Consider the following 72,089-nt stretch of genomic DNA (forward strand, 5'->3'; position numbering starts at 1 on the left):
TTAATAAACTTTTTAAATTTATTGCATGATAATACAGAGGGATTACACGGGAGTTTATTGAAAAGGTCTGCCCAATTGTCTATAAATTAAAAAATTCTCTCCTTATCGTTTCGAATTATTACTACACCTAGTTCTGGTGTCAATCAGTAATTGGGTATTACGCAAATTATTCCAATTTAATTTGGTTGTTTGATGTCTATCGTAAGATAAATCCCTTTAGATATTGATTGTCAAGCCATTAGAATCCAGTGGAATTAAAGTTTCCTTCTTTTTATTTGTGAATCTTAACTCAGAAAATCTTTTCGTCCTAATCGAACACTTTTTTAAGTTTAAAAGTATTTATAATAAGCATTTGTATATAAAAATATATTAAATTTAGATAGTCAAATCTTAATATGATTTGAAGAAAAATTTTTACATTTTCAATTTTTTTTTCTTTAACTTTTTAGGTCATGTAAAAGAAAACATCCATAAAATTTTAACGTTAAAATTTTTTGTTACAAAAGTTTCTACAGAAACGTTTCAGATTAACGTCTTAGATTACCCCGGGGCAACAAAAATGAAAATAAAATTATTTAAAACGATCAGACTTTGCAACCAAGCAAACATGACCTGTAGATGTTATTTTTAAAAAGAATTTCGTCTCCCAACAGATAGGGGTATCTGATATATGGGTGCCAAATAACTTTAATTATTTACTTAAGAAAATAAATTTAATGCACGAACAATTTCTTGATCATTTTCAAAATTTTACTAGGTTATTTTTGGTAGAGCTATTTATATTAAAGAAGCGAATTATGTTCCATACCACACAAGCGAAGGCAATACATGTCGCCTAGGATCGGAAAAGATGGCATAACAAACAAAAAGGGAAACGATCCTCGGTAGTAAGGGTTAGGATATAAAATATAGATAAATAAATATAGATAAATAGAAAGTTTACGTATGTCACTAGGTTCCTTACCGAAAATCAACGTTGTGCTACAGATTATTACTGTACGTAGCAGGGTACACTTTTTAAAGGAAGCTTCTTATTGTTGATACTTTTATAAAACCATTGTAATAAAAGTTTTTATTTATCTGAAATTTATTTCAAAAATAAAACTTCACAGAGGATTTTCAAAAAAAAATCTTTTGTTTTATTTTAATTTGACAAACTAATATAATTGTAAATTTCATTACATTGTATACATAACGCTACGCTTCTTAAAAATGCGGGACTAGCTCGCGTTTAATCCCTGATGAGGTTTTGTTGTTTTTGAGTTTTAAGGGCAAAATTAATGTGGATGCTAGAAAGTTCATAATTACGTTACTTAAACATAGAATACGCGGCGAGCCGTAAGGCAAACTTTCATACGTAATTTATTCTTTACACCGCAGAGTGTGTAGTGGTGTTCAAAAGGAAAGGACGAGGTTGTAAAATCCGGTCATGAATTGAGCAAGTAAATTTTTTATTACTAGTTTTTAGTTAACACGCGCTATCATATACTCTGGTGAATTATGTAATTGTTAGTTTTACGTAATGTTTAAAAAGTTTTAAAAATATACACAAACGTAATTGTAACCATCACGATCGCGACGATACAGGCTTGTAAGACTAATGCAAAGTTAAACAGTAATGTAATACATTTTCTAATGTAAATGATTTACATAAAAAAAGTTGACTATTTAGTTGCGATGATGTACATAGATTCGTAATTATATTTTGATGCATAAAATATTAAAAAAGGTAAATTAAAAAAAAAGTGATGCAGATTTGGATTGCTTTAATAAATATTTCATTTGTTTTTTTCTGGTGAAAATGGATCAATTAGAAAATAAAATTAAAATTTTCTCACCATATATTAATTTATATGTTTATATATAACTCTGTCTTGCGCCTCTTTTTTATTATTACACTTAGCAAATCCAACATTTAGTACAATTATCGAATTCTAGCCAGTATATCAAGGATACTGAAGAAATTTAAAAGTTGTAAATAAATATTTATGGCGTAACCGCGTTTAATAACCGCGTATTGTTAAAAAGTTATCAATAATTATATTATTAAATATGATTGAAAATATTATTACGCTGATAGCCGAATATAAGAAGATTTATCGAAACTGTGCTGCATTGGAAGTGTGTTGTAATCGCTGAAATTACATTAATGATGACTGCAAAACTATTATCCCTCATTCGTTTTAAAAACACGTTAATGAGTGTATTTTTCTGTTCGAGCAGTGGTATCCCAGCGGTAAGGACTAAGACGTGCGTCGTGGCTTAGATTCCATTAATAACATAGGATTGCCACTGCTCACAGACAAGTTTCCGGAAGATTAATGAAAGAGGGGTAGCAGCAGTCTCCTTTGGGTACCATAATATCACATTACGATCCCAAACCTGTTTGTCAAGCCTAGTGATTATGGTATGTCCCCTAATAGATATTTTGGGAGAAGCATATGCTTTGCAATGGGTGTCTGTGGGCTGAAACGAAGAAACGACGGGACTATTACACCGATATCGTTTCTTTAAGTATTATTATGAATATAATTTAATATAATATTCTTAGAAATTAGTAGTTTCTTTAGGAAAACTGGTATTAGAATAAATTTATCAACCTCAAGATTTTTCTCACTAAAAATTATATTTTGAAAAAAACATTGTTCTGATCATAATGTACAAAAATATTTTGTCTAAATATTTGTCGGTAGAAATGAAACTTTTTTAATATTATAAAAGAATTGTTACAGTGAGTTTTCCAAATTGTATTTTAACAACACCAAACAAATTAATATTTGTACTTGAGCTGAGTATTCTTTTGAAAATCTTTCTTTTTATAAAGGCGGCTTGGATCATTTGAAGAGCTTAGGAAATATTTGTTGATAACGACTCTTAAATGACGGCTTGAGTCATCTGAAGGAACCCTCTTAGGTTTTAAGTGGTCTGTTAGGCCATCTGATCTGTCGATGAATGGTTACTTATTTTTTTTTCGCTAGAAGAAGGCAGTGTGCCTGCGAGAGTAACCTTTCTAATATTTAAAAAAAAAACATTGGCATTACTTACTTTTTTTATAAAATGCACGTGGTGTGCAAATTTGTAAACAATTTATAATAGTTAAAATGAATCAACTCTAAACTAGTCTGAACTACTCAGTCAATAACAAGTCTGTACTCATACTAATCTTATATTCAGAGAGGAGTAAACAAATGCCGTAGATAATAATATAAATATCAATAAAGACTTATTTTATGAGTTAATCATAAGGACTGGTAATATTTAATACTCAGAATCGAATAAAGAGTAAATATTCTTATATATAGTGTTTAAAAAAATTTAAACATCTACTTAGACTTTTAGACCTTAACATTTACTTGACGAAGTAACATATAATAATAAGAAAGGCTCTTAATGTTAAAAAAAAAAAGATTGAAATGCAACTGGATAAGAAAAAAATATTAGACAACAAAATAAAAGAATCTGTAAAAAACCAAATGTTACCTGGAATATAGTTGTGCGAAAAAAGGTGACGTGTGAAAAAACAATAGAAAGGAATAAATGAAAGAAAATGTCAAGTATATATCAATTTAGAACATGACTTCCCTAAATTTTGGACGGCATATATCACCGGCAAAGAGTTCGTAACGGCAGTAAATTATGATAAATTCAGCAATTATTTAATTTAAAAGTGGCGCTTTACCCGTAAACAATACTCTTTGTAACGGATAGCCTATTGTTTGATTTCACGTTGGAAGGCGCCTCCTGAATATTCATATGTATTATGAACACTCTGTTAACATGTCAGAATTTAATTTGTTTTCTTGCTTCAACCGTTATAATATTTAATCATCGCTATTTATTTAATATTAAGCTAGATATGAACGAATAATAATTTCAGTAGGAAATTTATATTAAATATCAAAATATATTGAAATTGTTTTTATGCCAAGACTTCCTAAAATTATTATCGCTTTTAGAGGGGTAGAGGACAAAAACTGTCGATTGCAGGTCATGGGTTCGATTCCCAGTACACATATCTTTCGACTTCGAGTGCTGGTCCGGTGTAAAAATCAGGGAGGAATCAATAGCCTCCCTGATTAGAGAAGAAGATACCAAAGAAGAGTTCCTCCTACTATGAAAAAATATAAGCATAGTGATATAGAAAAAAAAACTTATAAAAATGTAAATAACCAAAATCCATAAAAATAATTTGATAAGTGACGAGCTTATAAAGAAATAAAATAAAAATATAAAATAAAGAAAATGTAAAATTGTAATGAGGGATGAATGAAAGGCATCACAGAGCGAAAGGGAATGACAGAAGAATTGAGGTAAGACAGAAACGAAACGAACGATAGATCATATGATGCACGAAAGAAGAGTGAGAAAATAAAAATGTTCGTGAAAAATGAAATAATGTAAAATAGTCCCTGTCCCACACAAGATAGGGGGAACGAGAAAAAAAAAGTATACATATTACACTTATAAAATTCACATTTTGCATTAACTATGTAGGATTTACACCGCTCACAAACAAATTTCCAGAGGATGGGCATCAGTGCCCGTCTGCCAAGCGAAGCGATTATAGAGGCCTATGCCTTGCAGTAGACGTCTATGGGCTGAAACGAAGACGATTCACTTGAAAAAAAATAAAGCAGGTAATATAGCGCGCAGAACACAAAGCTGCTGTAGCTTTAAGGTTCTGTAGTGGAGACCATGGACCAGACGGCCTTGTTAAGACTCGGAAGACGCTGGATGCATACTGCTACCAACTGGTCTTAATATAAACCTATAGGGACAGCTTATAGCCAGCCGTTGAGGTATTATGGTAAAAATGATGATGATTAAATTAAGCAGAGGTATATACTCTGTATTTCCAAGATTAACGTCGAATGAGCTTATACCTTCTTTTGCCATAAATGATCACTATGTTCCTTATAGAAGGATTTTATCTTTACTGAAATGTACAATATTCTTCGATAAACAGGTTATTGGTTCTAATTTATCGGCTCGTTCGTTATTAATAAGTGTTCAATTCACGTCGGAGAGAAGAGGAAGGAACTTCGAGAAGGGCGGATATAATTATAAATTTGAACGTACATAGAATACAATGTTCATTTTCTGTATTGGAAGATAGTTTTTAATGTAATAGTCATTAAGAAGGATGTTACTGTGTATTAAAATGCTTTGTGAAAAAGCAGTTTTTCTGATTATATTACCCCGATCTTTTAACAAAGTAAAATGGATTCAAATATTGAATGCGTTTTTCGATTCGAAGGTATAATTAAAAAAAATATTAGACGTTTATTATTAGAAATTTTTAGAATTAGAAGTTTATTAGAAAAATAATTTCGATTTATGTTTTAAAATCCAGTGTTTTATTTTTTTAGAATTTATTTGGTTATTGTTACTAAGATCGTTTTAAAATTTAAAAGCTATTCTTATCTATATATCTAGTTTTTTTTTAAGTATGCGAATATCCTGAAACTAAATATATATGTTACATGCCTATGTCATAAATTTGTGTAAGTTTAAACAACGTCCTTTAATAATTTATGCAATAGCATTGAGTGATATTAACAAGAGTAAAGATGAATTAAATGTTGTTAATATAAGTTATGATAATAATAAAAAAATGTGATGTGAAATCAAAGGTTCTAGTAATTTCAGTTGTAAAATCTAAGGCCTAACACAGTTTTTAGCCATAAAAATCGATGGTTAATTCGCCGAATGTAGGACAATGGATCAATGTGGGAGCTTATTGACATCGCATCCTCTTCCAGGTATCTTTATAAGTATAGTATGTAAGGATAATTGACGACTGGTAGGTCAGGGTTCTTAGATATGTAGATAATAGAATAGTACATTTATGGTATCGACAGTAAAAAATAATATATTACGGGAACCGGAAAGTAATGTCGCTTTAATAAGTTAAATTCACACGACTGCGTTTTTAACAAGTTTTTATTTCTAATCACAATATATTCACCTTCGTTATCAACAACCTTTTGCCATCTAGTATACAAATTATCAAAGCCGGAGCGATAAAAATCAACCTGATTCTCGATAAAATATGTCAACCGAAACGACTTTACTTTCCGGTCTCCCATATATATAAAATTTTTTACATTTGTGGAAACTTCTGAATATCCTTTATTTATTATTGTTCTCTTATAATGATTTAATGCACCTGTAAGTTTTCCCAAGATTAATTATAAAGATATAATAAATATTGTCTTTCTTGTTCATTGTGAGCACGTCTGTCGTTTTGCGCAGAAAAATAAAAAAAATATATATCTCTACCGGTAGCTCTACCGTGCCATGTTTTACGGCTAATATGCTATACGATAAGAAGACGTGCCGTAGAAAATAGGCTTAATTTTTACCGTACTACTCTTTTTATACAAATCGAATGTTAGCCGAATAGAATGGCATAGCAATAAAAATATAGTAGTACAAGCACATGTCCTGTGTAGCTACAAAACCCTTATTAATTTTAAACTTTTGTGTCCACGTTATTATGAGGTTATACATTCTATATTAATTCAGAATTTTATAATTAACAATATCGTTAAAACGGAACCTAGTTATTTTTATATACAACTGTGTAGCGGCAAATACATCTGCTGTACCTAACCACGGTGTTAGTTTTTAATTGTTTATTGCCTTAAACCTATTACTATAGTGAACCAGTTTAAAATATTTGATATCAAGTAGAAACCTAGATTCAAAGGAATTTTGTGAATCAAAATCGTTTCTTAGTTTTTCTTGAAAAATCGTATCGTGAAATATTTCCTGTTAAACATAAAAGTCCCTGGTTTTCAATCTTTAATCATTAGAAATATTATCAAAAGTGAACGTTAATTTTAAAATCACTTTAATCTTTGTAATATTTATTAATAAGTAATAATTTATTTCTTTAACCTTTCGGTAATTTGTTTTATAGCTTAATTCTTTTCATATCCATTTTCCATGTAATGAATGTTTCGAAAAAAATTTAACAAGAAAATAAAATAAATAAATAAAAAAATGCAACTCTGTGTCAAAGCGACGTTCGATGTAAATGAAAATGTTACTAAATATTAAATATTGAATTATTTCGTGGAAATTGTAAAGTCTCATTAAAACTGTGCATTTCAATAGAGCGGCGAGTCATTTTATACAAGTGTTCCAAATTGAGTCTCGGATGAGAAAAGTTCTGAATGACGGTTATTAGGAATTTCTAAGGCATAAAAGAGAAACGTCAGCTTTCATTACGATTTAAGCAGAAAACACTTAATTAGTTCAACAATTTCAACTTTATGGGGACTTATTTAAATAATTTTTCTTCCCTAAATAAGTCCCCGGTGTTCTCCGGACTCATTCAAAATGAAAAGTATGATAGACATATCATTACCCTAGAGTTTCGTGTTGGGCGCGGTTACTTTCGTTCATATACCAATCGGAGTATTACATAGTCCAATAAATTTTCGAAAGTTAATATATTTTATTTATTTATTTAAAAACTTTTAACACATTTTTTATTACTGCGAACTTAATACCAGCATTCTCTACCAGTTAACCGTTTGGGCGGTGCAGACATAAATTGATAAAGGTAGGTGTGACTAGTTAATATCATAAAACACGAATATAAAATAAAAAAGTGTAATCAAATTGAGAAGGAAGAGAATCACGTAAAAATACCTTATAAATATACTAATGGTTACTACATAATATACTTATATATAAATATGTGTTAAATACACAATGAGATGAGTTTTTATTTTATACGAGAAGAGTTTTCCTTTTCCCTCTCCCCACCATAAATAGAAATATTATGCCATGTACCTTAAACTAGTGACAGTGAGAGATTAAAAAGGTTATGCTCCTAATGCAGTATTAAACTTTGGTTCAAAGAGCAGGTAACTAAATTTCATATTATTTCTGTAACAAAACGAATATATATCTATGTAAGATTTTATTTCAAACACCTAGGCAGTATCGCTAGGTTACGAGTCACGACGTGGCATTTACCCTTCCGTAAATGTTGAAAACGTGTCGTCCCTGTTTGGAAATTTTAATAAAAATTAATGACTTGCTAACGTATGTTTTAAATTGCTGCTTCCGCATTTGTGAAAATAATTTTGAAAGAAACAATTGAAGATTTATTTAACGTTGAATGATGTGAATGATGATGCCGGCGCAGAAAATCACTGGATGCAAGCAGCGCTAGATCGGTCATCGTGGCAATTTTTGGAGGAGACCTATACCTTGCAGTGGGTCTCTATCGGCTGAAAAGAAGAAAAAGATTGCTACAATATATTATAAGTGGATACATGACGTAATATTTATTCACTATTTACATATTGTATTATGTTCGTTTGTCTTTGTGTCCGGTAAGATGTTTTTTAGTAATAATTTTTCTTTAGAAGCCTATTTCTGATTTTGTGCTTACACTTATTCAGAATAGGGTCAGGTGGTATTATTTAATTATTAACTATGTACTTCACAATTATGACGGTTTATATAATCAATTAGTCAGCTATTTAGATTTCTTATGAAGTAAATGGAGGTTAACGGAGGTGTCTATAAAACGAAAAAATAAAAAATCTTACATAACAGCTATTTATTTTGTTCGTTTCGTCGCTGCCTTATTATAAAAAGTAAGAATGGATTCTAAAAAATCATTTATACGCCGATCCTGTCCGGACACATCGTGCCCATTAAGTATTGCTGATCGAGCAAGCCCAATATGTAACTATGAATACAAAATTCAAACAACTGTAAAACTACTACGTTAATGGATGAACGTAAAACATTTATTGCATGAAAGAGTATTCTGGTGCTCTCGGTAATATACTTTAGGTGTTTTATGGATCATATTATATAATTTTACTACTTGAATATGACTTTGAAACTATACATAAAATAGTTTGAAAGTAAAATTGACATGTTGTATTTATTACGTGTTTTTACATTACATGTTTGTTAAAATATTTTTTAAAGTTAATAGCGATAAAGACAGGCACTAGTACATTATCAACATCATCATATCAGGGGTATGTCCACCCTTGGACTTAGGCTTTTACCAGTTAATAGCGACCTGCACCCAGAGACTTCTGACAAACTTAACAACGTCTTCTCTCCATGGGTCGTTGAATGATTGTGAGTTTGTCAATGAGGCTGAAATTGAGAGACCTCTTTTACTTAGGAGATGTTTCGAAGTTTCTCGAACGTTGCCTGGCCGAGTTGGAGTCTACAATTAACCTCTTGCTCAAAGTAATTATTACATTACAGAAAATTAATTTTAACTTTCAGTTCTACGCTTAATAAATTTTAAGAATGTAAATATGTCATTGATTGCGTCATGGGATTTAAGGATAGATACGACTTTCAGTATTGAAGAATAGAATTAAGAAGTTGAAATAATACTTGATTGAGTTTGTGATTCCTTTTTGGTAGAAAAAACTAAATTGAATCCACGATTTATTTCAATACAAAGAAACTGTTCTTAAAATATTTCTACAAATGGACTTTTGTAATTTGAGTTCAATAATACGAATACAATGTAGAGCATAGTTCGTTCGATCGGTTGTGGCCAAACCTCATCCATATTCGATGGCATTTCAAAATGCAGATGCTTTGTTAGTTTCACGGACCAAATTGAAATGTGTTGCTATTAGACGGTATAGTTTTCTTTCAATTTGTAATCTACATAATTGCTATGTTTGCTATTGTTTCGTATTATATGTGCTCTTTTCTGGTAGTAGGTAATTCGCAGTAAATTGAGAAATTATTCTGTCCGATTTATTTGTATGCTTACAAGCGACGTGCAGGGTAATCACTTGATATAAACCAATATGGTACGGACTTTACAAAACAGGACCTTTATTTTAAAAATTTTGTAATAATTTAAAGCTGTCTAACAATTTAAGTTTTCATCATAATTATAATATAAATTTGTATATATATGTGTGTGTATATATGTATATACACATATGTATACATTATATTATTTTATTGTAGAACACTTAATTCATTGTAAATTTAATTTTAACAGAAGAAAAATTATTGTGACAAAATTTTAATTTATTTTACTATGATGGAAGTCTCTCTTTGTCTTATACATGACCTTTTTTATTATGAGGGAAAGTTGTACGTGGGTTATCCTCTCAACAGGGGGACAACTAAAGGATAAAGTCGGATATCTAACCTAAAGACATTCGTTCTTTTTTTTCTCATCTGTTGCAAAAACTACGGCAATGGTTTCGCGCACTAGCTAAAATACGAGTCGCGGATCAATGTAGAATCCGTAATAAAAACTAATGTTATGGCTAGGGAAGGCTACCTCCTCTGACATCCAGATCTTCGTCATTGAATGAGCAGATTATTGTACACGAATTCAACTTCTATGTATTCTTAATTTCATCGATTTTATAATAATAAATATTTTAGCCTAATTGTTGTTTTTTGAACATATAATATAACGATTGTAATGTTGATATTTTTATAAGAAAGATATTAGGTCAAATGCTTTGTTTACAATAATTTTGTTATAAATTGTGATTTATGTCGAATACGATACGTGCCGAGTACATATCCTGAGGTATTATATCGACAAAGATGAGCGCCCTTCTGCCTAAAAGTATTTGCACACGTTATAGTTTATTGTAGCGTGTAAACACTTCCTAAAAATATCCCGGCGGTTTCTATTTTCGATAATATACTACGATATCATTGCTTCTTTTATTGATAAAGGACGATGCTTTTATTTATTTAATCATGTTATTATCCTTCATAATATAATGAAATGAACTTAAAACATAATAATGTAACTAATGAAAAAAATATTAACACTTTAACTATAAATAAATGTAATCAGAATATTCAAAAATGGCTTCTGGAGAAAAGATATGTTGACATAAATATTAGTTGCATATGTGGTAATATATTAATTAATTAAATAATTTGTGGTAATAGTTATATATATATATATACACATATATATACACGTATACATATATATGTATAAGACGATAGACGGACTGTAACACGGCTGCCAACGGCATACTAAATTACATGTCGTAATTTTATATAAAGTATCATTTACAACTATTACCGGTTATTGACTACACGAAGAATGTCAAAAGAGTTCAATTTCATAGAAACAAGAATCGTGTTGAGTTCCTCTATAATGGCTTCCTTCAGCTAAAAGGGGGTGCCCTAGCCGTGATGTTCTTATGCCAACAAGAAGCTCAGATGGATTGTTTTGTGATCAATTTCAAAATATCTTACAATATTTGGTTTAAATAACTTTTTTAATAAATTAAATGATAATTTATTAAAATCGCCTAAAAGTATTGTATATAAAATCGTATATAATAATATATAAGGGGTACTGCTTTTGTAAAATCTAAAGAAGATATAACGTAGCTTTTTTCGTGATTTGCACGAGTCGTACACAAAAAGATTTAAAAGAAAAATAAATTTTAAAAGAATTTAAAACTTTCATTGAAAAATTACTTCTTTTGTCATAACGAACATATTATAACAAAGTTAAAAATAATTTTAATACAGTTTCGTAGGGCTTATTTAGACTGGATAAAATTTTTAACGTATTAACTGGTTTTCGGAAGTTAGTACTTGTCGTGTCTTAAGAGAAATGTGTAAAGTTCTTCGAAAGTTCGTGTAATTTACTACGCAAACATACATTACATTAATTAAGAAGCCTTGATGATTTTGACATAATATGTAATATAATGTTGACTTATGTCTCAAACTTTATCGTAAAAACTGCATTGCAACTATTTACATAAACCATCATTAATAACATATTTATTTTAAATCATTTATTACATATAGATTTATACAAAGGATGATTGGTTATTGGTGTAAAAACTTTTAAAAAAGTGAATGATTCACATTTATTTCCAACCATCCTGTATCATTCTGAAATATTTTTTTTATTAAAATGCGACAGGTCAATATTTATGGATTCGGAACGGAAACATAAAGACAGGTAAAAATAATTAATTTTATCATGTATATCTGAATTTTGAAAATGCTTTTTTCTTCATTATGTTATATATTTCTGAAATAATTGATTAGATAGGACAGCAAATGAGACATGTATTCACCCCTTAAAAGCTTTTACACCTTTATCAATATATTTTTTACCTTATCTAATCTGTGTATAATTTATATTTCAGGAGGAATATTAATACTTACATATAGTTGATTTTTAACCACTAAACGACTTAACATAAAATCGTGAAAAGTATAAATAAATTGCTCGTTTAATTCAATAACGCTGTACAATGGGAAACACTAAAAGTTAGAAATTTCACACAAAGAAGAGTAATACAATTTTTTTATGAGCTCCTCTCTTTGAACGAATGAAAAAATGAAATTGTTTAGTGATTCCCATTATTTTGTAAAATGATGTCGCTTGTTAATAGTGGTCATTGTTTACACGAAGTCGTATTATATACTGGTAAAATCAGTATCATCTTGGACAAAACGTTTGCTCCATAAATACGTGTGATCTCTTATGAATAGATCATGTTGAATTCTTGTTTAATTAAATATTATTATTTTTTTCTAACGTTAATAATGAAGGGGCAGACCCTTCATAGTAAATAATTTATTGCTTTTTTATGTGAAGGAAATGCCATTGCCTAGTCACATTTGCAATGGCAAGTTATAATGTATGTATACCGAGTTTTACCTATAGTAAAAAAAAAATTTCCACATGTTCATTTGTTGTTCATGTTATTACTTCAAATAAAATTTAAATAACATTGGTGCTACAATGCTGATTTTACCGACACCTTGACAGATATTGTTATTCTTTTATTTATCAACATATGTATTTTAAGGCAATCTTCATTTAAACTCGGGTTGTTCAGTGCTTTATCATTTGCACTTATATGTTCAATATCATCGTCATAATCTTTTAATTTTTCCTTAAATTCTGTTTTATATATATTGGACAACACTTTATTTCTACAGTTTCATTATCATTACAAGTTTTCTCGGACAAGTACATACCGATTCTTTCTGATTGGCCCCATCAGAGACAGTCAATATCGTCTTAGCTGAGAACCCCACCTTTTTTCTTCTAAAGAAAGGCACATCGGAACTACTTGCTTATCTTACTTCTTGGTCTCTTCAACAAATGCACTCACTGGAATCCTAGAGTCCAAGAGCGACAAAGGGAGCATCTAGTCACAAGCACTTCTTTACGCCCTATTTTTCCGGTTACTTTTGCGGTGAAGTATTCAATTTTGTTAGAAAACTTCTTGTGTGATTTATAGGCTCATGCCATAAACCTATTTTCGGTAAGTAAAGTTTTTTTATAGTGCACTTCCAAGACATGCGTCGAGAATTCGCAAAAACAGCGTATCGCGATATCAACTCCTCTCCCTGTGCAACTTCATTTCCGCTCCGAAGGTAGGGATAGAAGAAGACATTTCTTATCTTCACGTCACCTATCTGCCCGTCTCCGTAGTGTGTCGATTAATACCATTCAAATCGACCACATCTTCGGCCAGGCAATTACATAAATTAACCCGGGGGTGACCAGGCCACGACTACTTGCCCTTTCCTCTACGACAAAGCCTATAATAACACGGTGTTGTTTATTACACGTGGTCCAGTATTGTAATGCATGAGTTACAGATATTATATGTATTTTTTTATACAAGGAGTACCATCGGTGGATCGTAAGCGGTCAAGCCTCAATAAATATCCTCAATAAATACTTGTACAGTGATTTTCATCAGTTAATATTTCGGCTTATATTTAAAAATTTATAATTTATTTAAATACGAATAAGCATGACAGTTACATTTCTGTATCTTAATGAAATGAAATAATAATACTGGAATAAATTTTAAAAATAATAATTTTTTTTTACAAATTCTCAGATCTCGTAAACGCTAACATAAATGATCTCGTAAAAGATATCATCACAATACAAAACCTCCTTTTTGGATATAATGCAGGTTACAGAATAGAGTGCTTTGTGCGAATGAGCGAAATGTCAACGAGGAGGTAAAGGACGAATTTCCTTTGTCCTGTCCAACGTTGGTGGAACGAGTTTTGAGAAATTGCGAAACAGTTATCTGTAATTTGCGTTTCCATTATGTATGGCTCGTGAAAATTTACTGCCATTATATATTTTCCCTGTTCTTTATTCAACATGCTAACAGTTATAATGTTTCAGTAAAGAGAAATAAGCTTTAAAAAACCTGCTTAATTCTATAGCTAAAATTTTCGGAGAACTTATTAAGAATAATAAAAAACAAATAATATCCACCATAAATATGTATAAATATACAAATTAATATACGTTTACCTTTCAAGAGTCTATGTTAAAAAGAAAAGCCATTATAATAAGTCAGCTTAAATTTTATATGTATATGTGCCATTTAAAAGTATGACCGGGTGTCTTTGTAATAGTAATTTATAGTACAACCAGTAATCCGTTCTACTTTTGTAAATACTATTCTTGGTTTTCTATTTAGGTTTACATACAATAAATACAAAAGACTAAGAATTTGCGTACAAAGTTCTATTTTAGGCATTCTTATTATTAGGTATAAAAAGTGAAAATGTCCTCTTATATTTTTAAAACTTTTTTGTAGCAAAAAATAGTATTTTATGCCAACGATTGAATCCCCAAGGTGACTGTGTATTGCAGATATTAGCTTTGAATATCGAAGCAATAAAAGTATTTTGACAGATGATAAAGGTTTTGACAAGTGTCATTATTGTTTATGACTTTTCTTTTCAATAAAATTGGTATGACGATTATTTTAATTTAAATTTGGAATCTTTAAAAATAGTTATGTCACGTGACTCTACCATGTGCCCTATCACTCTATATTAGTTGACTTTTAGTATATTACTAGTGTTAATATAAAAAAAATCGTCACTATAAAATAAATAATGGCCAGTTATATTTCAATATCGTGAAAAAATATAAACCTGTCAATACAATGAGCCATTTTGCTACTGACAGAAAAAATATACAAAGTGATCTAAATAGAAGATGACGATGGTGCTATGGTGTGTTAAAAATAACAATTTATGTCCAGAAATACCCTCCGTATGGTTCAGCGGCAATAAATTCTCGCCGAGATTCATTCGATCGATATTTTTATTGCCTATAAACATTTTTTTACTTGGACGTTAATTTTAATTATCGTATGTTCCAGTTTAACAATAAAATTTTGAGCAATTTTACAGGTTTTCTATTTTATCTATCTTTATACATCTCCACATATCTACAGGGTTATTGGTTATAATTAACTTGTATGATCAATAACAGTCGATCATCTGTCTTAATGAAGTGCTAGCCAAGCTGTGATGTCTGAGATTTTCCGTCGTAGGTTCCGGATTTGAATTCTCGGATACAACCTTACATTATTCACACTTTGTGCGTTAATTATATAGGATTGCCACTGCTCACAAACAAGTTTCCAGAGGATGGGCAGCAGTTTCCTGTCATAATACCAAGCTGCAATCGCCAACCCGCCTGTCGCGCGTGGCGATTATGGTATATCCTTCCATAGATATATTTGGGAGAGGCATATGCCTTGCAGTAGGCGCTTATAAGCCGAAACAGGGACGATTTTATATTTACTTACAATTATATAATGTAATAGACATGTAAATATTCTAACAAAATTTACAATAAAATTAACATTTCAAATTAAAAATGTAAATAAAAATAGAATTATAATTAAAACAAATGTCGAAATAACAAAGAATATGTGGCGTGCATTGTTTAAATTAAAATTACGATTACAATTGTGACGCTAGGGTAATGACGCTAGTAGATGGCCACTTAACGCAGTTCCATTCCATTTGTAGGCATTCCTAGGTTGAATATAATTATATTTACTTAATTAAAATGTTATGTAATAGTTTGAACTCCACTTTATTAGGAACTTATGAACAAATAACTACAAGCGAAAGAAATTTAGCAGATTTTTTTAAGAAAGAAAAAAAACGAAAACTGTAGTAGATGGCCACAAAAAATTCAGTAGATGGCCACTTCCTAGCTAGTAGTTGCCCACCTCGTTTATTTTTGTTTATTAAGACATGTGTCACGTGTTATACCACTTAATGAGTAAGTAAGTATGAAAAGAAAGAAAGTAAGAATGTAAAGTTTATTTCTTTTATAAAAAGAATGAAAAATATGTAAGTAAGTACTTAATAAGTTTTTTTGCAATTTTTCAATCATAGTTATAGTGAAGTATTTCTGGCACATTGTACAGGTCTCTCGTTTACTGGTTTTCGTCAGCTCTTCTATGCTTGTAATTACATTACATTACAACCCTTTTCCTCTAATTTGCTTTTTACTTTATTAAACCATTCTCTTATATTAGCGGTTGTCACAGACGCTCTTGAAGACGTGAGATTTTGGGATGTCCTTGTTGTTACATCTTTATTTCTTTTCATGAAGAGTCTAAGAAAAGTTTTTCCTGGCTTATTTTCATCGTTTAAAAACTTGCATTCTCGCTTATTGCCCTTAAGGTATCGTTGAATGCTAAAGAACAATTGGTCTGTCGTTATGGGGTAATCAGCCGCAGCGGAGTCGTACACCCATGTGCATATGCGTTGTTCTTCATCCTTAGTTAGCGTAGGAGCAGGCCCCATTTTCCTCTCAATTGGCGATTTCCCTTTTACTTTATTTGATAAAGTTTGTCGGGGTACCCCAAATTTTTTGGCTGCTTTTCTTATTGAGGTGCTGTGCAGGCGCACATCCTCAACTGCGTTTTTCATTGCATTCTCCTCATAACTTAAAAAAATTTGCTTTGTTTCCAGGCATCTAAAAGGAAAATTAATTCATTAACAACGCACGCGGCCCAATGTATTGGCCAAATAGGTATAATTTTAGTAGTTGGCCAAAATTGAAGTCAGTAGTTGCCCACCCGGCCCATTACTGAAATAAAAGAAGATAACACAAGTATTTTTAAGCTGTTTCAATGCTTCGTGTATTTCGGTCAAATTTAAAGATATTAATAAAATTTTACATATAGATTTCAAAACCTCGGTAGTTGCCCACCCCGGGCAACTTCTAATTTTTATTGAAAAATAGATGCCAGTAATGGTCCTCCCCCTCCGTTACTAATGTAAACGATCCGAATTCACTGAGTTCATAAAAAATCCTTGCAATACTTCTGCAAATTCCAAACCAAATAGTTTAGCGCATAATTGCAAGAAAATTCTTCAAAATTTGCAAAATACCAAAAGAATATCCTTAATAAATTACTTAAGAAATTACCTTGAATAAGTTGGGACGCCGATGCTTAACAGTGAATATTTGCCATTTTGTAGTTACAGAGCTGCCAGCATTCACACTTTTATCTACAAACTATTAGATGGTGATACCATCTCATAAGCTAATAATATGCTAAAAACAATATTTAAAACTCTTATTTTTTAACACTTTGTATCAAAGTGGCCAACTACTGGCGCATGGCCATTTACTAGCACTTCTACCTTAGTTACAATTATAAAAGTTTTTCACTTTACTAACCTACTTTGAAGTCACTTTTACAGATAACCTTAACATATTTATTTGTGTTCAATATAGCCTGCTGGTGGTGGTATATTTGTCCGCGGTTTGTAATTACCTTTTAGCAATCAGATGACAAATAATGTTTAACTTGCAATAATCAATTTTAAGATTTACAATGCGGTCACATTGACACAATAAACGTATTTACTTTCGTATAAAATAAGTTTCATTTCATTTAATAAGAAACAAATTCTCATGTCACCGGATGAAGTAAGTAGATGGATGCCTCAACGCTCTCAAGATTATTTACTCTAGCGTTACTTGCTTTCTTCATTTTTGCTCTCAGTTGAATAAGGGTTTCACATCCTTTATGTACCGTCACAAGACGGATTAGATTCGGAAGCGCGCTGATTGGTTTCTGTCTTTTAATACCTCGAATACAAACGTGTTATAAAGTTTTAATAAATAATTATTTAATTCATAATATTTTTCGATTAAATTTTTAATTACATATTTTTCAAATTATTATCTCAATTTTAATTATTATAATTTCATAGGCCCGGTTGGAAGCGCCCGCCATCAAATGTTTTTTCAGGATCTTAATAACCTCATACTTTCAACTTATAGGACGACCTACACTTTGCTTGCCGTTCTGTGGTCTTAAGGCTTCAACGGCCATCTGTTCTGTCTTCTGTATCATCAAAATGCCAATCCTTTGCGCCATATCTGTCCGTTACTTTCGTTCGTCTACAGATCTCATTTTTGATGGTAGAAGATTTATACAAATAAAATAATCGATATCTGCGAAGCTGTAAATTTTGTAGACAACTCTTTAATTACTCTGCATTTGTTATAATTGTAGAAGCCTTAAATGGGTTTTAAAAATTATTTGCCAGCAATATATGTATATATGTATATATGTATATATATATATATATATATATATATATATATATATATATGTATATATACATATATATATATATATATATATAAATGATAGATCCTATTAAAAACCAACCATTAATAATAATAAGTGACATATTAACATAGCGAAATACCTATTACTACATATTCAAATTATTTATAGTTTACCATATGTCCCTGTAGACATTGTACTACCAGACGTTATTGGCCTGTCGAATTACAATACAACAAAATGAATTAATGTAGCATATTTTAACTTATTCACTTTATACAGGATGATTAGAAATAGGTGTAAAAACTTTATGCTGTCAAATGTTTTACACATTCACTCCTTTACACCTATAACTAATCACTCTGTGTGAGGACAGCGATAGTAATTAGTTTAACTAACACGAGAGTATCTTTAATAAGATTTTCTGGGTTCCTCGTTCAACTTGTGGTCAGTCTTTTTAATGATATTAAATTAAATCTGTATATTGTAGTTTTAAATATAGAACCTTTATGTAATATTTTTTTGTTATCGTCGAACATTGAATTGCAATTAAAATAAAAGGTCGTGCACAAGGTTGCATAAATACATTACGAAGTAGTTTACCTACGTTACGCAATTAACGTATTTCATTCTCATTCAATAACTATGTTAATTAAAGTAATAGCTTTATGAATTCCATTCTTTTTGCCGAATTAAGTAATAATAAAGTTCAAGGGATTATTATTTTTAAATTTTACGTAGTATCATGGTTGAATTTAGTGAGTAAAAAAGTATAATGTTTTAAAATTGTCACAAACTGACACAAGCGTGACAGGTAATAAAACATACTTATTTTTATGTGATTACTGGCTGTGTATTTAAATATATAAGTAATTGTTTTTCAGCGTAAATCGAGAATCTTTACTATTTTTTGAATGCTATATAAATAAACGTAGATTTTTTTTCACACAGATTTGTTGTTTTTTTGGTATAAAATCATAATTGCATGTCGAAAATATATAATAAGGTCAGTTGTAGAATCATGTGAAATTAACATAAAGATCCGAGACGTAGTTGCTTGCGATGGGCATTATAAGAAGACTAGAGATCAGAGAACAATCGAGAGGGCAATGCTCGAAGCTTCTGCGGGTTCAAATCAAAATGAAAATGATTCGCAGAAGAAACAAAGTTGCCATAGCTCGAATAATTAGTCGTATAAAGTAGCAGTGGGCGCTGCGCACCGCTTCTGCAGCCGACCGTTACGGTTGCAAGATTCATCGGTAGGAGCAGCGTGATCCTTCACTAGGTGGACCCACAACATATTCAAGTTCAAGGGAAGTCCCTACACGTGGGCAGCAAAAAATCGGTCATTTTACCGATTTCGGGGGAAAGACTATGCCTTCCAATGGCATCTTTTCTATAACGTGAATGAAAGTTTTGTAATATGCATTAACATACAATTTAAACCTCATTGGAACGTGACGGATTGTTGTGACACGTAATTATTGCGGTGTGATCTGCAGAATGATCTTTGTTTAGTAAAGTTTTTCTTTGTTTTGTCATTGTTTGACTTTAAATCATTAAATGTTCTTAGTGAGATAAAATTGTAACTATTTTTTATTTCTAAGTTTCTAAGTTAGTAGTTTCTTACTGCCTTTTGTTACTGTTTATCTCCAGTAATGTAAAGTAAACATTTAAGAATTTTTTAATGTTTAAGTCTAGTTTCAGATTACTTTAACTAGTGTGTATCAAAGCTTAAAATTGTTATATGTTTTTGTTTTTAAATATACCATATCATTCTATGTATACTTTACAGTTCTATTATTATTAGGTATGCACCACAATTTTCAGTTAAATATGTGGTTATTACGATTGATAAACGTTAATGTAAATAATTGATGATTTTGAATTAGGAGGTTAGGGGAAAAAAGAAAAATATTAAAAAGTATAAAACACACAAAAATTATATTTTTAAATTCGACCAACATAAAGCGATCGACTACTTATTTATAAGTGTAGTTAGTAAGTATCGTTACATTTATATATCGAACCGGTTTTAGTAACAACAAAAATTAATAAGTTGGTCATCATAATTATATTTATAATTTTGAAACAGCGCAAGGCTTTCACGAAAGAAATAGATGTTACGGTGATACCTAAAGAGTTATATGCGAAAGAGATCTGCCCTGTAAATTTAAATAAACTCCAATAATCACTTCAGACCACTTGTGAATCAAATTCTCAGGAGTTGTATCGGCGAACAGATTGTCTCGCGAACAAATACAATATCCTGGCGGAGGGGAAAGTAAACTTCATTGTATCAACAACGAGGCTAGAAAATTGACGCCTTATTTGTTTGTCTCACTTCTGGCGTTTGATCGCACTTTAGTTAGATATAGCGATTTGTATTACAGGAGTTACGAAGTTAAATTGAAAGAGATATTTGTTTTATCGTGTTTTTAAATTATCTATTTATTTATTAATATTTTTTTTCAATACAAATATCATTATAATCGCCAAATAATAACATTATATATATTGGTTTTACTTTATTTATTCTGTACACAAATATTAAAAAATTTACGTTAGGAGATACAGCTCTGCTTTAACATTATCGTCGTTATCGTGTCAGTTGTAAGATGTCCACCGCTGGACCTAGGCCTTCTTCATTAACATTCAATAGGACCTTTTGAAATGGCTTCCATCCATCGTCTTCCTGCGACCTTAAAATACTCACCTGTCCACCATATGACGAGACATTGTACACTGCGCTTGCCGGTTTGTGTGCTTAATTCCAAAACATAAGGTTACAGCAGCTATCAGTTCTCCGTACTATGTAGCCTGCCTACTGCCGTTTATACTTGCCAGCCTTCGGCTGGGCTTTGTCGAGTACTTTCGTTAATCCATGTCTCTTCTCATTCCTGATGCGATTTCGAAGAGAAATTTCATGCTTAGGCATTTCTGTGGCACGTTGCTATAAGCTTGCCGTTGCGGCCTGAAGTGAGAGACCACGGAAATATTTAATTATAATAATATGAAACTAAAAATGTTTTTCTCAGGTTTACTACCATATTTCGCAGTTTTCGTTTTTTTTATTCTAGTGGTTTTCCCTATCCTTTTACCTATTTTGTTTACACATATGTTTTATACTCTCCAAACAAATTACACAAAAATTAATTACAAGTTAACATTGAAAATACGGTATAAAATAATGTGTATCTTAAAGTCAAAGGAGGCCCAGCATGTATTAAGCAAAAATAAATAGCCAATAAACAAATTAAATATATAATTATATTAAAGTAAAAATAATAAAAAATTGTACAGTAAAAAAATGCAAAACGAAAAAAAAATCAGAAAAAAACATTAATTTAATGGAATCAGGCGTAATTTTGAGGAAGTCCATCTCCGCACTTACAGTGGTAGTCGTGCAACAAAGTGCACCGCCCGCCAGCCCGCTAGTGCGCATTTATCAGCGGGCAGTGGCTAAATATTGGTCCTTTTCTTACTCAAAATAACATTTGACAAACACTACTCTACTACATTTTTGTTCCAATATTTTTCACAATAAGGTGATTAAATCTTCATAACGAATTACTGAAAATCCCAAAATCTAGTGAGAAGTTCTTGCTTCAATAAAAGTCAAAATATTATATGAGACACATTTTATTCACATTATAACGAATTGCACACATTCAGTTTCATTGACGTGACAAAGGCATCATTAGAGACATTACCTATATAAATAATCATTATTATCTTTACAAAAATATTTTATTCTACAATTCACATACAATTATTACTAAGCATAAACTAAAAGTAAATTCGTCAATGGGCTCAAAGTTCAAACGAACTAATTGACGTAAATACTTTTTTTTAATAATACAAGTTATACATTTAACTATTATTTTACAATGGTTAGCTTATACATTACTATGCAAATTTTAACAATTTATTCTTTAAATAATTAAAACCGTAAATGTTGTTTGTAAAGCTAAGACTTTTAGAATAAAATTCTTATTGTTTATTCGTTTGTATGTACGATTTTTTTTCTAGTTACAATATTAAGTACAATCTATTAATAATTTTAAAGTTTCTACTAATAATTATAGAGATAAAATCACTTTATTCTTTCAATCGCATCTATAATATAATGTATTTGGTTTATGAACACCATTAATATACAGTTGAGGTAAAATATAGTTACAATTTTTTACATCAATGTCATCCATTTTGTTCCTGTAACAAAAAATTGTCAATTAACAATCTGACTATTATATTCTCGCAAAAAGAGAAAATGTCTCGTTTAATTATAAGTGAAACAATTCATTGGGTCTTTAATATTAAATTTAATACATAATTATAATGGGTTATGTTACGCATTCATTAATTATCTTGGTGATCGATCAAATCTGTCCAATTAGTTTTATCAAAAAAAGGAGCACAGCTCACGAGTGTAGGCTATGTTCGGACTAAAGTTTTATCGCTTGCCAATTTATTTTGACATTGAAGGGCTTTCTAGACAACTTTATATTTATTTTAGATATTTTTTTGTCGCACGTTGCGTTATATTCTTTGAAATGAAATTAACATAATATTGGTACGCTATTGGGACCCAAAACTCACCTTAAAAGCTACAATGCAGATACTATCGGCTCCTTGTCAGATGTTATAACAGACTTATCTACTAACATATACATTTTAATGCAGTCTTCGTTGGGACTCTGGTTATCCACAGCTTTGTCATCAGGACTTATATTTTCAATGTCATCCTCATACTCTTTTAATTTTTCGTTAAACTCTATTTTATATCTATTAGATGACATTGTTCTATTCACAGTCGATGTTAGCAATGATTCTTGTACAGTCTCATTACCATTACAAGTTTTCTCTGACCGGTACATGCCTGTTCTCTCTGATTGGTTGAATTTTCGTTTCGCTTTCTTTATTACAAATGCACCTAGGCAAGGTAAAATCTGTTTGAATTCTTTTCGGAAATTATCATTTAGCCAAGCGTATAAAAACGGATTGTAACAAGTGGAAGACATTGCTATGAAATGTGCAACAAAAAATAGTACCATGTAATATCTCCAGCTTTCAGCTAAAGAATAGAAATCACTACTTATGTTAATAAGATTCAATGGCAACCAAGAGAGACCGAAGATGGCCACCATCGCTATGAGCATTCTATTTGTTCTTCTCTTTCTTTCGCGTTCAGCATCTTCTTTTTTACTGTTCTTACTGCCAGGTCTAGATTTTAGTCGATCATTGAGTTTAATGCTGACGCATGTGTAACAGAATGCCATGACAATAAAAGGTAGTACGAATTGCATGATAGTGGTAACCGCCCCAAACGCTTTTCTAATTTGATCCGACGGCCATTCCTCTGCACAGTAAACATCCTGTAATCCCATATAGTATCCATATGGAAATGTGACTGATAAGGCGAAAATCCAAATGAAAATTATCAGTCCAATACACGTTTTTATCTTCATTCGGGGTTTAAAGGGATAAATGATTACGAAGAATCTATCGATCGCTATTGATGTCAGGGTAAGAGTTGAAATATATACACTGCAGCCTTGAGCATAAGGCATGATATGGCATAACAAACTTCCGAACACCCATCTACCTAGGAAAGTGTAAAGTGGTGTAAACGGCACAGCAAATACACATAGCAATATATCGGACAGCGCAAGATTCGTGATGAACAAATTTGTGACTGTTTGCATCGCCCGGTTTCTAACGACCGCATAGCAAACTAATGCATTGCCGAAGATTCCAACGACGAAAATAATTGTGTATACTGTACAGAAAACTGCTTGGATTGCTTTGTCTTCGATAGGATCTGTCGTTTCTGTAACGTTCGCATGTTGATTGTAGTCAGTTAGGTTATCGTTGTACAATGTTTCGTTAGCCGTCCATGATTCGGTAGGCATACTTCTTTCTGTTTCTAACTAGGCATCATAAATATATTTCTGTAGTCACTATGTGCATCTTCCGATGTATAATGCTTTAGTGTTTGTTCTTCTAACTTTTGAAGGATTTGCGTGGTTGTCATAGTGTTTTCTTTATTTCGTTACATCTTATCACTTTCGCGATATATTATGAAGAAACTATTCTTTGTTGTATCGGAGTTACCTGAAACAATGTTAACATATTTTAAAACCTTTAAGAACATAATTTGGTTTGCAAATTGATGAATAAAAACTAGGTTTTTAAATTTAATTATAAAGTAATATAATTATGGTGCCTCTCTATGTCGTTCATAGTATAATCATCTTATTAAAGAATGAGATCTCTTTATAAACAAAAGTGGTCGATATAATCCACCTGTTCGGCAAACTGAAGTGACTGTTGGCAGGCCTGCGGTATCGCAGGACAAATGGCTCTAAATTTTTGACAAGAAGACCACGAACCGAAAAGCGCATCATGGAACGTCCATCCAAAAGATGACGTTATTAACGTCGCTGGAAGACACTGGGTTTAGGCCGCTTTCTACTGATCCTATCAGAAATTTATAGGGGAGATACATAGTCCTTCCCTACTGTGGAGGTCTTAAAACTGATGATTTACTTTGCTTTCTCAAACTTTTAGCAAATTTTTAAAGTGAACTTTATGAATATAAAACAATTCCACGGGGGATTCTAGTGCGGTAAAGTAAAGATATAAAAGGCCAAAACAGATATCTAATAACTATAGAAGAGAATACATCGTAAAGCATTGTGTGTATAATGCATTTGATGCAAAAGGGCTATAAACATGAAAGTATAGTGAAGCACTCAAGGGTTTAAATGTATTAAGAGCTCTGTACACAAAAAACATTTTCGCCGATAAGATAATGCGAACTGACGAAATCGTGTCGTTATTAAATTCGGCACATGTCGACGGCTGTTTGACAATAGACAATTCGTTGGAAAAAGTTGAATATTATAAAATACTTATTTATTTATACTTTGTTGTCACCGAAATGACGTTAAAAAGTACATCTAAAATAAAATACGAGGTGAGCCAAGAATATAACACACAAAACATTTAAATCTCTCACCCTAAGCAAACATAAACCGCGCAGGTCGAGGGGAGTAGTTTGCTACAAGGTCGTTTCTTGCAAATTTGGACCTAATATAATTTCTTAAAAAACAAAAAATCATCGAACTGTATTCCCTGTTAATATACAAATCTTAAAATATATCTAATGGTTTTTTTATAATAATTGTTAATTAATTTATGGCCCACCGTGTATAACAAAAAAAAGACAAAACAGAGCTAAACAATTAACGCAAAGGAGGTCCGTCGGCCTAATCGCTAGAGCCGATCTCTACCAGACATCCTTTAGATGGAGATGAGAAACATGAAGAAAAGGGCGAGTTAGGGCGTACGTAATAAAAATAAGTCAAACTACATATTTCAGAATATACACTAAGTATACATATATATACACAAAAACGTAAGTAAGTTACTATAGACACACATTTTTATACACAATACATGAAATTAGTATTATAAAGCATAGGTAAAAATAATTTTAATACGATAGTGAACACACTCACATATTTTTTTTTTTCGATATGACGTTTTGTATATTTTACTACTCTAAATTTTTTGAGCTTAAAAAGGGATACTATTGGAGAGAGACAAAGCAATTTCTGGTCGACTCTCCTCAGTAAATCAGCATTCCAAGCCGGTTGTAGCTCACTTTACAATATTAAAATAATTGACTGTTCAGAAGTACCTGTGTGTATCCTACTTGAATAAAGATATATTGAATTTTATTTTTTCTACACGCTCGTGATTTACATCGAATGTAATCCACTCATAAAATATAATGCTGATAAAAACAAATGTCTGCCGCGATTATGGAGACGTGAAATTTTAATAACATGAGGCCTTTTTAAAAAAGATGTTTGAATATTCTTTAATGTTTTTCGTCAAGACTTAAGCCGCATCTATAATCTTTCTATATATCTTGTAAATTTTAATTTATTATAATTCTATTAGAGAAATTATTTATAATTTTAAATAATGGTTAAGTTCACTTGTATATATGTCGACAAAACTTAATTAAAATCTTTTTGGGATCCTGTATCTAGAAGCCATACCGTAACCGAACAAATTAGAATGTAATTTAAATACGTTTAATATACTATACATGTATAAATATAGTATACATAGTAAGGCTTATGTTAAAATATTTAATCACAATATAGAAAATGACAAAATGTATCTACATATATAAAATAGTCTTTCTCTTTATACTCGATAGATTCAAAAACCATACATTCAATCGCCGTGAAAATTTGGTAAATTATTAGGTATATCTCCGGCAACCTACACACACACACACACTGCTATGAGTTTGTTAATCTATATGTTACTGATTATATGCTACTTTTGAAATAATAAAGTGCGTTCTATTGCTCTGATCATAATAAAACTCGTTGTTCTGTTTTCTGCTTGATGTATTTACTTTAGAACTCGTATCATTGTATTTGATTTTTATTTGATCAAGATTTTTAATTAAATACAAATTCGCCACTTCATTCTTATTCTTATTTAATTTTTTAAAAACATTCTGTGTTTAAATTTTACATGTTTTGCTAATAGAGGTGATAAAATACACATATATACGAAAACACTCGGATTTAGTATGAGTTTACGTATATTGAGAAACATAGTACGATTACTCTACCAAATAAAATACCCAAAATTTAGAAGTCTCTTTTAAATATAAAATTCCATCGTATTTATCAAAAGTGAGTTTTATGGACAACGGCGTAAAGGTTAAAACAAAAAATTACTCTCGCTGAGGTGAAAAAAATGAAGGGTTTTTTATGAAGTCGGCGGACTGTAACATTTTTGAAGTGCCGATAATAGAAAATCCATGTAGTATTTTTAATTTATTCTCTGGTTATACCTATAGTATATATTAAAAAAATATCAATGAACTTTGTTTTTTACGGGTATTGTGGTACATACCTTTAAGATTCGTTATAGTGATATTTATTTCAGTTGCTAAACAGTTCGAAGTTTATATTACTGCTTTACAGTTGTAATAGTGTTGTTGCCTGCAAATTTATATATATTATAGGCTGCCTGCAATATATATTTATATATATTATATAATAGGCTAAAACAGACGTAGTAAGTTACTTTATACTGAGATCCATATTTCAAAAAACTGAAATTGATCGTATATAATACGTATTTAAAAGTTATGAAAGAAAACCTGTGTTCGAAAGCTATGCAAAATACGTATTAATTTAGTCTTTAGAAATTACATTTATTGAAATAATATAAATTGAGAAAAGTACAGGATATGTGTACTGAATTTAAATTTTAAAAATTAAGCACATTAATTTTACATCTCACATTTATCCTTTACAATTTAGTGGATAGTTATTTGTTGAAAGTATATTTAAGAAATTTTAAAGTACATACGGAACGACAATATATTTTTAAATATCATAACACAAAAACTAAAGGAAAACTCGGGTACTCTTGTGAAGAGCGTCATATAATTTTCCAAAGAGCCACACGTGGCTCCCTATGGGCTAAAAAATGTGACCATCATTAATGCAATGTTTTTGTAATTTTAAATCCTTAACTAATTTTTTTCAAATACTTAGCTATGTACATGCATACATCGCGTCTATATATTTAAAGCACAAACACCTTTCATTGGTAATTTTGAATTAAGCTCAATGTTAAAGTTAAAGTTTAAAGGCAAAAATTAAGATTTTATTAAGTTACATAGGATAAAACTAAATTATTGGTTAAATTTACTTGATGTCTTCAGAATTTCTAAAATGTAATATTAACAGATGTTGAAAATAAAATTCAAATTTCATTTTCTTATATTAACTGTTCCTAACATTTCTTCATTTAAACCATCATGCTACGAACTATTTGCGTTAGGGATATTCAAGTACAAAGCAAGCAAAGTATTAAGACGATAAAGACCTTAAAATATGTCAAGGGGGACTGAAAATGAGCGGTCGTATACGCCGCTGGTTGCTTTTTGTCGCAATTTATGATTTACATAAGTAGTACTTTCATTAAAATGAACAAAATGATTGTAGAGTATTAAGATAAGGATTTGTTTTGAAAAGAACAGCCTGACCACAAAAAAAACACGGCAAAATTTATTGTGAGCCCAATTAAATCAGGATGTATTTTTATCTTTAGGTTGAAGAATACAATTATAGAGGAAATTTGGCCGAGAAATATGTGAAGGGCTGTGTAATGAACTCGGTGGCCACTGACTGTTCGTCCAAAAACTTACGACTAAGAATAAAGGGAGAGAGAACAATCCGTAATCCAACATGTAGCGAATATGCGAATAAGTGTAATTAAAAAATCAAAAGTTCTTTATTCGACTTATGATGAATTACATCTCTTACTACTTACTCATACTATCAAGACAAGGGAAACTCAGCAGCATTACTATACATTTTATATTTATAAAGCATTGCCGGAGGTGGTCCACAGTTGGACACAGGAATCCTCTGAAGATTTGCAATAACACAACATTAAGTAGGCTGTCTGTCGAACTTGGAGGACATCCTACTGACATCCTACGCTGCATTTGCTGATCCATAAGCTTTGCTCTAGAATCTTAAGACCCCAGCGATGATATGTTGTATGTTCTATGTAGCCTGCCAATTGCATCTTCAATATGCCAATCTGTCTGACAATGTAAGCTTCCGCTTGTTTACGGATCTCTTTAGTACATAAACAGTTCCATGGGCAAGTATGTGCAGCTGGTTTAATCTGGTAATAAATAAATGTAGTAATAACAAAGAGAATGTCTTGAATCTCCTCAGCATTCGAGTTAATAATGGCTGAGTTTTGAGGCACTGAGTCTCCATAGCATTTATAAAAGTAATAATAGACTGTTCCGGTATTTTTCCGCACAAAAAGTAATCTTGAATCAACGTACTAAATTTATTTCTATTCATTGCCCTAAATTTTAAAAAAGCAGCCACTAAAACGAAAATAAAAGCTATAGTAAAAACCAGAAAGTCGTAAAATTTTAACTTCAGAAATCACGTACAAAGCTCCATTAGGTAAAATTAAAGAAAACTGAAACTTTCTTAAAAATATATTAAAAATCGATATTCCTCACTTACAACAACTAATAAGATATTCTCTTATGTTTATTTCATAAGCAAAGCAAACATTCCATTTTATATCAAAGAGTAATATTCCGAAGATTTTGATTTATACAAACTCTGTATATCATTGCAAGAATTCCATGTGTAATGTAAACAAGCGGTGACTTTGTGAATATATTCAATACTTGTTATAATATCGAATACGGTTCATTCCAATGTGAAGTTACGAATACGTAAATCGAAAAATGTTATTCGTTATGTGTCATCTTGTTTGTTCCGATTTAATGTAGGATCACCTGTTTATATTATATTTATTACAAAACTCATGGAAAAATTTTATGATTCGTTTATTTACTTTCGTATAATATAGAACAACACTGTAACTGTGAACAGTTTCTTTTTTCATTATATCTTACACTATTGAAAATCATGGCTCTTTTTAGAAAGTCCGTCGCGCATTATGTGACGCCATTTGTACCGGTCTTCAATGGTGTGTATTGCTTCTGTTACTGTGATATCGAGCGTCCTTCTGAATATGGGAAGATCAGTAGGATGACATATTGTTTCATGGTTTTGTTAGATCTATTATTCCATATTTGATACAAGTAAGACAATCCATTTTAAGCCATCCCAATGCATAAAGAATGTTAAGGTAGCAATGTAGCATAAGGTTTACAGTTGTATCTTCCGATCGTGGATCGTGAGTCGGTAAAAATCGGTGCTCGTAAATAGAGAAAGATATATATATATATTCAAGATACGACCATTTAATGTAATATTAATAAAACCACTTCAATCGCTCTTTTTTTCTGGGTAAATAACAACTATCCGTTGGTTTTACACAACAGTTGTTTGCAATAAGACCGTCATATGCCTTGTTCTATTGTACCTAAACATTACTGGACTGGAGCGTGTCATCTTATATATCAGAGGCCTTAAGCACGACGCACACTTGATCGTATATGCACTCTTAACATATAAAAAAATCAAAGAATAATATTGCTTTTTCTTTTAATTTCATATAGGTATTTAAGTAAAATTTTATGTACTTACGAAATCGCAGTTACATGCAAAGTTTATAGGCAAAAACAGGTGTTATTAAAACATTAGGGTTATGTATAAGCTTTGATTACACATGTGATTTTGTGTATTAGTAGTTTGTTAATTATTACACAATGTTTCAATCTGTATTAGAAAAACGCTTTTATATACAAATTAAGTTATTTATTATTTCTGAAACAATTGAATTTTTTATCGGATGCACCACCCATTTTTCTCATTTTTTCAATAGACGCTTGCTGCAAGGTAGAGGTCTCCTCCAAAGATCGCCACGGTGACCTGTCTTGTGCTGTTCGCATCCAACGTTTTCCTCCCCGCAGCCTTAACTATGTAGTTGGATGATAGGGGCCCTCATGCTGCGTCTACTGGCTTGTGGTCGCCTTACGAGAACCTTTCGACCCCAATGGTCATCGGTAATTGATAGCATACATTCATTGACAGGAAATGAGTTAACTATACCGTATTAAATAGGACTACGCAGTTACGTTATAAATTAAAGTTATTTTGCAGGAGAATAATAACAGATATATTTTATATTAATTAGCATACATAATATTACAACGAATTACGCAGTCATTTTCAAGATATACCAACCAGCAGTAGGTTACTTCTATTATATCACTTACACAGTAATGATGTGCTCGTTCAATACATTTTGTCCATGTAAAAGGGTCTTTTATTAACAAGGGTTGCTAAATTCACATTTCTCATGATGGATTGAACTATAATAAAGCTTACATAAGATTACGCATGATTACAAATGAATGTTGGGCAAAAATCCGTTTCCTAACTTTTTAGCCTTCTATTATATTTAAAAGCTTTTTTATAATTTTATTTGTTTAATGTCTCCGAATTATCTATTTATATTTCTTCATTGCGTGTATTCTAATTTCAAAAAAATTACTTAAAAAGAAAGGAAGTCTTGTATATTATTTTAATTTATTTTATAATACATCTAATTTAAATTAATTGGATTGTTTAATTAATAGTTTCTGTAATTAAAAATTAATTTGGTAGAAAGAAACTAATTTTAGTTGAAATTGATTTTCTTATTGTTAGTTTTTTCAAGGCCCCTGAGTACGTACATACAGCCTCTAGTCTAATCGTGTTTTAGCAATCTCGATGGCATCTGCGGGCGTCTCGACTTGGGTTCCTACTTGAGTTTCAGGTCGTGGATGCCTCATGGAATGACCAAGCACATAAGAGATAAAGTGGACTTTAGCTTGGGGTCTTAACACGTTTGGCATTTCGATTACCGGTTTTTCTAGACGCAACTCAGTGCCTATGAGCGATTGTCTACGTGACCAAGCGCAGACATCTCTAAAGACAGCAAAAAGGAAACAAATTTTAAAAAAGAGTCGCCATTATTTTTACTGGCTCAATTTTTCTTATGTTTTTTATTGCCCTTATTTTATATTGGCTATTATTGTCTGTTTTAATTAGATTATTGCGTTTTGTTATTTTACTGTAAAGAAACTATACACCTGTTGAGTGCAATATCGTGAAATTGTTGTAACATTTGCGACTGCAATATAGATACCCTTTTTTTTTACTCCTGTCAATAAAAATCTATTCTTATTAACTGACGGCTAATGATCGAATGGTTTTCGAGTAGCGACTATGAACCGGTAGATGCAGCGTGTGTAGAACCCTCTCTGCGTGACATATGCAAGGTAACAGAAAGTCGCTGGACGCGGGCAGTACAAGATCGGTCAATCCAAGGTGATTTTTAGGAGTGGTCATATTTTGCAGTGGGCGACTATGATGGTGAATACTTATTATTGCTGCATACCTAAGAAACCGTAAATAAAAGAAAAAAAATATGAAGATCTGTTCGCTCATATATATAGTTAAATAAATAAGTTGTCTTCATAATGTTTTCTTTAATAAAATAATAAATACGCAACATTTATTTTGACATTTTATTAAATACGCTTCGTTACACTTCTATAGCGTGTTATTAATTAATATAAAGATAAAGAGAAAGCGATGTATAAAACGAATTTAATTAATATTGAAAACGGGTGAAACCGTCAACGGTGTTTAAAATGAAAAGGTTACAACTTTATTGCGAGTTAATAAGGGGACGTTTATTTTAGGATGATGTTAATCTGAAAGCGGGGAAGAGAAGCTTTTAATGTCGTAACGTGACATTTTGTAACGAGCTGGCAATAGACCAGAAGTCGGTGTCCTTTAATCACGAAATAGAGCACACATTTAAATTTAACCACAGCTTAGTGTAGTACTCGCGTAAAAATTTAATAAATAACGAATTAAATATTTCTAATCCAATCATCATTGCAAGTTAGCTCTTTTTAACTGGTTAAATAACGTACCAACTAAAGTAAAGCGTAAAAATATAAACGTATACATTATACAACGAATTATAAAAGTAATATATAATGATAGTTTCCCATAAACCTTAAAAGAAATCTTTAAAATCAATAAGTCGATTGTATCGAAGCTTAATTTATTTATTTATTTAAAAATCGAACTAAAAATATTTATATATTATTTGGTTTTTCGTATAATGGGTTTGCAAGTGGCAGCGGGCAAATGTGTAGTTTTATTTTTCTATGTAATTTATATGTCATGTTATTACGTCTTTCGTAATTTTCTAGTTAGAAATGTAACAAATAAAGTCTTGTATCGAAAATCAGTTGTGATATCTAAATACCGAAAATTGGTTCAATAGTAGTCGAAGAAGTAATACGTAAATAATATTGGACTAAACTTACACATATCGAAGAAATAGCCCCAGCAGTATTTGTACAAGTGTGATGTCAGCACTACTGCCATCACTAATAATATTTCGGTGTTTAAAACAGACTTTTAATATTTACAATATAGTTCAGGAGTAACTGGTTATATTCGACTAACAGTATAACGCCTTTAAAGACCAATAAGACTTCTCTTGTGGCCGCGTTATTATTATCATCATATCAGCTGATAGACACCCACATGGGCCTCTTTTAAAGATTCTTTATATTAACGGTTTTGAGCTACCCGCATCCAGCGATTTCCTGCGACCTTAATTATATAGTTAGTCTACTTAGTGGGGGTCCTTTTCATATCACAGTGTCGGTGCATCTTTATTTAAAAATATCTACTAAAACTTTACTTACACTAGTTAACTCTGAACAATTGTTTTAATGGTATTTAAAAAAATGTGTCTCTTCTCTAAAAAATAATTTCCAACAATTGTCACGCCCACAAGTAGGAGTTATGAACATAAATTGTTATAAAAAATAAACTTTTTGACTGTCTTGTCTATCTTTGGAATACAAAAGAAGCACTTACTCAAAGTCAAAGCTGGATTTTCTCGGAGCAAATTATTCTCTATTATATGTTAAGAAAAAAATGACATTTCAGTTTGGCCAGTGAACCGAACAAAAACTGACTTTGTGAACGAAATAGTGTGGATAATCACTGTTGGTAAAAGCAAGGTTCATTGAATCAACACTAAAGCTAAGTTTTACTAAATACGATTTATTACAAAAATGTAAAGAGAATGGTGATAAATCTCGTAAGGTATCTAGTAAGTTAGTTTAATGGCATACAACTATTTAAGAATTACAGTGATTCAGATATAAGACACCGTTAGCAAAATTAATGGGCTTATGACTTGTACTTATCCGAAAGAAACGAGAGAAATCTTTTTTTAGGATATTGTATTAATAAACATTTTTGTAACAACGCATTATCATTGGCTTAATCAAACTGCAAGTTCAACGACCTGCTCGTCTAGTCAGTTCTAAACTGAAAAAACGCGTAAGCGTAAATTGATTTTTAGTGGAAACGCCCACTTTCATTGTTTATATTATATTTCACAATTATACTTTTTACTAATTGAAAATCAATCTCTAGTTTCTCTGAAAACGTAACTTGAATATTATTTTAGGTAGCAAACACGTTGAACTCGATTTTCGCAAAAGAAAACTATCTGTCTGATCAACGTTTTCGATATTATAACCCAAATCTCTATCTAAACTTACATTATTATTAGCTTATAAAGTTTTACTTAATGAATAAATTTTAAGTTTATAAAAAGATTTATTAGAAATACTTAGTAAAAGAATAGTTAAATTTGAACATAGAAATAAAACATTTCCTTTATAAACACTCAATTTTATTGAAGAAATATATTTATATTAAAAGAGTTATTGCTTTTTAATGTAATTTTAAGTATAGGTTTTTCCCCATACATTTAACATAGTTATAATTTCAACATCATCCCGAAATTAATATATGATGTGAGCTACATACAAATTCTGGCGCTTACATTATGGTTTTAAGTTCACGGACCCTTCCATTCCGTGACCTCAGTACCGATGAAGCTATAAAGCCCCCGGGCTAACAGTATCAACTTCAACCGAAACCGAGCAGTAAGCATATTACAGCAGGGACCATAGCATTGATTAAACAGGTTTGTAGTTAAAACAGCAGCGTGGTTGATCATTTACCAGCTGCGTCAGTGAAATAGATTTCAGAGCTGTAGAAGTCTAAATCAGCGATTGTCAACCTATCCTACAATTCTAATATATTCTAAACTTTATTAATGTAATATTTTTTTTTCACATCAAAAACAATATTTTTTTATGTTTCATATTAGCTTACATTTTATTTTAACTTTAAGTTACTATCTGAGTACAAAATAATGCGGTCGCTGCGGTCTCCAGCGCAATCTGGCGGCTATTATAAACATTACAAAACTGCCCTTTTATTAATGGAATAATTTAATTTAATGCACAAAATAGTTAAATTCAACTCGTAAGAGAAAATACGTATAATCTCCTCGTTTAATATTTCTCAGTGCCGTAAGATAAAAGTCTACAACAAATGTGTGTTGCCAGTAATAGCTTACGGCAGAGAAACGTGGTCTCTCATTTCAGCGTATTGGCAAGCCCACAGTTGCTCAAAGAGGCGTGGAAAGAGGAGATACGTACAAAATGAAAGTAGCCGACCATAACAATAGATTACGCAGAATGAAGATTTTGAATGGAGACCATATACCGATAAATGTAGCGTATGATCTCGGAGTCACAAGGCGATCAGACGACATTGTTAAAGTCGTTAAAAGACGCTGGATGCAGGCCGTTTCCGACCGGTCCTATAGATAATTTATGGGGAGACCTATGTCTAGTAGTTTACGTTATACGGCTGAAATGACGACGATAATGACTAAATAGCTTACTAATAAACATCTTTTAGCTACATGAGTCTGCTTCTATGCAAACATGAAACGTTTTTTTAGTTTTTATCGCGTATTTTAAAGGAATCCTAAAGCACACTATCAGTTATCAGAAACTTCTTTACATTGCATATTCTAGGAAAAATAACAGACGTTAAACTATCTTTATTGAATGCTGCCTAAATTATTAATGTTTATAAATGTGCTGCAAAGGTTGAGAATCACTGGCCTGGTATACTGACGGCAACTGACGTTGCCTGACTTCGGTGCAATAAGGTTACGAATATGGCGATACGATAAATAATTATTTAGCACAGTCACTGCTCACAATGACTAAAACGAGCCTTTTCAAAAGGAGATTTAGGTATCAGAGGGAACATTGAATGGTTTAAAAGACGTATATGAATAAGGTGGATTTTAATTAAATATTCTTTGTTTTTCCTTTATAATTAGACTATATTTTTTTTAAATATTAGTGACAATAATTTAAAAATTATGTGATTCTTTTATTGGTTTTTATTTCTATTCTACAGATGCAAACTGTCCCGTAAGAGATTTTCGAGTTTATGTGAATGTAAATCGCCTACTTACGTTATAAACTTAACACTATGGTAACACAGTTAAAGGGTTGTCATCAAAATAATATATGATTAGATCAATCCTTTGTTCCCTATTGACTATAAACAACATCGAGAAGTTGACTTATTAACATATTGCTAAGTAATTAACAGTAAACTAATTTGAGAAGCGTAACCAATTCATATATCGCGGCCAATAAAGTTACGAGTATATTAGTCATAGTTAATGAATAGTAAATATTCGAAATAAATTTTCTACTTGAATGTATATCGTTATTATTTCGTTACGCTTCTTTTAAATTAGACTATTACAGTTTTCATCGTTCTACATATGAAATACTGGCTGTTAGAATAAACATGTCTGTTAACATTGTACCAAACTTTAGTAACCAAGATTTATAGTATCTATACAATATTTTTATAATCATATTACAACATGATGTGTTGTAACAAGCCATGATGGACATTAACTAAAAATAAAAAAAAATGTATGTCACGAAATGACCTGGTTTTTAATTTGAAGGTGAATACACTCTGTCCCGATATGAAAGTGAATTGCTAAAGAAAGTAAGTTAGAAGTATAAAAATTTAACCTAACCTAACCCTAGTTATAATAAAAATATAATAATGACATTACCGATTTTAGATTCTTTTACCGATATATCTTTTTCAGGTTTCCTAGAGGGAAAATTTCGCACACTAAAAACATCCAAATTATTTCTAACTAATGTAACTGCTCACGACAGTTCGTTATGAAAATGACACGTTTAACAGTTGTCATTGCATTTCGTTTGTTTAAATATTAAAAGTTGTAATGTCGTTTACCAGCTGCAATGATCAGCATTTATCCATCATTAAATTAGTATATAATTTATATTTCATGTTATATCAACAAATAAAGTGAAGTTTAATAATAATAATTTATTTTTCGTATGCAAAAAGGTTGACAAATTCTTGCATGTACAAGCTGTTCGAACAGCTAGTGTAATATGAGATTCAGAACAATGTAAAAACACCCAGTTAGGTGAAAACATATTGATAATAATTATCGTTATATCAGCCGATAGACGCCCACTGTTAGAATTCCCCCAAAAATTTCCGATAAAACAATTGCCGATCTAGCACTGTGACCGCCGGCACATTCAGTGACCGCCCGCGACTTTATCTATTTCGTTGTTTTATTTAGTATGTGTCTACCTACGACGCGTTTGCCGACTCAGTTGCACAAGATATACACCACTGCCACTTCAGATGACCAATTCTTCGACCTACATCGATGGCCTGTGGATCTCTTTTAGATAGATTTAATTATCCTTATAATGTAACAACACGGGGGCCTAATGCAATTGGGTATACACACATATGCCATATGCCATAAGCAAAAAAGTTTATACTTTTATGAGTAGTGTTAATTTTATAATTCATAGAAATACGCATTTGGAAATCGAACTCGTGACCTTCGACCTTTAGTCAAGTTTATAACTATTAGTTTATATTGTTCGAAATTACAATATTCAAAGATTCATAATAAGAGAAAGATGCACATATTTAAAACTGGTGTATATTACATTATATATCACGAAAAAAAACTTTTTTACAGTATTTAGGCTCCCTTTCCTCTGCATGACATTTTAAATATCCGAATAGGTCTTATATTAATTAAAAGGAAAATGTTAAGCAATTATTACATCGTTACTTTCGATCGTTGTTTGAGATTTAATTGCTTAATATCAACGCGCTTTTTCGCTCCGAGAATTCCCAATAATCCTCGTTATCGTCTTGCTAATTGGTAAATTAATACTGCCTCTGAAATACATAATATCAGATAATAAATATTAACACTATCTTGATTCAATAAATCAAAGGTTTTTGTTTCAGCAAAAAGTCATATTTATTACTCACTAGTTATAACAAAAGACTATTGCTACATTATTATTATAATTCCAGTCGTAGGACGGCCAGTTCTAAATATAATTTACTAGCATAGATTTCCAATGAGATCGGTAGGAAGAGGCCTGTGTCCAGCGTATTCTTGCGATCATCCTTTTCTGCCTTTCGTGGTCAGTTAGAAGTTATTGGCCTATCGCTATCCAATAGGAAAAATAGTTGTTTTTCATAATGACTCTATTTGTTGATTAAATAGGATTGATGAACATTTACCAATGCAGTTGTTAAACGATATATTTTTATCAATATTTTCAGCTCCCAAACTTTGATGCGTGCGTAGTTCGAAACGTATTTTCAAACGCGCGAAGTTCATAGTGAATCGTCCAATGAACAGTCATTATAGATCTGTAAAAATCTCCTACAAAATATTAGAAAACTTGTAAAAAATTATGGAGGAAATCGATAAAGTCATTCTCAAGTTATGACGTAACCAAGAGAAATGGGGATTCTTTTTATGGATATATATAGTCAGACGTAAATTTTCAGATACTTGATTTTACTATCCAATTGTGGTTATAATGGTATATTGATATATGCATAATGCCTTCATTTTAAGATTATAATCAGCAATTCAATATTATATCTGTCTAGTTACTTAGTTACAATAAAACACAAACAAACAATTCGATATTTTTTTATAAGTTGTTAGTTAAAGATTTATGATCCTACATAAAATAAAGGGAAATTATTTCAGAGAGATCATAAATGATGGTTTATGCAGCCGTATCAGTTAAATAATTAGTACGAACAAATACAAAACTTATTATAAGAAATATATTTCGTCATTCAGAATAATAATAAAAATAGATAATTAAGACATAGACACGTAAGGATTTAGCAACCTGTTAAAGGAAGGAGGCGAAATAATTTTCCTTATTTTAGTAATAAATTTAATTTTCAGGTCACCAGTAAAAGTATACTCGAAATATAAAAACGTCCTAAATTTTTGGCGGTGAGGTTCTTTGAAGTGTCTTTCCCATTTGCATTTATATTGCAGCCCCTTCTGGTACCATAGTAGTAATATTAGATTGCTTCGTCTTATAATAGAGGGTTCGATATCTCTTTGAATGTAAAATTATCTTTGCATGTACTATGTGTACATATATACAGCATGTGCCATAAATCAACGTCAATCAGAAATCGGGTGATAGATCAGATATATAGTGGCTAACAAATATATTTATAATTTTATTACACATTCACAGCAAGAATTCAAATTTATTATATTATTTCTAGTTAAACTTTTAGAAAACTTTTTTGTTATTATTAAATTTAGTAACTTTCTAGATGAAGTCGGGGAACAAAACTTGCATATAAAATTTGTTTAATACAGAAGTAACAATGTTACGACTTATGTTAATTGTTTCATTTATTATCAAATTTATTACAGTTAACGGTTTTTTAATGATGAACGGAAAACTTTTGCATATTTTTCTTCTGAGTACTATATTTATCATTGTGATAATTGTAGTTAGCAAGATCTAAAAGTGGAAATGAAAAGTTGGTTAATAAAGACGATGGTTAACCCAACCCGGTTTTGCAGGATTACACCCTAATCCTCGAGTCAAAACACATTTGTGAATGATTGTATTTTGGTATGTATTCGAGAAATTTGTGTGGTCATTAAGAACCAGACGAGATGTAAGCGTTAGTTTTTTATTTTAAAAAAATAATGATCAATTTTCTAGTCGCTTGATATAACACGTCATTATGACGCTAGAAATATAATAATAATTAACAATCTACAAAACCAAAAATTCATCACAATTTCAATCGAAACACGTCCACTACTGGATTTGGATTTCCAATAACACCATTTGGAATCAGCCTTTTAGCCTTAACAGTTATAGGGATAAAGGCTTTAAAGGGGTGAAAGTATAGCTAATTTGCCAAAAAAAGCTTTCAAGCTTTCACAACTATTTCCAATCATCTTGTATGAAGTAATCACTGTAAACTATGTTAAATTTATTTATTTTTTCTACTTAAAGGCGATTAGTCTATAACTTCTGACGGTGCTATGCCTGAAAGAAGGGTAAACAACGAATGCGATTCGATATGCGTCAATTTGATGTTTTCATTTATTATTATATTTATAAAATGTAATACACAGTATTTATTATAATATATATGTTATCCTATGTATGCTTGTTTGTACATATGTATGTTTTGTATACGTTAACTACCTGTTATATATATTTCAATTGTTTCCATATTATGTTTGTCTGGACGAGATTGTCTGGTGTGATAAGAGCTCCCATTGTACTTTAATCTTTATTTTTATGAAACTTTGTATATACTTTCTAGCGTGTATAATAAAGAATATTAAATAAATAAAAAAGAAGAACATATAATATTAGGATTTTTTCTGAAACCATTGATTTTTGGATAAAGTGTATCACTAATTAATTACGAGCAAATGAGCTGATATCAACCTTCTAAATATTTACAACCGTAACCAAGCATTCTGTATGTCTCATCATCGGCTATGTTGGCTTAATAAATAATAAGGTTCAACTTTGTAAGTAACCGTGTCATCGGTATGTGACGAGTCTAATGTTATATTAAATTTCACCGTTCACAAACTTTGATAATATACATTGCATATTTTATACACGTAAGCCGCGAAACGCGGTAATATTTTGCTAATCCTGTCTTGTAATTATCCAGGATATCAGTCCCACGGTTATCCGTAGATCAAACTGACGTAATAAAACTCATTACGTCTACTTAGCGTGTACTGTAATTATTTATTCTCGGTTGACACAAATTACCATGTTACCGTTAAGTCTTAATCTCTGAATTAATATAAATCTTCGCAAAATTCGATTAAAATTTATTCGTTATAATGTTGAAGTGGAATTTTGTCGGGAAATCGCTATTAGCTTCCGTTTACACAGCGCAAGGGAGAGGTAATTAAATTTGTGGATCATAAAATTCGAATTAATTAATATATACACATTGATTTAATAATCTACTTTTTTATTTTATTGTACAAATTAAGATTTTAATATTCTATAAATTTACATACATCCTTTGTAAAGAAAGATTTAGATATTTTTTCTAAATCTGCCGACTACAAATGACAATTTATTGGTTTAATTCCCCGACTCCCAAAGACGACGCCTATTGGTTCATATCCCAACAGGCGCCCATTTGGTGCGAATAAAGTGACGTCTTGATTGCTCATAAACGGTAAAGGAAAACATCGTTGGGAATCCGGCACATAAGACAGAATTAGAAAGATATAATATCCTCCAACACGCAATGGGTTCCCCCATCTTACTAATAACAGTCACGTGACCCAACAATGGGTGTATCGTTAAGTTTTTTTAATATAATATATTTAAATAAATAAACTTCGTTTTAAAAATGAAAATGGTCTGTGATCTCCTTGGAAATTATACAATGAAAAGGTATAAAGACCTTACCTATAACTGTGTTAATAACAAATAATTACATTAAAAAAAATTTGTTGTGTATGTATGTTAATTCAGTATTATTCTTGTATTGAGGATTAAGGTAGATATTAAGTTTAATTTTTAAATTAGACAACAGTGACTGAATAAAGTTCTAGATTCATCTAGCGTAATTCATCATTATCGTCACCATTTTCCAGTTATATGACAGTGTAGGTCCCTGTAGATTTCCCCTATCGCCTCTAATAGATTTCCTATAGGACTGTTAGAAAGCTGCCGGTATTCAGCATTTTCCAATGGTCTTAACAAAAATGTCTGTTCACCTTTTGGACAAACGTCTTAAGCTGCCCTTGCCGTGGTCTTCACTTCAGAACCCTAAATACCAGCAGTCATTATTAACGCTCGCTATGTGCCCTGTACACAGCCACTTCAAGTTACTAATCTGTTTGGCTCTGTAAGCTACTTTCGTTCATCTATGGATCTCCTCATCCCGGACAAGATCTCGTAGAGGAATACCAAGTATAACTATGTTTCGTTGAGTGATTGCGAGTTCATCCAAGGTGAGAAACCACGTTTCAATGCCGTTATGGCTGATAGCACATATTGGATGTAGACTTTCGTATTAAAGCGCTAAGGTATATTAGATAAGATGATGGTTTGTAGTGTTCCGAGCTCTACCAAGCCGGGTTTAATTCGTCGTTTGACCTCTGTCTCAGTTAGACTTCAAAAAAGTAAGTGATTTAAAAAAAATCTCGAGCGATACAAACAATACAACTGGCAGAAAATAAAAATTTATCTCATTTGAAGAAAGTAACAAAAAAATGTTCTGAAAAAAATTTAGTCTTAAAATCGTTGTGAATGTTGCTCTCATTGTTGTCGAGTTAGATTATAAGTCACCTTCAAAAATACAGTGCTTGCCCTCATAAAATCGTTTAGATTTAAGATCGGGCTTAAGTTTTTTTGATAGGCGCGGTTCCATTAGTATATTACACGCCTTCAGGTACGGTGACCGTAAGTGTTTACCCATGGGCGGCTGTGTGTGCCTAGTTAATAACTCTCACATATCTATTGTACATAATACACTGAACACGCTAGAACTAAATGGACGCGCTAGAAGCAAATCATGTTGTATTTTGCATTTTTTCTACAATGATTTAAACAAACATGTATAAATATAATAATACTTATGTATTCCTATCTATTGACATGTTGGCATTATAATTATTTAAAATTTTAAAATCTATTCGATCTATTTTAATGAATTTTCATTTGAAAGTAATTTGCGTGATTTAAAAAATGTATGATTATATTATAAATGGGATATTTACTAAATGTTTATACATAAATAAAACTTTTTTGCATTCATTAAAACAAATATAAAATATTGTTGAAAAGGAAGGAATACAGTTTGAAAGTAGCATAATATTTTTTTTGGATTTTTCTTAATAGTATAACGTTACATATGGTATAAAGTATTAATTTTATGTTATTAGGTATTTCACATTAAAAGTATTTTCTAGCATAGCTTTTAAATGGATTACTTATACTTCAAACTTTATTCCAAAAAAAGTAAGTAGGTACACCTTATTTCACAACGAAATATCGATAAAACATTTTATTAAATCACTATGGGAGATTTTTTTATTAATTATTTCAGCGATAAGAAGTCTACTGCTGGACGTGGGCCTCCCGCGTAGATTTTCATTAGGAATGGCTAAAAGTGGATTGCATCCATCGTCTTTTTTGCATTATCTTTCATAACGTCACAGAAAATTTTATGGTATTGGTTTAGAACTGCCGAAGTGGCCAGTATTTTTTTTAAATTTCCTCCCCTGTAAAATTGTGATTTCGATCAAGACACTCTAGTTGGAAATTAATAGAGGTACACTATGATAGAGTATTTAACCCAAGGAATTTAAAGTGACACGAAGTGATTTAGAGGACCGTTTTTGTGCATTACAAAAAATCTTTTTACATTTCTTATTTATATAGTTATCTCGCTTTATTCTAATCCTACTACTTCTACAAAGGTTTCAATGTTTTCGCTATACAAGAAATGTTAAAACATTATCATTGTCATCAATATGCAGTCATTTTGATTCTCACTGCTTTATTTCTTTAATATTTTTCTTATTTCCGAACCTTTATATACAGCCCGTATCAGTGAGGTTTTGATAATGAGATATTACATGAGAATTCAGTCTTGTTTACAAAATAAAACTTTAATAAGCTCATGAAGTATATAAGAATAAAGATTTTAATTACATTTCAAAGGTCGCTCTGAGGTCGAAATACAACCTAGCTGAACAACAGCGCCTTTTAGGGAAATGTGTACGCTTTTAAACTATCTCGTAATGTCGCACAATTATCATAAAATTAATTGAAATTCGTAATAAAACAAATATGCAAGAAATTTTACTTCAGAGTTAACGATTATTTAGATAATAAAGTTCAGGGATAAATTATTATAATTAATGTAGTAAAAGGTTTGTTAAAGTGATCACACAAAACACAACTTAAATTGTTGTAGAAGTTTGTAGTTTTCTTAAGTTGAGGGATATCATGACAGAAGAACTCAATTTCTGATTTTCTTTACTTGAATTTCACAAAAAATCTCAAAATAGAAGATACATTGAATAGACGGTTGGTTAAGCAATAATTTTTTGTGAAACAGGTACAGATGTGGTTCTTACAGAAACAGCTACTAGTAATTACTGGTATAGCCTAAATCTTGACCTAGGAGAAGGCCGACTGACATCAAGTAATGCCAGAGGAAGGCACTGAAAATTTCGTGGAGACTATTTCACATTAAAGAGTTCACTATGCGCAATTTTAAAATCAAAATCCTAGGAGTATGAATCGCGTAATTGAATTTTAAAGTCCCACAGTCAACTAAGACGACGAAATTCGAGAAAAACTGATGGTGACTGGAAAGTCCAGGGAAATCGACCAAGAGGTTGTAGTTCCAAATTTGATATTAGAAACCGGTCTTCGTATTGCAGGTTACAATGACTTAATATAAACACAAAGTGTAATGTAATGTAAAACTGAGCAATTAGGATAGCGATGTGAAAAAAAGAATGAGTATGTATTAAAGCATACCTAACTAATAATTCAAGAGATAATCGTACGTAACCAACATGACTCGGTACACTGACCTATGTCATACACTGCACAGCTGTTGAAGACACGAAAGCCTATGCCAAGTCGTTAATATCTGCGGCTTTAATGTGCATCAAAATGTTTATTTGCGGTATCGTTAGTTGTTGAAATTGTTGACCTATAAATCAGAGACAAATCCAAATCGAGCGACGGGATAATTAGTAGCTAATCCAAGAAAATTAATTTAATATTCTTAGTCATTTATTTGTAAACTTGGGAATACAAAAATATATCCTTTTTAATTAGTTTCAACTCTAATGTTAACGCAAGGGACCTTTATAAATGATAGACATAATCCGTGTATAAGTAATGGTATGATTTAGAATGAAAAATCTTCTTGTTAAACTATGCAGTTTGAATTAAAAATTATCAGGTAAAATGTAACAACGCGTTAGTCAGGGAGACTATTTTGACAAACATCTGACAATAGGTGACACTTAGCTTGATTTTTGATATTATAAAAACCTCCAGCGACACATTTGTTATCACATACTGGTTAGGGTACGCGGTAATCTGGATTTCGCGGAGGCCACTCAGTTTTAATTACACTACGGAATGAGTTCCATTTTGTTTTAGAACATGTATACGAAATAATTTATATTAAAAATCGCTGCTACTTACACTAAACTTAAATAATTTTAAAAAGTGATACTAGATACAGGTGAGCACAGTTTCAGATGTCCCTAGTCCCGCCTAGAAGGCGGACAGATGTCCTTGTTAAGGTCGTCTAAAAAGACAGGATGCAGGCTACTACCAAGCTGTCTTATTCTTCTCATTAAGTGTTCTTCGTAATAGAATAATGAATTGTCTTAGACTACTAAAACTAAATCTGTTGATTTATTAGAGAAAGGTCAGCTTTATGAAATACCTTTGGAAAACAATTTAGCTTTGTTTTTTACGAGAAAATAAATAGAACGGACATTTAATAACTTCTGACCGTGTATTGCAATTTATCCTTAACTTGGGTAAAACATTTCTTATAACGCTTATTAAGATTTAATAAAGAAGTTTAAGAGGTCGAAGCCGTTTTCAAGTGATGCTTGCTTTCAATGATCTTTAATTAAAATCGTCTACGAACCTTTTGTCGATTTATTCTCTAATTCAGTTATAGTTATTACTATACATAAGGGTTTACAACGATTACCGTCGTCATGAGAACAGTGCAAGAAGAACCCAATTTAATAGAATCTAAAATTTGTGTGAACTTCCCTGTAGTGGCATCTTTCAATTGAAGCAACGAGAGTTTCAAGGTGCGCACTGATCTGCGAAAAGTCTTCAAAAAGCTGTTTTTTTCTTAATTTTTAATATAATTAAAAAAAGTATCAATAACAGCGGACTGTAGTCAACATGATCGCCTTTATTTTTAGAACACAAGAAAAAAATACTTGATTTTCTTAGAACAAAGTCCCCGTAAACCTTATTACTATTTTGAAATCATCAGTATTTTTCCAGCGATAAACTGTGTTTTATACACGAAATTCCTATTTATTGAAGTTTCTAAAAAGTATATAATCTAATGGATAGAATTTCATAACATTTTGATATGTTCTATATGAAGGTTAGTTCTACCCGGAAATCATATGGGTCTGTTAATAGCATTGCCATATATGTGTAGTAGGGAATTATTGTATGACACACACACACATATATATATATATATATAAATATAATAATAAATGTAAATATACATATATAATATATATATAAATATATATATATATATATATATATAGATATATATATATATAAATATATATATATATATATATATATATATATAAACTAATAAAGCTAGCAGTCAAGCATTATGAGTTAAATTGATTTTTAATTGATCTTTTATTTTTGGTTAAAATACACATAGTGTTAATATTATATGATGAGATTATATGAGATTATAAACATATAGGCTCAAACATAATAATTATAACGACGAAATACGTAGTGTCATGTTAATAACAAAATAAACATAATAACAGACCACTCCACGCCACCGCTGTGATAATAGCTAATAGTGTCTATCACTTATATTATCAGCTATACCACAAAATACGTTTATCTGTTGGGCTATAGAGAATGATAATGTATAGGCATATGAGATGGATATTTCAGTTTCTAAATAAATTCACTATATATAATTATATTGTAATTTACTAAAAATGCTAAACATAATGTAAACTGACGTGTTACAGACGTCTATTCATATCTGTATTAACTATTAAAGCAAATACGCTGCACTAGACCGTGCTAATTTAAAAAAAATTAACTGCGTCGATTTGTTTCAAATGGATAAACATGTTCTGACAGTTTAGTCTATGCTAATTTAATCTATGGGTAAGATAGAGTAATTATTGATTTGTTTGATGTTTATAAGAAAATAATTTTATTTCTCCGAAATTAATACAATGCTTCTAGCAGATTCTTCATTTAATTACGGAGAATACATTTACAATTACATACATTATGATTTTCACATCTATTTAGAAGAAAATGATTTTCTTCCTCAAAAATAATACAATACTTGTAGCAGATTGTTACTTGAATAATCATGAATGTTTTGTAGTTCATAGATGTATATATAATCATATTTATGAAATAGGAAATAAATTTATTCTTCCGCGCAGTGTTTCTTTACGAGCACAATTATATATATATACATACATACACACACACACACACATATATATACATATATATATATGTATATATATATATAAACAAATATATATGCATATTTATTTACACATTAATATATATACATTATATATGTATAATATTTGAAATTCGAAGTGCATAATATAGAAAAAAATGTATGCTTGTTATATTATCGAAATGTTCGTTAAAAAGTCACATTTCCAAATATAATATATCGACAATCTAAGGAATTTTCTGAGGTTAAAATTATGGCAGCACAGTACAAGTTGGGTAAAATTTAAATTATCAAAATATAGTAAAATATCTATGAATTTTTACTTAAAACATAAATTTAAAATTAAATTCCCTAATAACCCTAATAATGCTTATTTTCTTTGTTTAATATTATTACTTATATTAATCGTAATTCAATAAAAAAACTTTATAATATACGTACCAAATATTAATATTCCGAATAATTAATAATTTCTTGTCACTGAATTTAATAAACTTAAGTTAAAAAATATCTAAACAGTTTTTTTGAGAAATAACCCCATGAAAATCGCGGGAATCTTTAAGAACTTTTCCTTTTTAAATAGTGGACTCGTGTTGGTACACGCACAGCTCGCAGCGCGATTGACCAGCCGTGCGCACTCAGCAGAGTTTCTAAGCGGACTGGTTTAACCAACGCTCTAGCATTCCGTGATACCGAATTGATAGTACATCGTAAAAGAAATGACATAAAAAAGTCACAGATCGAGATAATTCGATTGTCTTAGGAAATATTTAAAAAGCGCCGCTTCAATAACGATTTCTTTCCATAATCTGTTTATGCGACCTAATCCGTATGATTTGTTAGGTTTGATAAGAAATTACAAGTATATTACGCGGGACTTTTTACAGTGTTTTAATATAAAAAACAGACATTCAGCGCGATGATGTTACACAAACTTAAGGTGTAGCAATGATTGTCTACATTCAACGCATGTTAGACGACTTATAAAATCTCAGCTGCGTAAGTTATAGAGAAATAACGCGGTACTTACAAAGGGCGTCTGTTTTAGTTACAAAAACATAATCTGGTGAATTAAGTTTTAAACAAAAATATTTTGAAGACATCGTTTTGTAAAAGATTTCACAAAAAATAAATTTATTCATTTTGAATATATAAACAACACATGTATCAAGAAATCTGCGCGTTTTGCCTAAAAATGCTATAATCATGTAAAAATTATCTTTATGAGTAGTCGTTTCTTTACAAATAGTTTATGCTTATTCAAAGTAAAACTCGAAAAGTACGACAGAAAAAATGTTGTTAACCACTGTCGTGTATATGTTTACCGATATGTTGTCGAGGACATTCTTTTATTCGGCACCATTTTTGTTAAAAAAAATTGTATCATGATAAAAAGTTTACTTCGTTATTAAATATAAACTGCGGTTTTATTATGAGTTACCTATCAAACATGTTAATAGTTTTATTTCTATAACTACATGCTTTACCTCATCATGAACATGTTAATAAGCGTCCTCTTTAATGCATAGGCCTTTCTCCAAAGATCGCAAGGATAACCGTCCTTGCGCTACCTGCATCGAGCGACTTCCCGCGCCTTTTATTGTCTTCGATTCCCCTAGTAGGGAGTTTATCTACGCCGTGTCTACCATGTCGTAGTTGCCACTTCGCACTTAGAACGTCGGTTGCATGAGTGATATGTATATATATGCCCCATTTACTGCCATTTCGGACGAACAATTCTTTAAGCTCCATCAGTGCCCTAGTATGTTTTATCTAGTTCACTTTATTTCTCAATTGTTGCATATACGCACTTTTTAGTCGATTATGAAGCGTAACTGTAATTATTGCATTTAATTTGTTTGTATATTTTTTTCTCATTAAACAATTATTAGTATGATATCAGTGACAATGGAATAACTTACATAATATAATCCAAGTAAAGATATAATGTTGTCTCCTAGAAACACCTGTTATTAATAACAATAAAAATAGTTACAGTTATAAATAAACAAAGAAGAAAATGTTATTCCACCATCAAGTTTCAATTTTTAAAGATGACGTGAGAATAAGCTATTTTAAAATCTGATCGAATCACTCGACTTGGTTTTATCAAAGACATCTACCGTGATGACTGAAGATTTCAAAAGTGCATGAAACACAAAGATATTCAATAATTCTCTTTTACTAAGAATTTTCAAACGTAAATTTTTATTACGTAATTGAAAATTATTTTTTCAAAAGACTATCTATTTTTACTCTTACGGTGTAACAAAGAAACAAGCTAATAAACTATTATTCCTAGTTAATTTCTAATCCTTAACTGTCTGCAAAATAAATATGAGAACCTTACAGTTGATTGAGAAGCTGTGCTAAGAGAAATAAGTATCGAAACGTGTAGAACTTGGTTTTTTGACACATTTCCATAGGTGATATTATAACATGTACATGCAAATTTGTTAAATTTAATTTAAAAAAGCAACTGTTGAGTATATTGCCGTTTTTCTCAGCAGAACAGCATTCTGAGCTCATAGTAGCTTAACATCTATAATATAAAAATAGTCGATGATTCAAAAGTGAATGTAAATTCCTACTTGGTACAGATATTTTGAAATTTAATTTTAAATGAAATTACATATAAGCTTATGGCCTAAATGGTGATGATGATGATGGTGAACATAAAACAAGAGAACGCGTCTGTAAAATTTGCTTCCGTGTAAACATGTCCTTACATCATTGTCAATACCCAATGAGTCGTCTTCTATGCTGATTTAATGTATGCTATTACCGCTACCCAAAGAGATGAATAACTATTGCTTTTCTTCATGAATATGAATTACAAAAAAGATAATGTTAAAAGAAAGATATGAAGATTAATAAAAATTTTGTGCTTATTCATATTAAACATAAATATCAGTAAATAAGGACAAAATTTAAAAAATGTGTTTATGTTGTTGACCTGCCTGATAAATAAATATGATATTTATTACCGTCAAAGTTATAAAATTTCTATATTATTTAAGCCTAAGCGTAAAGGTTTACTAAGTTATTCTATTTATAATTTAGCGGGGAAACTAAAATGTTTATATACATTTTCAATTATCACTGATGTAAATACACCGTCGTTTCGAGTAATTAACAGTATAAAAATAGATAAAGCGGATGTCTGTAATTGCGAATATAACCTGAGATGCCAGGAAATCTGATTAATGATCGAAGCGACGATGCGATAAATAGAATAAACTGTGGGATCTAAAAACAAATTGTTACCTTCAAAATAAGGAACAAATCCGAGGCTTTGATTCTGGTTCGTTATTTATTTTACATCGAAGAAGATAACTATGTATATAGTAATTATATAATAAGCCTATGGATATTTGTGATATAGAGTAATACAAGATCCTAAACTTCTTTATTGATACCCAGAACGTAACAAGTCACTATACAAGTTCCATTTTACTAAACTTGATTAAATTGTGATAATATTGCATTATTTTTTTTTTAAATTATATTATTGATAATATTGTGGTAATACCTCATTGAGGTAAAACAATCATTTTTTAGTACTAGTTGAAATCTTGTGGCAGCGATTTGTGCAATTTTTATCCACTAAAACCTCTTCAGTGGTCGTTCTGAAAGAAGATTGTGGACAACACTTCTCATACCTGCCCTTCAATTTCGCAAAACTTATCTTACTTAAAAGCTTTATTATATAAAATCATTACAATCATCTATATTCATCATGTAAAATATAAGTTTAAAAAATTAAATAGAGTTTCAGTAGGTTCGTAATGTGCCACTTATTGAGAAGAACTAACATAAAACTCAGTGGGGTTTGTTATAATTTATCCTAAATTTAAATTTTTACAGAAAGATTATTCATTTGTTGTCCGTCGTCAATTTGTATCTTCGTTGACGTGTCTGTAGATAGAAGATAGAATTATTATCGGTCAAATGTCTATGACGATATAATATCCAGACATAAGCAATCATTTAACCTTCGTCTGTGGTATAACATAAGAAAATTTCTAGCCTCTAACAATTTACAAGTATCAGGAGCTCAACTGAGACCTATGTTTTTGCTCTATGATATAGATAATCTAAGATATAGATATACATAAATTTCTCCTAATAGCATGTGGCATGAAACAAAAATAGATATATTCCTGATTTGCTCATTAATTAGGGTACGCCAATCGTTACCAAACGTATCTTGTTCGCAGCAGGTGTGATTTATGTTTTAGTGCAATTTGTTTAAATGTTTAGACGTAATTTGCACCGGCGCATATGTTTTGAACGATCTATAAAACGAAAGACGAATTCCTGACGTTACTGAAAAAAATGCAAAAATATCTATTAGCAAAATTTGTTTTAAAAAATAAATAATTATTCAGATTTTATCATCAAATATGTAAATTTTAGCTGTATGAACAACTAAAACAACGATCTTCTTACTTAATTCTTATAAAACAAAATCATCCTTCAAATCAACAACATACATTAGCAAATTAGTGGGCAAAATTCTGTAGCATTTATCAGGTCCGAGGCACAGGATATGTTTGGAACTTATCTGCAGAAATGGGGAAATCTGTACGCGAACGATAGTAGCTGATATAGTCCAGCAGATTCGTATTGAAGTAGTAGTGGGCAAGCTACGTTTCTGGTAAGGGTACCATGAGCTGCTACAATGCAGACAGACTTGTTAAGTTTGTCGAACTCTGGAGCAGACCTCTTCCAACCATTTTTATTGGTAATCTTTTGGGAAAGGATATATAAAGCTGTAGATATCCTTCACTTGAAATCTTGATGATGGCACAACGGAAATAATTACGTTTATATCTATCTAAATGATTATCGTCCTTTGCACCTTTTTGGTTAAAAAATAAATCAATGGTAATTGTAAAAACAATAGTTCTTTTAAAATTTCTCAAGGAAAACTTTAATTGAAGCATTCCTTAATAAGTTTAACTTGAAACTTTTATTCGATCATTCATTGTTGTCAGCACTAAGATGTGTCACCATATGGCATTTAGGGCTGTCGGTTTAGCCATAGATTTCCAATATGACAGAATCAGAGATGTCAATCACCAATAATGATTGTTCTCTTCTTTCAATTGGTCAATCGTATGCATCTATAAAATGCATCTAAAAACAGTTTTAGGTTAATCTGCTATTCAATTATGTTACAATGTTAAATATTTTTCAATAACAAAAAAAGTTTAACATCACCTTATTGAAAACGGTAGTCGTGAAAATAAATTTCTGTAGTGAAGACTCTAAATTAAATTTGGAATAAATAGTACATGTAACGTTATATTAAAGAAAATTTAACGAATGATGCTATCTGTATTTGTATACAATATATACGTGAATGTTAGTAATACCAAATCTGCTTATTGAGTCAAACGAGGAGTTCGTCTCAGCTCAAGCCTTAATTTAATACTGCCATGTAGATTTTTATTTTAACGTAATATGTATTCTAAAAACATATTGGTTTGTATATTATAATATCAATACCCAAGCCTCCAATAAAAACTTTACATGTTAAAGTATTTGAAAGAATAATTATTTACATATAATTTTTATCTTACACATTGTAACATCTATTCTCTCCTGAAATGCTTTGATGGAACATTTCATTCATTTCTTTCATCTGTTTTATTTTTTTCGTAATGTATTTCAATTAAGATGTTTATTATTTTCGTGAACGAATAAAAATTTTTTTTTCAAGCTTACAATGAAAAATACATTAATCAGCCAATAGTTCGACGTTTTTAAGGAGTGATTTTAAACTGCAGTAAATAAAAATTAAATGTATGATTCATAAGAACAATGAAATATATTAACAAAAATTAAATTTAAACTATATATTAACCATTAAATCATTAATTTTAAAAGTGCCGAGAAATGCCTTAAGAAAGCAGTTCAGAAGAGCTGACATGACATACATACTGTTAATATATTTTAATCTGTTAAATTAGTTTGCTAGTAAGTAAAGCAAAAAAAAAAATAACCACATTATAAAGGAGCTATGTTGCGTCAGAAAACCGTCGTGGCAGAAAAGATAATGAATTTTTCGTGGTGATCGCACAAGTAAGCTTTATTAGTCAACCCAGCATTTAATTTCATCTTCACTTGCTGAGCTGGGAATGTGTGTTCCATTTTCTTTTCTGTTTTATGGATGAGATAAAGGGGGAGGGGAATTTTTAGATTATTAAGCGGCATTTATTTTACACTCTCTAACTAGATTAGTTCATGTAAATCCTTTGGCGGTGAGGCAGTGTGTTAGCAGATGTCATGGCATAAGCTCTGATCCCCATATAGGCCTGACACAGATTGACGGCATAGGCCCCCCGCTGTACTGAGACAGCTTGATCTTATGTTAACTCTTTCGCTTTTTGGTGATTGATTCAATTAAGGCCGTTACTTTACTAAGATCAACAGGACAAGCAGTAACATTACTATACAGCATTGTTTGTAGAAATTGATATCATCTCCTCATGGACTGCCATACGAGCCGCCACTGCGTTGTTTTAACCTATAAATGCCTACTGCATGGCATAGGTCTCTTCAAAAGATATTTAGGAGGGAATATACAATAATCGTCAAGCTTGGCAATCAGGTTTGCTATCGCAGTGTATTATTACGATACGCAGAGGATGCTGCTGCCCATCCTCTGGAAACTTGTTTGTGAGCAGTGGCAATTCTAAAAAATTAATGCACAAAGTGAGAATTACATAGGGTTGTATCTCGAGAACAGAACGTGCGACCTACGATCGCAAGTCTAATTGATATACCACTATGCCATCACTGCTTTAAATTTAGGACATTTACAAATAAATGAGAAATCTTATAAGAAGCTCAATAATCTTCGCACTAGTCACCACTTGCTGACAGTAAAAAGGTGACTGTATCACTTATAGTATATTTAATCACGACAAATTGCGGGATATCAATCGTTTACGGCCCACTAAACTAATCTTGCGGCCTGTTGACAGTTCTTATCTACTATCTGTTTATCGCCTTGTCTTACATCTTATGCGAGATTTACTATCTTAGAATATCGCTAAGAGTTTTCGAATTAAGTGATGAGTAAATTTGTAAAATTTCTACATAATACGAGGAAAATATTTAAATAATTGGTAAGTATAATTAATAATTTTTATATGATATCATTTTTATTTGCTTTGTATTCGTTATTCTGAGTTATTTTATTTCATATCTTAGTACTCTAATTTACATTATTTTTATGGTGAAATTATAACTTATAACGATACTATATAAGTAATATTACACTTAAAACAATAATACTCAAAGTCCAGGGTTTTATATCATAATTTAGTTACATGTAATACATTATTAACCAGAAGGTGATCGATCTAGACAAATAAATTAATTAAAAGCACCAATTACCGAGAATTAGAAAATAAAACTAGAATTTATTGCGTTTGTCTAATTTTTAATTAAATAAATTCTATTTCAAATATTTCTATTACGGACAAGTTATATCTTCTATCGAACTAAAGAGCGCAGACTGAAATTGTAATTTAATTCGAATATCTGACAATTAAAATAATAATAAGTTTTATTTCTGAAATTGATAAGTTGTCTCCTGTAAGTTGGCTCAAGCACCTCCCGAAGAATACATACTTAACAATAACCACTTGTGTGCAGATGTAACCAAAACTAAAGAAAATAAATACAATTTAAATAACACAAAAACAAAATCAAAGACAAATTTTTTTGAGTATGGCGGCGTGTGTGTTAATGTGTCTTCGTTTACAAATTATAAAACATAAAATTGACCTTTATTATCTTCATAATCTTTCTGAATTAACATTTGCCTCTTATAATAGATAGAGATTTATTAACGGTAAAATTAGATACTAGCAATTTTTGAATTAACTGCTTAAACCACTGCTATATTATTTCTTCTGTTTCTACTTTGAAAATTAATGATTGTATTTTGATGTTGTACTTTATTTTTTTTGTTAATTAAAAGTTTCAACTATTTTCATCAAGTCTTTTTTAGTATTATAATAGTATGTTGATAACCCCTTAGTACAATTTTATAATTATTTTTCATGAGAACCTATTATAATAGGTTCATATAATGCCAGAAGAATTTTGCATTTACCTATAGCACTATCATTATATACTATGTTATAGCTATCGCTTAAAGATTGGCCCTATATTAAACACTCATTCTATATACATACACGCAGTGACTTGTTATAGGTGTAAAATACATTAAAAGAAATGCAATACAAATCTAAGCTATTATACAATGGGAATTATATAATTTTTTCTTAAAATATCAGACTACGGCTACTGGCCTTTTGCAATCTATTAAAAATGTAATTATTGTAACGTATCTCACTTTCACTTTATTTAGTGATTAAATGTATATATAAATAAAAAAAATTGATCCATGAATACTTAGCGAAACAATTGTTTATAACAATGTATATTTGCAATCCGTGAACTGTCGAATGTGAAATATTCATTAGTAATTAATGTTTTTACACAATTCCTTATTTTTTCCACCTTATATATTGTTTTAAAAAGCTTATAAAATAAAAATAAATAATATCGATAAGCTTGTTCCAAAATTATAGCATGTTGGAGGAATATTTTTATTATATTCAAAACATACATATATAGACTATAGAATATTTCAAATAAATTGCTTTTCAAATTAAGAACGCTATGTCACAAGTTTTGTAGATATTCGCGCTTCAGTTGCTAAATATGATTAATGTCAATTACTGTAAACTCTGATGCCACGTATTTTTCAATTTTCTGTCTACTTTTCTTTTCATATTAACCGACATCCTGATAAAAATGCATATACATTTAAGTGATGGAAAACTTTACCGATAAGGTATCTAAAACGATTAGCAGTTATCTTAAGCTTTGTAGATGACGATTCTTTGTGTTGAATGTCCTCGGAGATGGATATGTATATTTATTATCTCGTAAATATTTATTGAGATGTTTTATATTTTTAACTATAAACATTTTTTTTTAATTCTTTGTCTTCTAAAAAGATACAACATCCTAAGATTGATGTCGTATGTTGTTCTTGTTTAAACTTATTACAACTAGAAAACAGCTTCGGTATATTTTATAGTATATCACTTATGGCTTCTCTATTAAAATATTTGATTTTCTTTATCAATATCTTTCATATAAAACTAAGAGCATCGTGCGTTAATAATTAAATTGATAAAACAATATTTCCAACAGCGTTATTAAAAAGACTCACGGGATATTTTTTTCGTTTGAGAGCTCAAATGCTAAGTAACGCGATAAAAATGTTGAGGAATTATGTAAATATGGTGAGTAATGGGAAAAACATTTGCTTTTGAATTGTGTATTATACGAACAATAAACTGTGCATTACGTCAGGAATTAGACTAGACGGGCGAAAAGGACGCAATACATTATACTGATTCGTTTTTAATTTTGTAAATAAATATGGGGAAAAATCTCTTATTCTACACTTAATAGAAATTGTGGACGAACCGTTCACATCTGATTCATTTATACACATGGTTTAATTACGTGGTATTCACATAGAATATTAAAAGAATACAATAGCATTATAAATAATATGCACATGCATGTGTAAAAAATTTCCACCATTTCCATGTATTAAGGGGACTGGACAGTAATGTCGATTCTGTCGACATATCTTACATAAACACCGATTATTTTAACCGCAAAGGCATTGAAAATTTGTATACTAGATGGTAAAAGGTCGTTGATAACGAAGCTGAATGTATTACCTTTTCGTTCCCTGATACACACACACATAAATTTATACATATAAATATATGTGTGTGTGTATTGACTCATCACGATATCTCTAATAAATGTTTAAAAAAGTCATAAGGTTTACAGACTTTTGTTTATTAAGAATATTCATGTCACCGATTAAAGGTTAGCTAAGAACGGGCACTAGGCCTCCCACTGGATGGGCTGACGACATAGTAAAGGTCGCGGATAGTCACTGGAAGCGGGCAGCATAGGATCCGTCATAGTGGCGGTCTTTCAGAGAGTCCTTTGCCTTGCAGTAGGTGTCCATCAGCTGAAAAGAAGAAAAAGGACGGTGTTTATCTCTCTCACAATATCAGATCTCAGTCAGTCTAGTAGGCATAACCAGTCTTAATAGAGTACTTCTTTCTTTACTTTTGTTTACTGGCTAAACCTTCTTTTGATACCGTCTATCGAACTACGGTAATACTTTGGCCACGTGCCCCGACGGCTTAGAACAGAGCTCGATCCTGTCAAAGTAAATGCGCGTGCAATATACTCCGATGACTTTTGGACCAGGACAATATATATCTACCAACTGGTATGAGGATTAGCTTATGAGAGTTTGCTACCCACTCCAATCGAAGGTAATTTTCAGCGCTGGTTAGGGGCAGTTTTTCTAGCGCTATTGTTAAGTGTTCACGCTATCACGATAGAGATCACGTCGATCCATTGCTATAGAAATAAATAATCATCTTCCAGTTTGTCGAAGGTGCCTGTTAATGTACTATGTAATTAAAGGCGGATAGGGTTACCTTGTAGGGCATATATAAGTATTACAAAATCTAACACAGAATAACACTGTTGAATCCTGGCATTTTATTTAGAATCGATGTGATATCCTGCTGAATAAAATGTTCAGGGACAGCTGTACAAATTGTAAAAATAGCCTCGGGACCCATTACAGAAAACATAAAAGACGAAATATTTAAAGGTAAAACAGCCTCGTAAAAATTGTAGAGAATGTTGGCAGCGAAGCAAATTTACATGAGCCGATATCTCTGTACCATTATTTTTCTTTGAAATTGTCAGGGAGAGTAACATGACAAGGAAAGTGTATTTTAACAATTTCTGTAATGTTCCTTTTTGATGGATTGTTCATAAGATTCATGTTTTTTGTGGCGGTCGTTGGTATCATAAATAAAATTGTTGTTTATTTATCCTGTGGCTAATTCAATTTCGTTATCTGTGAACGTTGTTTGTTGTTTGGTTTATCGATAAATAAAAAAATGTTTATGTGATCGTTGTTTGCGCACCGTCTAATTGACACAAATGTTTTTTTTTTTTTAATTATATGACAACTAATATCATGAGGTTTGTGACGACCTACTTGTAGAATAGAAACCAATTTTCAAAATAGTAGCCCATACAATCTTTGAATTTTCGAACCTATGATTTTCTCAGCAGTTGTCAAAGTTCCCCAATCGAATCCTTTCGAAGTACACCTCATGTTTCAGTCTAGACTTCTTCACTGCTCTCCCAACTCCATTCCGCGTAATACGGAAATGATAATAAGGAAAATAGTTACCTTCCGTCAATATTTTGTGTTACCTTTTATGATCGTTTGCTAAATAACACAACAGTGTGTTAAATTTATGTCCATCATTAGCATATCACTGCTTTCTTATGTATTTAGTAAGACGGTTTAAAAGATGATTAGATATTTATACAATCACAGATTGCTACTTGAATGATATCAAAAAAAATTAAACCTATGATTATACTAAAGAATTTGGTTAGAATTTGGTTACACGGAGGTTTTACACGAACAAGTCATTATGTTGGCCTTGGTTTGTAGTAGCGCGACTTTGATAAAATCACTAGAGTATATACTTACGAAAATCTTTCAACGAGAATTTTTTGTTAAACGTAAAATTAATGCGGTGTAGAGTTCAGTATATCAATTTAAGGTTTAAGTAAACTTAATATTAAACACAATTAGACTAGAAGTTTGTGTGACAATGTCTGTATATATATATATATATATATACAGACATTGTCACACAAACTTCTTATAATTTTTCTTTTTCTTATATAATTATTGTTATATATATATATATATATATATATATATATATATATATATATATATATATATATATATATATATAACAATTATTTTTTTCATCCTCATTTCTACGGCGTAAAAATTGAAAGAGGACAAATATTTATAAGCCTGCTTTGTAATTATATATAATGACACAACAACAGGCAAGAAAAGAGAGTTGACGATTGATCGGCTCGAGGTTTTGAATCTATTACTACATAGTAACTCCGAGAGTCAAATGTAAGATGATTCTTTGAAACTGTGTATTTCTCGGCATCACGATTCCATTCGTAAGACGCCTACTACTATACATAGAACTTTCCCATAGATTTACTACCATTTGGAAGCGAAATGTAACCGGTGTCTTTGTGCAACATAAATAAAGTCGTACTCATTTCAGTTCGCTACGAGGTCCATAATGATGTTAGAGTGTTGTTTTCAAAGCTTATGTCGCTGTCATCATTAGCACACATATATAAAAACACAAATCAATAAGTCATATTATTAATACGAGTTTTGTCTTATACGTGCGTATGACAAATGAATAAAAAAAAAAATAATTTGTGACAAGTAAATATCGAACGACATTATCGGTAAACCCAAAAAGTTCTATTATAATATTATTAGTAATTTCATTAAGTAATAATGAAGCCATAAGAAGCGGAGATCAAGTTTTATCGACGATATAAAACACCGCTGGTCATAAAAACGCTGGGACACCGTGGCTCCGTAGTATATCATCTGTATTAAAGATTGACGGATGTTTTTTTTTTGATTCGCTTCATTGCTTTTCATATTAATAATTCTGTGGAAAATTTATTTTTAATGGTTCCTAGTATTAATATTTGATTGTCCTGTAATTTTCCATTTCAAGATTGAAAATAGAGGGTACAGAAAGATTCTTGAAATCACCGAAACAAAAAGAGTTTCAGGATGTGCCCTGATGACCTGATGGAATGATCAATAATAGTGTGTGAAAGTAGGCGAAATAGATTCTAAATCAAGTCAGAAAAGTCCTTTAGATATAATATATCCTATATAATTAATGCATAATTTGTGAACTATATGAAGACTGTGTTCCGGAAATCGAACCCGTGACCTACTATCGCAAGTCTGTCCTCTACCACGAGGCTACCACTGCTTCCTAATTTTTAAATGCACTGAAAAATATTCAAAAGCACTACGATGAAGATTATTGTCTACAAATCAGTTCCTAATTTTCTGGAACCTAGCTTACTGTACTCGGTACACAAGGTACTATGTATAAAAAGCAGTGATGACACAGATAAATTCCAGACTATGAATTAAGTCATCATCATTTCAATAGGAGTACGTTCAACTGGACATAGGTCTCCCTCATAGATTTAAATACCGGTCGGAAGCGGCCTATACCCAGGGTATGGGTATTCTAAGAACTATAAAGAGGTCGTGTATCAACTAAGTAATTGGACGTCTTAGGTTGCGTTCACTGGTCCGTGGTTTCAACCCCCAGAACCTTAAGGCTGCAGCAGTAAGCTTTCATATAGAAGCAGAAGCGTCGAACGAAATAAAAAAGGACGGGATATGTAATTACTATATAAATATAAAACACTTTTAAATGACTGACTTTAATTCATCTATATATGAATATGTGTAAAATTCAGATGTGTCGTTGTGGGTGGATACAGTCAACAGACGCCCACTGCAAGGTATAGGCCTTCCAAAGATACCTATACATAGGGGGGATATACCATAATTGCTATACTTGGCAAGTGGGTTGGCGATCGTGGTGTGGTATTATGGTACACAGAAGATGCTGCTGTCCATTTTCTTCAAAGTTTTATATGAGTTGTGATAATCTTGTTTAATGAATGCACTAAGTGTGAAATATGCATAAGATTCATCCAGGGAATTGAACCCGCGACCAACGATCACGAGAGTAAGTCTTCTTCCGCTGAACTAACATAGCTCTATATTAATGACATAATATTATCACATTTATTACCCATGAGTAACTATTTGACAAGATTCCGTATGTTACTATTTGCTAAACATTTTAACGTCTTAACAGCTAGTGATGCTCTCTGTCACGTTTGGTTACGTCATTTACTATATTATACATTTCAATGATTAACAATTTACTTAAACTTAAACAAAAAAAAAAATAATCATTGTGGTTTACCTGATCTACTTAATTATCAAATAATATTGTGATAGAGTTTCACATATCTATATGTAAATAGCTTTTTAATGTGTATCGAGTTTCAGAAAAAGAAAATAAATCATAAACCTTAGGTAAAATAATCGGCAGTCTTATCGTGAACGGCGATTTCTTCCTGACAACTTTTTAATGTGCTTCAGTATCTAATATCTTCTAACAGCAAGTTGAAGGTTTTGGAAATTTACATAAATAATGTAAAAAAATTGATTTCATTTTATATTGCATATATACGCACATTTACTTCAGTAAACAATGTTTTCTTTTAATGTGACTACTTTAAGAGTTTTCGACAAATAACCCGTTAACACATAAATTTTATTTTGTTATAGAATACAACATATATGTGCCTAAATAAACAATATTTGTTGAAAGACTGTCTGTTCTTTCGTTAAATGTAGTAACTTGTTTGGTAAATTATAATAAACAAAAATGAAATGCTCTTATAATCATTATACAAACTTAAAATTAAGTATTTTATGAATATTTTATCTAAAAATATGTATTTTCTAACTTGCTTTTTACAATCGATATCAGATCTATTTATGTATGATGGTGAGTACAAACAAATTTAAAATCAATATTTTATCGAAAGCACTTACCAGAATAACAATAACTCAAGCTTATAAAAGCTTGTCTATTATTGTATAAGAAATAAGACTGCATTAAAATGATATCATTGCTAGAAAGTATTGCAATAAATATAAATCATGCGCTGCCTACGCCAATCTGGATTTTATAATTTTTAAAATGATTACTAATATATCTCTTTGATATTTAATGTCTTGTGAAGACAAAAAATTTCCATAAGCATAAAAATAATATGATCAAAGGTAGTAGGTTTAGTGTATTTATTTCATGTTTAATATTTTTTTTTTTGGGTAAGTTTGAACGTATGTCTTTGGAGCCTCTTTGATAAATTCATTGTTGCTCAGCTACGTGAGAAAGCTACGCTCGGGAAGTATTAGATGTGGAGATCTGTACGAATGAAAGTAATCGGCATAGTCCATAGTATAGGCAAGTTGAAGTGACGATGGTCTGGTCAAATATTGCATAGAACAGATGGCTACTGGGGCCATAATGTTCTGAAGTGAAGATCGTGTACTAGCAAGCGTCACCGTCATTAGTAAACTCATAGAGGCCAAAAGCCAAGCCATTGTGAGGGTTTCCTGTAAAAGATCGAAACAAGAGTGAGGAGATCTAGACGAACGAAAGCAAATGACATTTCTTATCGGATTCACAAGTTGTAGTTCTCCAGTTGCGACCACGGATCATTAAGTGCTTACATCCATTCAGTTTGGGCAGATGTCCTTATTAAAATCGTTGAAAACACACACAAACACAGTCTGCTTTCAACCGGTCTTAATGGAAGGCCATGGTGGAGGCCAATGTGCAACGGTTGATGACCTACCGCTGAAATGATGATGATAAAATATAATCAGTAGCCTGTGGCAGCCTGTGTCATCATATTGACCACGAGTTAAAATCTTCAGAAAGAACGGACGCGGATTTTGTTTATTTTTAAAATGAACACCTAATCTTTCTGTCAATGGGCGTGGCTAAGATTAGTGCTAAAGATGAGTCATTATACTCTTAACTCAAAAAAACTATGAGTAGGCAATTCATTTACATTTTTTTGTATAATATACATAATAACTAAAATAAAAAAGAAACAATTTATATAAAGGTACAAGAGGCGGTCTTATCGCTCGAGGTGATCTCTACCAGACAACCTTTGGATGGAGATGAGAGAAATGAAACAGGGGTCAGTTTAGGGTGTACATACATGCAAAAACGACCGTAATCTTTTTTCGAAAATTTTGTCTTTTACCATTCCGGCAACATTTTTTTTTGAGCAGGCTATGTTTTTAACTAGTGAACGACATAGTATTGTTACTATTCGAGGAAGTTTGGCAACTTTTATGGCAATATTTTCGCGTTTGGTTAGCTGAATATTTAATTCAAATGACTTCATATATCTCATGAATTTGAATACTACTTCATTAACATCGATTTCACTAATGAACCGCAAAGCCAGCTCATATCTATTTTACATTGGAACATACAGTTTGATGTGGCCTAGACATCGCTACACAATGAGCAAACGTAAACCACTCGACTTGACTTTGAACCGGTAAACTTTCCACAGTTAATAACAAATATGAAAATACGAGATGACAGATGGTTTTAATAACACCGTCACACCACTCGGCACCGGCCTTGATTCGCCTTCAAATGTTTGTAATGCGCGTGATAAAAATAACGATTCCGCGGAAGAGTGACGTCCGATGTACTTTAGATATTAAAATTTTATAGCCGGCATTAATGAAGCGTATAAAATTGTTGCGATCTAAACCCATTGTGATGCTGTGAATTAATTTTTTTCACGTAACATTCTCGAACGGTTTAAATAGGACGTTTAAATGACAGCGGGCATGTTTTGAAATTCAAAATTTCGCATCCGTTCATGTAATCCTTAAAATTAAAAAATCGATCTTACCAGAACCTACCAGATCAATCCAAATGTTTTAACATCACACATATTTAATACTTAAAGTAAGATTATGTTTATTACTAATGAATAAGTGATTTTTAGCAGTCGATATTTTGGGAAAGACAGTTTACCACAGTGACCAGTAAACACTGAGGACGGTCTCTATTTTCTTGAATTATTGCAATAATTGTAAACGTACATTTATTATATCATAATTACATATTTTATCATAATTACAGTGTGAGGTAGTAATAATAATAATGAATTCTTTAAACTGTTTTCCAAGGAGATCCGTGACCCTAAGTCTTAAGTTGTTGTAAAACTAATATATTCTCAATATATGTACCTAAAAAACCCTTTATAAGGTATTAGGTATGGAAAACATACGTACTTTAATACTATAATATTTTAATAAAATCACTCGACTCGTGAAAAGTGGCCTCCTAGTCCGTTTGAATAATTTGTGATCATAAACTATTCCTGCTCTATCATTACAATTTATATTCCACGAGCAAAATTATACTATTTGACTGTAATAACGCCTTCATTGATTTACAACGCTTCTCCATTACTATGGCGCTGAGATAGGAGACAATTTACGTGGCAATTTCCAAGAAACACCGTGTCAGATTCGCTTTAGTTGAATTCCAGTACCAAATTATACGTCTGTCGTCTGTAATGGAGACAGATAAGCATTCACCAGGGCCAATCAACCCGACGCTTGAGTTGATTGATGGCGTCACTGAATTGGTATAAGGTTTCAAATTGAGAGAAGTCCTGTATTTATATTCTCGAAGTTCGAGCTCGCCTCAAAAGTCAAATGATCGAAAATTTTAGACGAAATTTAATTATTAAAATTGCTTGTTATCGCTTCAATTAGCTGAGGGAAGGTTTATTAATTATTAACTCCTAATACCTTTTATAAGTTGCTAAAACCTTAATTTAATTTAAAATAATATTATTAAAGTTATTAACAACGTTAAATTGTTTATTGTAACCATAAATTTAATATTTACACTTATTTACTTTACAATATTAATACAATTAAAAGGTATGATTATATTAGCTATATTTGTGAAAATATCTTATTTCCTGAATTATTCGGAATTCGTTTTTTTTTTTTTAATTTCAAGAACGAATGAATATATACAGTGATAGCGACCTCATAAGAATATTAAGGAAAATCGGGACAACCTATATACATATTTATTGGTCACCTCATGCTTACTAATGTCATGTACTACATTAGTATTAAACATCGTCACAAGATGGCGCTATTATTAATTCGTTTACAGGAATGAATTTTTCATGAATAATGAAACCATGCACTGTTTCAATATAGCGCATAATGTTGATTTAGAAATGCATGAGGCGATAGAAAAACTTTGCCGGACTTTTAATAGAAAGTACCAGTTTATCTTAGAGAATAAACAGCGTTTGCGGCATCATTTATGTAGTAATATTTTATAACATACATGATTATAATTATATAGGTTTATAATAGCAATATGTTATTTAAATATTTTATTTCATGAATAAACGGTATTAGTTTAGCATTTACATAAAAATCTTAAAGGATTTGGTTTTAGTAGGAATATCAAATTCCATCCAAGGCCAGGTAAGTTAATAATTGTAATTTAAAACAGATCTTCAAAAGCGGTCGAAATCAGCCAGTTGTTTTCTTAGGACAACAATTGTTTTGGTACGAGAAACCTCTGCGATTATATTATAACGAAACTTTTTTCAACAAAAAACTTTTTTTACTTTCTATCTTATAGATACGAAAACTATGTCTTTTTTTCAATAAATTTTTAAAAATATAATTAGGTATTACATTCGCCTTGTCCCAGAAAATATTTCAATAAATGAAAAAAATGGTTTGAAAGTAAACTTTATGATAACAATTTTTTTTAATAATATTTTTGCGTTTTGGTAAGAGAAACCACTTCACTAGTAATTATATAACTAATTGTCTAGTAATAAACGATTGTCATAAATTATATAACTAAATTTACCTGTTTCTTGACATAATTTTTATTGTGTTGTAAGGAAAAAATAAACTTATTTTATATGCCTTTCTAAATAAACTAATCTCATAACGTCATATCCAAACATTAAAAATAAGCAATCTAGTATCTTTTTCTTTTTAGCCGATAGATGACCACTACAAGACATAGGCTTCCACCAAAGATTGCCATGACGACCAGTCTTCCGCTAAAACTGGCTTAGATAGGCAAACATATTTTTTTTTCTCTTAGTAAATAAGATAAAGTACAAACAAGAATAAAAATATTATACGATATAAATAAAAAGTTTACTCCTATTCAGTATGCTAAGAATAAATACAATTATGTTATGGTAGATATTCACACTGCTTTGTGCAGCCAATATTTTTCAGATATAATCAATAATTAGTTTTTCGCTTCTTCTGAAAAGTTGAGTTTTTGGAATTTATTCGGTGGGTCGACAACATAATTTTTTTTTTGCAAAGTCCTCAGAGCAGAAAATATGTAGGCGTTGCTAAACGCATCAACAAATACTGACAATTTCAGGCGTTAAGGAGATATACGAGAGTAATTGTTTTATTTACTCGTTTCCCCAAATCTCCAGTCACGGGGCACAAAATGTGACGAGGGTGTATGTACGCTCGGCTGCGTCAATTATGGATTAAATTCCTGTTTATACGTAAACAACGCTCATTTTTTTTAATGTTCCATATAATTTTGTTTGGGCTTTCATTCGAGTTAAATCCAACGAGCTTTAGCTAACATCAGATATGCTCTGAATGTTTTCAACTCTTACACAAGCAATATCGTTGCAGAATAACCATTTACATGTTAATGTTATAAAAGGTTATAGGTGTAAGAGCTTTAAAGGGGTTAAATTTATAGCTCATTTATAAGTAAAAATCTGTAAAATTTTTACTCCTATTTCCAATCAACCTGTACAAATTGATCACTCTGAAACTCTATTGGAAAACGATAGGCAAGTGACTTTTTACAGAAAAAGGTCTACAAGGACAAACAAAACAGAAGAAGATAAACAATATTTAAGTTTAGTATCTGTTATAGTCTGATTTTTTGTTACTATATGATTATTACCTTATTTATTATTTCCGGTGCCATAGATTTTTTGATAGGGTATATCATGCAATAACTGACAGTATGAGCTATACATTTATCCATTTAAATCTTTTACACCTATAATCAATCATTGATCCATTTCATGACCCTCTACTGGTCCTATTAAGCATATGTCAAGAAGTAAAGCATAACTATTCTTAAAAACTATTCATCGCACTGCAGCACTACACTATATTTAGCAGCGATAGTTCAGCTGTAGAGGACTACGATTTGCGACCGTGTGTCACGGGTTCGATTTTTGGGATTACAGTCTTATATAGGATTAATAAAAGTATAATCATATAGGATTGCAAATGCTCTCAAACAAGTTTCCAGAGGATGAACAGCAGCATCCTCTAAGTACCAAAATCCGACAATGCTATCGCCAACCCGCATGCCAAGCGTGCCGATTATGATATATCCACCCAGAGATATCTTTATGGGAAGACTATGCATTGTAGTGTGCGTCTATGAGCTGAAAAGACGACGAACGATGTCGACCTGAATGTAATGTTTACAAATCACCTTCTTGAAATATAAGATGGGCAAGACAAGAGGAGGCAGAACATTAAGTCATCTGTCCTCAAACACCTCATGTGCGTCTCGTCAATCGTAAAAATCCGCTGTATTCCTTTACATTATTGTTAGTTTAATTACAACACGAATTCGTTTTTTAATTGATTTTTAAATTTGTCTTCCATAGAAAGAATTTTTTTTTAAATTTACTTAAATCAGGTACGGAAGATGTAATTTATATAAAATAATGTTAAATATTGATGTTATGTAAACATTGTTATAGAAATTAGCATAATAAATTGCAATTGCTTTGACAACTAATCAATAAATTTAATTTATATTTTAATGTCTACTTTTTTAAATACTTAAACAATTTAGATTTAATCCTGTTAAGACTGAAATCAAAATAGAAAACAAAGGTAAAATTAATATATTTAGTTTTAAAACTAGAGAATTAAGTCAATTAGTACTTGGCTTGTATGAATGAAAATATGCTATCTATGATATGTAGCTATAACGACCAGTTTATTTTCATAACCGCAGCCTGTGGAGTGCTCTTAAAGCGTCTCCTATTTCCCTATTAATAACCTATTAATTCTGCAAGGAAACGAGATTCCATTAACGCGACCCTTCCAGTCAGTACTTAGGTAACTCATTCAATAAGTGCTGAATTTTCTAAGGGAATTTATTACAGAGATTTAAAGTTTAATAATGTTTTTTTTTTAATAACACTGTTTCGCAGGGTTAAGCTTGAAAGCGAGATATTTCGACTTTTCAAAAATAAAGGAATGACATTTGTCATTTTCTTCGGTCTTAAAAAATTTGAGCATACTGCAGCACCTATGAAACAACTCAAGACGTATAGTTAAAGAGTGTGTGTGTTCGTAACCCCAATGAGCTCATCGAAGTTATAATAATTCTATAATTGGAGCATTAATTAGTTTTGTTCAACTTCATTCTAGTCGTTTCTTATTTCTACAAATTCTTCTATTCATCATCATTATTTTAGCCTGAAGACGTCCATTGCTGAATATAGGTTTCCGTTACAGATTTCCCATAAGACTGGTTGGTAGCACACTATGTATACCAGCCAAATAGCTTAATTAAATTACTATCGATGTATCTATGGTGCTAGAATAGTTTCAACAAATCGAAGTTGACTATTCCTACTTGACTGCTGCAATAACGTAGTTTCTGTTATTTAATACATTGTCGTAACCATGTCATATTACTTTATGATCTTCCTTGCATCTTATTCCTCACTAATGAGGATTATGACCATTTTTGGAAAGTTAGTCGCGCTCTATGTTACGCCATAGGCGCTGCCGCCTTGTGGTCGTCGATCGTTTATCTTTCCAGTGATTAAAAGTTTTTTTTTAATGATCACCGCTTTTCTTGGCTTAAAAATCAAAAAATTCGCGTTGTGTATATATTTGTTTATAATGGTCCTCATGGTAAATATCTTGATGTAGGACGAGATTAGATATTCTATTTTTTTTACTTTCTTTTCCTTTTATTTATGTACTCTTCCATCATTCTTCGTATAATCTGTTTTCCTCTTCATTCATTCTACAATTTTCTATCATTCTTTTTCAAACTTATTTCCGCTCATTCATCGCCTTACTTCGCCTCGTTCCTCAAATGTCACAGATCCGAGTTATATCATATTTATTTACCTTAATTTTTATTTATATTGTGCTATTTTACATTATCATTTAATATGCTAATTTATTATGAATTATCACAATTTATTACAGTTTCTAGCTTTTATAACATTATTTTGAGTTTTTATTATTTCGTCCTAGTACTTTTTTCTTTTCTCTACCTGCGCATATATTGGAAAGTTGAGTGGACAATTCAAGCTCCATCAATATCAATGCGTTGAACAAATTTCTCTGCAGAGACGATCCTACGATCCTTATGCAGGCAGGTCTGTGGATATTTGTAAGCGCTTCTAGGGTCTAAGCTTCCTTAGGCTTTATTGTTATGACGCAGGAAAATCGCGTGAAGAAAAAACTTTGTTTATAATTCTTCAATTAATTCCAATGTTGCCAAAATCATTATTTTTATTTATAAAATCATAATATAATAAATTTTATCATCTTTCGACAATGCTTACGTGTATAGTTAATAAAAGGCTATAAAAAATATAAAACTCAACGCACACCAATTTTAACTTATTTTTACGGTTATGCTAGTGTGAAAATGCACTATAAAGCGGGCACGAAGCTATAAAAACGTACAGGCAATAAATGGACGAGCCTTATAGTCTGTCAGTGCAATCCTCGTGTGCTTTAAACCCATTACTATTGGATTTGACACATTTTACTGAACAGTTTGCAACGCATTCCAATAGACGACTTTTTTAAAATCCAATGGACTTTTAACTGGTTTTAAATCCCTATTTCATCTTTGTTAATAAAGGGAGAAATACAGTAAAGTAACTGTACTACTTTATTTACAGTATTCATGTTGTTTTTCGATCCACTGGGCAGGCGGGTTGGCGATCAAAGATTGGCAGAACAGTATGCAGTGGTAATCCTATATAATTAATGCACAAGGTGTTAATTATATGGGATCGTACTCTGGGAATTGAACTTACGACCAACGATCGCAAGTCTGTGTCCTCTATCACTTCTTTCTCTGCTACGGTATTTTAAAATAAAATAATAATAACGATTTTAAATTTTTTACTATTTAAATTTCAATAAAACCCAATGCTTCACAAAACACTATTGTGTTGTGCTTTTCTTTATACACGTAACTTACTGCTCGTTAAGACTTATGTAATTACGTCTTACCAGCCAGTCTTTGTTTTTCCATTCTTTTGTGTTCGTTGTCCTTTAATTTTTGTTATTAGTGGATAAAGATATTTTTAAAAATTATTTTTATTTTAACTCTTAGTTCACTAATTACGTGAACAATATCCACTTGATAGTTAATGGTTTCTTATATTTATTTACTAGACAACTGATAGCTAATACATTTTTCAATATTATCATCATTCATTAGTAACAAAGTAGAAATAAATAAGCTTTTATAAGTTTTCACATCTTTCACATTACAAAATAATAAAAATTAATAAGCTTAAAATAAATTAATTTTGTGTGTTGATTCTTATTATGTAGTCGCCAACCAAGGTACATAACAAAGGTTCACGTACCGATAAGCGCAGCGAAAGAGGTTCACTAACAAAGCGGACAAGCGACCTTGTTAAATATGTTGGTCTCCAACAGAGCTTATTAGAAATCTATTGAGTAAGCCTGTGACCCGCAGTAGAAATCTTATAGGTGCAATGATGATGAATGATGACTTACTTGCCTACACTGAATAAAATGACAATCGCTGTTATTATTTTTATTGGGATTTTAAACAGTAGCAATCAACGAGTTCCAACACACCTCGTCATTTTTTTTCCTAAGTGGCGTAGATAGGCTAAGTTACCTTTTTCTTGAAATTAACAAGGTAAAGTACAAACAAGGATAATAAGATAATAGGGAAGGCGATCTTTCAAATATAAATATTTAAAGATTTTTTGGTATAAAATTAGCTTTCAAACTAAAGAAAGATGATAGTTTTTAGTGTATTAATTTTTGTGATATAACCAATGTTTAGTTTTACGTCTCTCTCGAAAAGTTGCATTTTAGAACTTAACGTTTTTTCGGTGTGGGCCGGCGCTTCGCAATGAAAAAAGGATTAGGTTTCATCGAACCGTAGTAATAATACCTGTGAAGTTGCGGAAGTAGCATGAATAATTTTCTTCTTTTTATTCCTTAAATCCAAGCGCTCCTACAATATACACAATAGTTAAATAATGTTTTACTACACCCGTCTTACTAATCTTTCTTCATTTTTTCTTATTTTTCTTTTGGGTTAAAATGTACCTATTGTAATCAAATGGCAGTAAATTTATGTAATTATATTTATACATAATTATTAATTTTTTTATACCATTAACACATGTGTCTACTTGATATCTTTGCATCAAGAACACCTTTAAACAATGTATAAAAAGAGTTGAAAAATAATAAAGTGTATATATTAATACTATAAGCATAAGTGCATGGAAATAAATTTAAATAAGAGTTGAATGTTGTCTGGTCTGCCAAGTACACTCTCTGTGGAATTAAAAGCCAACGTTTTATAACAATTAGCGCAATAGGTTCGTGTATATTGCGGAAGAACATGTATTCAGAATGTAATAATGTTTACGAAAAATTAAAAGTTATTACTACATAAAATAGTTCAACGCATGAAATAATATAAACATTTTATTTAACAGATAAACAAATTTAAATTTAACAAACTTATTTGTTATACTCTGGTAGTCATCGATGCAATTATGATATTAATAAATTCAATTCGGAGATATTTCTTTAACATTAATTTTCTCAAAA

At 31.0% G+C, this 72,089-nt stretch overlaps 1 protein-coding gene across 2 annotated transcripts; it reads right to left on the reverse strand.

Annotated features, from left to right (window-relative positions):
• Window positions 1-22,388: 22,388 nt before the first annotated feature.
• Window positions 22,389-48,144, reverse strand: LOC137919164 (prolactin-releasing peptide receptor-like). Of its 2 annotated transcripts, XM_068762147.1 has the most exons (3): window positions 47,942-48,144; window positions 23,013-24,527; window positions 22,389-22,625 (listed from the first exon to the last, which is right to left on the reverse strand). In XM_068762147.1, exon 2 carries the CDS (start codon window positions 24,323-24,325, stop codon window positions 23,021-23,023), a length of 1,305 nt encoding a protein of 434 aa, XP_068618248.1. In that variant the 5' UTR covers window positions 24,326-24,527; window positions 47,942-48,144; the 3' UTR covers window positions 22,389-22,625; window positions 23,013-23,020. The 2 variants fall into 2 exon arrangements, with proteins under 2 accessions (XP_068618248.1, XP_068618249.1); XM_068762148.1 differs by lacking the exon at window positions 22,389-22,625 and having other exon boundaries at window positions 23,012-24,527.
• Window positions 48,145-72,089: the final 23,945 nt, after the last annotated feature.

The sequence above is a fragment of the Battus philenor genome, unplaced genomic scaffold, assembly GCF_028537555.1.
Source record: "Battus philenor isolate CCGP_79_NKW_IND1 unplaced genomic scaffold, ilBatPhil1.0.hap1 SCAF_16, whole genome shotgun sequence".
Lineage (NCBI taxonomy): Eukaryota > Metazoa > Arthropoda > Insecta > Lepidoptera > Papilionidae > Battus > Battus philenor.

What these genes read in the sequence shown, in the direction of transcription:
- LOC137919164 (XM_068762147.1), bottom strand. Translation starts at nt 24,325, where the DNA reads ATGCCTACCGAATCATGGACGGCTAACGAAACATTGTACAACGATAAC.